This window comes from Pteronotus mesoamericanus, unplaced genomic scaffold (assembly GCF_021234165.1).
Source record: "Pteronotus mesoamericanus isolate MK-2021 breed Mesoamerican mustached bat unplaced genomic scaffold, CSHL_Meso_final contig_42, whole genome shotgun sequence".
In the NCBI taxonomy this organism is placed as follows: Eukaryota; Metazoa; Chordata; class Mammalia; order Chiroptera; family Mormoopidae; genus Pteronotus; species Pteronotus mesoamericanus.
The window spans coordinates 11,385,156-11,457,244 of NW_026555157.1; positions in this window are offsets into that span (position 1 = coordinate 11,385,156).

The following is a 72,089-nucleotide window of genomic DNA, read 5'->3' on the forward strand; positions in this document are numbered from 1 at the left end:
TATTCCCATGAGGATATATTAATAAACAAGTAGTCTCACTTTTATTTTGTCATTTACTTTCATTGTCTACATATAACACCATCTCTATAAAAGACTACATGGAATTAGTGGAATTGGATTTGAGATTTGAGAGGTTGGTAGACTCTTGCTGGATATGCTTTAGGAATGGCATGAACAAAAGTATAAAAGCTATGTTCAGGGAATTGTAGATGAGTTTGGTTAGGATAGACTGATTGGTCATGCATGGAGCTACTGAAGACATAAAGCTAAAAAGATGAGCAAAATTTAAATTTGAAGGGGTCTGACTATCAGATGTCAATCCTATCAGTTATTCTAAATCAATGTTCAAACCATATCTACTGAGAATATACCCTGTGCCAGGCAATTCAAACTTAAACTTAGTTCTTCATTGCTGTTAGGAAAATGACAAGTAACCATGGCATGACGAGGAATACTAAGGACTGGGAAGATTTCCTAGAGAAAGTCAGATTGACACTGAAAACTAATAACCATTAACCAGATAAAGGAAAGGTAGGATTGAAAGTAGGAGAAATATATTAAGTGCCAGGAAGAGGGTAAAAGAACAGACCCAGAGATAATGTGATATACAGAGAATTACAAATAATTCTGTAAATATGAAGTTTATAATATGGAAACAAAATTTAGGAGCTCTATTTGGACATTGAATTGTTATACCCTATTATTAATAGGAAAAAAGAACTTAAATATCACTTAGTTCATGTTGTTTTATTCTTACAAAGTTAGAGATAATTTTGTGCATTTTCTTTATGTAATTACTTTGCTTAGGAAAAACTTTCTTCATGATACTCTTCAGTCCAGTTTGTAGCCACAGTATCACAAAGAGTTAATTGACCTAGTTTACATTGTGAATACCATGAGGACCTATTGTTTACCTGTTCTGTTCACTAACATATCTCAAGGTCTTAGAGATAAAATCTTAATAGAGTAGTACCTGTCATGGACAAGAGTTCCCAGAAAACATTGATTAAATGAAATTAGTGATATAATAATATATTCTCAGAAAGATAAGATGTTTGTTTTAGTTAATAAGTGCATTGAAATAAAAGAAACCCAGTTAAAATTATAAGATATTGATGAAAGAAATTGAAGACACAAATATTGGAAAGATGTTTCATGCTTATAGATAAGAGGAATGAATATTGTTAAAATGTCCTAAATTACCCAAAACAATCTATAGATTCAATGCAATACTATCAAAATACCAATGGCATATTTCACCGAACTAGAACAAATAATCTAAAAATTTATATATAATCACAAAAACCCCAAGTAGCCACAGGAATCTTGAGAAGGAAGAACAAAGTTGGAGGTATAACATTACCTGATTTTCACACTATATTACAAGGCAACAGTAATCAAAGCAGCATGGTACTGGCATAAAACCAGACACATAGACCATTAGAACAGAATGCAGAGCCCAAATATAAACCCACACAAATATGGTCAACTAATTTAAAACAGAGTAGTCAAGAATATACAATGAGGAAAAGACGGTCTCTTCAGTAAAGGTGTTGGGACTAAATAGCCTCCTAAAAAAAAAAAAAAAAAAGCTATTCCACTATATTACACCATACACAAAAATTAACTTAAAATGGATTAAAGTCTAGCCTTGGCTGGTGTGGTTCAGTAGATTGAGTGCTGGCCTGTGAACCAAAGGATCACCAGTTCAATTCCCAATCAGAGCACATGCCTGGGTTGCAGGAAGGGTCACCAATGCGGGGCACGCATGAGGCAACCACACATTGATATTTCTCTCCCCCTCTTCCTCCTTTCCCTTCTGTCTAAAAATAAACAAATAAAATCTTTAAAAAATGGATTAAAGTCTTGATGTAAGATCTGAAACCATAAAACTCTTAGAGGAAAATGTAGGGTGTAAACTCCTGGACATCTATCTTGGCAATTATTTCTTGGACCTGACTGTAAAGGCAAGGGAAACAAAATCAAAAGTAAACAAATGGAACTATGCCACACTAAAAAGCTTCTACACAATGAATAATGCCACACACAAAGTGAGAAGGCAATCTGCTGACTGGGAGAAGATATTTGCAAATCATATATTTGATAAGGGGTTTATATCTAAGGCATATAAAGAACTCATACAAATAAATAAAAAAAAAAACAATGATTAAAAAATGAGCAGAGGCTCTCAATAGACATTTTTCCAAAGAAAACATCCACATGGCCAACAGGCAGATGAAAAGATGCTCCTAATTATCAGAGAAATGCAATAAAAATTGCAATAGATATCACCTCACCCTGTCAGAATGACTATTATCAAAAAGACAAAAATAACAATTGTTGGTGAGTATATGCAGAAAAGGGAACAGACGTGTACTGTTGGTGGGAATGTAAATTGATGCAGTCACTATGGAGTTTCCTCAAAATAATTAAAAACAGGACTTCGTATATGTGTGTGTATATATATTTAGCTAGAAAAAAGAATGAAATGTTGCCATTTGCAATGGTGTAGATAGGCCTTAAGGGTAAGTGTTAAGTGAAATAAGTCATACAGAAAAAGACAAATACCATATGATTTTACTTATACCTGGATTCTAAAACAAAATAAAACCAGACTCATAGATACAAAGTATAGATTGGTGGTTAGCAGAGGAAAGGGTAGTTGGGGAGGTTGTTAAATGGGTGAAAGGGATCAAGAGTTACAAACTTCTAGTTATAAAATAAATGTCATAAAGATGTAATGTACAGAATAGGAACTATAGTCAATAATATTGTATTAATTCTGCATGGTGACAGATGGTAACTATACTTATTGAAACAATCACTTTACAATGTTTATAAATGTCAAATCATTATGTTGCACACCCAAAACAAATATAACATTCTTTGTCAATTAAAAAAACAACATAAAATAGCCCTGGCTCATGTGACTCAGTGGATTGAGAGCCAGCCTGCGAACCAAGGTGTTGCCAGTTCAATTCCCAGTCAGGGCACGTGCTGGGTTACAGGCCAAGTCCCCAATAGGGGGCACGTGAGAGGCAACCACACATTGATGTTTCTCTTCCTCTCTTTCTCCCTCCTTTCTCCTCTCTCTAAAAATAAGTAAATAAAATATTTAAAAAATAAAATAAAACACAACAAATTTTAAGGAGCCATCATTGATTTTCTAAATTCAGAGATTCATAGTATTGAACTCCATGGAAGAATAATGAAGTTTTACTTTTTCTCCAGCATTTACCTCTTGGAAAATGATCCCAGGGAGCAAAACTACTTCCTATGCTGATTATTTCGTACTGTCTCAAAAAGACTGCTCACAGAAACACTGAATAAAAATCTGGATTACATAAAATGTCGGCCAGCTCTCAGATTTCAGCATATTTAAATTAGTCAAATGCTCACTCTAAAAAGCACTGATGTGGGAGTATTCAAGTTCTGATGCATTTGGGATGAACACTAATCAGCTGCTAGCCTGCTGCTACTAGTTTTTGCTTTTCCTATGAGTTCCAGATTAAAATTTATAAAAGTTTGTATTTCAAAGTTCTGCAGCTATTTTAACAGTCTCAAACTCAGCCTTTTAAATTCTTAAGAGCAGGGTAAATAAAACAACAATTTTTCAATCTCTGTTTCTGAAAAATTAAATTCATCACATTTATGAAGGGCAATAGAACTGTAGACTGTGGGCAATTGCGAAACCACTAAAGCCCCTTGGTTCATAGTGCAAACTTTTCTGAGAAATGGAATAAGTACATTCAAGACTGAACTTTCCAGAAGAATAAAGGGTCATGATACAGGAGGTACACTTTATTGTAACAAGTGCACATGCATCACCAGAAAACTCATTTCTGCAATTCTTGTCCTCTTTTCCTTATTTAATCAAAACACTTTGAGTATGTATTTTGGGTAAAGTATTATTTATTTTCTCTTTCTCAAATACAGAAAAAACTCTTCCACTAGTAACGTATATCAATCAAGGAACAACTTTTTGAAGACTTGTTTTGCTAACAGTTGTTTTCTATTTATTATTTAATTCAGTCAATATAGTCTAACCTATCTCTGTCTCAGTTTGATCTATTGTTATAATTTATACTTTGTATGCTTTCAGATGTACAAAACTATAGTAACACAATGACTTTGTAAATTTTTGGATGCAAGAATTTATACCTCATCCACTGTATCTGGGCATTCCCCACATAAGTAAATTAACATTCACCAAGTACTTACTACATATTCTAAACTATGAAATATTTAATGACAGATGCCTAACTGCATGTTTCTGCATTTTACAGGTAAAATAAGATAGGATAAAGCTAAGTTCAAATAAGATGGGATGTCAAACAAATATCTCTATTGGATTTGAAGGGCAATGTTATATGCTGGCTATAGTAAATTGTCTGAACTTGAATGATAACTCTAGCTTTCTATTTTGGGATATTTCTTAAATCTCTGCAGGTCTCAACATGTTTCCTTAGCTGAAAACTAGTGGAAGTAATAATAAAGAGAATACATTAACCCACTTAGAACATTACTAAGACATAGAATGGGATTAATGAATATTAGCTCTTGTTATTAAGATTATTCTCACTGAAAAACTCCACAATTCATCATTGCACTTTGCTCAACACATGTAACAAAAAAGTATTTTGTGGGAAAAAAATCCAACCCTGTTTGGGGAACACATGTTTATCAGTTATATACTACACAATTTAAAATAGGTTAAATAAGCCAATTGCTCAGAAGAACTATTCATTTTGGTGGTAAGATCATACAGTAATTTCCTCTAGGAATTCTGATTTTTAAAAAGCCATTGTATGATGAAAGAAACAGCACTCTTCACAATAGCCATGTAATAAGCATACGACAATTTCAATTCTCACTGTAGGCTGATGGCATCATACCAGAGCCAATTCAGGAGAGCAATTCATGAGAAACAGTTTTGCAAAGGAGCCCTATTAGGTTGCAAATTCATGAGCTTCCCAGGTAAAATCTGAAACTGGCTTCCTGTAAACAGAGGGCAAGGAGACCAAAGAAAAAGGCAGGCCACTTCAGATTGGTAGGTGGCAGAGTTATTAAGCAAGAGAACTTATATACAAGGCTTGTCTCGGGTGGCTGCAAGACGAATAGATTTCTGCACTCCTCTGCCAGCCAGAATCTTAAAAGTGTACACAGAGGCCTTAATTGGATTCACTTGTATATTCAGTCCAGATGGTCTCAACAACACCCTGCTATCTCATAGCTATCTCCTTGAAACAGTGCTTAGTGGGGAAAATGGTGGGAAAATATATACATTCTAAGGATAGGGGAGTGGGTGAGGAGCCTCCAATTGCCCAGATCCAGCTGGTGGGTCGACCAGGGGTAATATCCTCTTGATGACCTCCTCCAACAAAAGCTAATGAACTAGATGATATGTTTCTGCTATTTTAGCTACTTCTAAGAATGTAATCTATATTATTTGTAAAAGGAGAGAGACTGCTCCATATGTAAGCAATCCTCCATGAATATTCATTCCATCAAATAATATTTTGAAAAATGAGTGACAGAGCTGGAGATTGCATTCTTGCTAAAAGAACACTGCAGGGCAGCTAGTCCATGTTGCCATTTGAGCATAAATATCTTCCTTATCAAACAAAATTGTGAGTTAAAATCATTATATATAACTTGAAGTGTCTAATAGAGGCAGTTACCTAAATATAAGGCCATCCTCTCTTTACTCTCTATTTATGTTGTCAAGTATTTTCTGCAGATAGATAAGTATATTAAATATAGCCTATTGCATAGGTAGATTAGATTCAAATATTCATGATTTCACTCCATAATCAAAGAACTGCCTCGGGCAAAATATGCTTAGCATTGTATTAGTAAAATGCTTACTTTTGAGCAAAATAACTTCTAGATAGACTGCTTATGAAAGACAACCAAAGTAACCCAATGAAGTAATTTATTTTATACCTTTGTCTTTTATAAACCTGTTAAAAGAAGAAAAATGTCTATCATGGGTAATTGGCTCTGTTTTAGAATCAGCACTGCGGTTTTCTTGGAAAAACATTGGGAAGCAGGGTAAATTATTTTAGAACAAATCAAATTCAAGCTGATAAAGTTGTAATAGACACATGCCTACTGTTCAAAAAGTGATGTTAGATTATTAAAAAGTCCATTTTAAAGAAAGGAAAAGAAAATATACCTTTTACCCCTTTGAAAACTTAATTTGGCACCAGAAAACTATTTCTACCAGTTGTAATTATTGTATGACCACTGAGCTTTGGCTTTCCATGAGCAGTAAACGGGCCTGGAACCATGACGGTGGCCCACCCATCACTAAGTGATGGTCACAGAGGTAAAAGCTTAGAAAACAGAGGTGGAAGCAGAAGCTTAGAAAACTTTTTTTTTTCCATGACATTAAAAAGAATGCAAAAAAATTAAATGTTTTATCTGAAGCCTGCCTCCTTGGGTAAATATCCTAAATATTCAAGATTAGATTAGTGCCAAGCATGCAGTACGATTAGTTTGGGATAGGCAACCAAATGACTGTTTTATACTTGGAGCAGAGGGTTATAAATATAAAATAATTAAGGATAATATATATGATCCTTTGGCAGCCTTGGATAGGGGAAGGAAAGAGTTCGTCTTTCCTAGATGTTTTTATTCAGACAAATATCTTATTATCAAAATACAAACAATTAATGGGATCCATTGGAAAATCACATGGATTTTAAAAAATTTAGGACCTCTTTATCAACTTTTGTGGAACTAGGAAGAACGAGTCTTCACGATGTAATTAGAAACATAGGATTCTACACTTTCAACCTTTAGCTCTCCCTTAATACCAGATTGAAACCCTTTAATCATATTAAGATTTTGCACTGGCTAACATTTTTGAAGCACTCTGATATATGCAATAAGCCTTAAAGATTATAAGTTCTCATATTTTTTAATTTTATTTTTTGCATCACACTTCTGAGCTCACTAAAAGTTTTTGGCCTTCTGATGATCAAACCAAGTAACCAATGGAGTCTTACAGGAAATACTACGTCTTGCTTACTGTTTCATTTCTAGGACATTGGGTAGCAATAACAGGGTCTCCCTCTCTATACATCAATTGTTTCAGAACCTTCTGAAATTAAAAATTATTTCAGTTTATCTAACAGAGAGGAAATAAATTTCACTCTGAAGACACCCAAGTGGAGTCTTACATGATCTTTTGACAATAGAAGTAATGAATAGAGATTGAATACTAACTCATTTTAATAATTTTCCCTTATATTCTCTAGTTCACTCAATTTGTTTTGATAATACTGTGATATAAAAATAATCAGTCTAACGTGGCTTGTGTGGCTCAGTGGATTGAGTGCCGGCCTGAGAAGCAAAGGGTCACTGGTTTGTTCCCAGTCAGGGCACATGCCTGGGTTGTAGGCAGGGTCCCAGATTGGGGGGCACACAAGAGGCAACCACACATTGATGTTTCTCTCCCTCTCTTTCTCCCTCCCTTCCCCTCTAAAAAAATAAATAAATAAAATCTTTAAAAAAATGTTTTAAAAAATCAGTCTAATTTGAGGGGAAAAATAATCTTTTCTTTTCCAACTGAATCCAGAGCGTTCATTTTAAAAGTGGCAAGGAGCAATAATGAATAGAATGGTTAAGTATATATAATCTATAAAGCTATCTCTCTAAATCAATATGTAGTAATATTTCTCTTACATCTGTCCTATATAATATTGGTACACTACCATCAAGTAATAATAAAAAATGAACTAGCTGAGAGGTTTCCTAATAATAATAATATGTATGTCTCTCTGAATGTATGCCTTGCAGTGAAACAATACTTTCATTTCTGCCCAAAGCAGAATACTTTCAAAACTGACACCAATCTCAGTACTCAGAAACTTATAAGTGATTATCTGAGCCATGGGCTACATAAAATAAATTAAATTTTAAAGATCATAAAAATAAAACCATGTGTCTAAATATGTGGCATGTTCATTGGCAGTGTGAAAGCTCATCATAAGAGAAATTGCATCTACTTTGTCAGGAAACAGAACCAAATATTTCCTCTCATGTATACCAGACGGCTCAATAGCAGTTTCATTAAGGTTTATGGTGAATATACCCATTGAAATACTATCACTAACAGATCAGAGGAAAAAACCTAAAATCATAACCATGGAAAATAAAAAAAAATTTAAATCAATATTTAGGGGAAATCTGACTCAAATGGATGCTTTTACCCTACCAGGGGAGGGAAAAAAAAAAAAAAATGAACCATCCTGATTATTGCTAGGTTGAATAAAGACTAGGTTAAATGGTGCCAGGCATTTACAAGGCCACCAATCATCTGTAAATTCTCCTATTATTATTTTTTTTAATTTATAAACCATCTGGTTCCACAACAGTCAACACAGGAGAGAAGAAACTTGGAGTTCCACCTGCCACCTTTTTAATGTGTCCACCCTAGATGTGTTACACAGTATTTTTCATTTATATACTATTAGCCAGATCAATTCAAATGTGATTATTACCTTCCTATATGCATGGAAATAGAGAAAAACTGGATATTAGCATAAAGCTTGATGCTCTAACTAGATAGAACTTTGGGACTGTTAAAATAGATAAATACAACTTTTCCTCCCCAAAGTACCTAGCTACACCCTTTATTTGCCTGAGAGTAGATTAGCCTCTATGGGAAAGTATTCAAATTATGTTCACAATTGTATGGACCCATTGTACTTAAAAGGACTTAAAGTAAATTGTGTATGTTCGAAAGAACTCATATTGTGATGAGGAAAAATGAAAGAGAAGGTGGCATTTGGCATTTTTTATTCTGTCTCAACAGTCAGGTATAAGGATTGTAGGCAAATATGACAACTCCACAAATGGTTTAGTGATTGTTCTGTAATGAGCATGATATTCTTCTATAAGAAAAATGTTTTTTTGAAAAAAGTTTCTAGAGTATCATAAATTTCCAGAGTCAAATGTCAGTGTTTCCCATTCCTCTATCAATAAGTCTGTAAAGATATTGCCTTATACAAATTCAGAGCAATTGATGAGCATCTGCCTTTATCAAGAATTCAATGAGAGTCGCTTATCAGTTCTGATTCATCATGCTTTCAAATACATAAAAGCATATTACATTTGCCTTCATCCTATGTTCCTTCAAAACAGAAACCCAATTATTTATTTCCTTTTCTTTTTATTCATTTATATCTTTTTAAAAAAATAAAACTACCAGATTACAATCCTGGTAATGAAACAACATTATTTTTCTAAGTGTAAAGATTATAAGGAATAGTATAAAATGTAATTTCTCAAGATGGTATAATGTTTCAATTACAACTTTTTATCTTTTAAAAAATGCAATAGAAGAAACCTTGGGAAAAAAAGTGAAAAAATAAAATTTGTAATAAATATTTAAATCCTCATAGCAAAATTTTGTATCCAGTCTTCTCTTAATTTCATGGAAAAACAGCCCAAATTCTAACCTATTATAGAAAAGTTGTAGCCTATCCTTAAAATCAAAACACAAGAAATCAACTTAGGTCTCAAAACATAGGGAGACTTATTACTCTTAAATTCTCTGTTAAAATCTGTGATGTTTCAAGTCTTGGATGGTATAATATTACAGATGAATTGTACTAACCATTCAAAGGACTAACAGCTATTCTCAAACTATTCCAAAAATTCAAGAGGAGGGGAGATTCTCAAGCTCATTTTATGAGGCAAGTATTATCTTACTTTCAAAACTAGATAAAAACACTACAAAGATAGAAAATTATAGGCTAACATTGCAAATGAACATAGATACTAGAATCATCAACAAAATATTAGCAAACCTAATTCAGTAACACATTAAAAAGATCATAACCCATGACCAAGTGGGATTCATTCCTGGGATACAAGGATAGTTCTATATCCTCGAATCAATTAATGTGATAAACCCCATAAAATGAAGAGTAAAAATCATACGATTATATCAATAGAAGCAAAAGCATTTGACAAAATATAGTACCCGTTTATGACCAAAAAAAATAATAATAACTGTCAGCAATATGAGAATAAAGATAACATACCTCAACAGAATAAAGGTATATATGAAAAAATCACAGCTAATATCTTCTTAACAACAGAAAAACTAAAAAGTCTTTTCCTTCAGATAAAGAATAAGACAAGCATGTCCACTTTCATTACTCTGATTCAACATAGTCCAGAATGTCCTACAATAGCCACAGCAATCAAACAAGAATAAATAAAAGGCATCAAAATTGTAAAGGAAGAAGTAAAATTGTGATAATTTGCAGATGACATAATTCTATATACAAAGAACCCTAATAATTTCATCAAAAATTACTAAAACTGGTAAGTGAATTTAGTAAAGAGCAAGATGCAAAATAAATATTCATAAATTGGTTGCATTTTATACACCAATAATAAAATATCATAAAACTAAAAAAAAGTCTAACCAAGGATGTAAAAGACCTGTAATAAAAAATTATAAGACACTAAAGAAAGAAATTGAAGAAGATACACATAAATAGAAGCATATGTAGTGTTCATTGACAGGAAGTATTAACACTGTTAAAAGGTCCATATTAACCAAAGCAATCTATAGATTCAATGCAATTATTATCAAAATACCAATGGTGTATTTCACAGAACTAGGACAATAATCCAAACATTTTCTGAGTGAGAACAGCAAAATGCCACATCATGTGGTAGAGCTAAAAGAACATTTCTGTTTGCTCAACATTTCAATTTATTTTCCATTGAGTAAACTGCATTTTAATAAATTAAGAAAATTAACATACTAAATCAAAGGAGGAACCATGATTTTTATGGAGCAAAAATGCAAGTGTTCATCAGAATTCGGGAAAGATAAAATCTTTATGTATGTATGTATGTATGTATGTATTCACTCATTCATTCATTTATTTACCAAGATGTGAGAGGGAGTTTTGCAATTATAACTACTGAAGAGGCTATCACACAAGGTTCTAACCTCCTGCATCTATTTATCCATGAGGCTCAGTCTGCTAGCCCTGCAGAAGATCCTAGAATCCAACTAATAGTAATCACAATAGTCGTTATATTTAAAAACAAGATATTTCTTTTTCTGGTCAAAATAAAACTTCCCAGAGAAGCTGAACATTCAAATTTTAAATTGTTTCCTTTATTATCAGTCTTAACTCCTCGTTCTGGCAAACTTTCATTTTTGCAGGTAAAGCAAACTCAATCCAGAGATTAACAATCCTTTCAAAAAAAAAAAAAAAAAAATCTAAAACTAGCATGTATTTTCCTAGTAAGAATCGGCATTGGATGATTTAAAAAAAAAAAAAAAAAAAAAAAAGCACTTCTTGGAGCAGAAGTCTGATCAGAGGTCTCAGGCCTCCTGTCATTTTCTGGGTGTGCCACTCAGTCACCTCCCTCTCTGACCTCAGGTGTGCACTCAGAAAAGTAGGTGGGACTAGATAGTCCATTAAACCCAGCCCAGTTCTCAGAGTGCAGCCAGGGTTCCACCTTAGCAATACCACACTCTTACACCTTCACAAAGCCACTCTGGTTTTTGTCTTCATAGCATGTGAGGCCTGAACATGACACCGCAGCTCCACAGAAATAGTTCTATGCTAGGCTAAAATACACTGGCCTCTGAATTGGGGTGCATGCAGACGTAAACTCTCTTCACAGGGATGAATATTCTTGTGTTGTTTCTCTCCATCTAAGCCATTAAAGAAAAGATGACTAATAAAGGATAATTCTTTCTTACATGAAATATTTAATTAACTAAAACAGACTCTTCTTCACCCAGGCCAGACATTATAGTTTCCTCTAAGTTGCCCTGTGATCCTTAACTGTTTGGAGCCTAAGCCTTCTCCTACGTAATTGGACCAGATGATCTCTAAAGTTCATTTTAAAGATAAATTCTGTAATTAAATGTCTAGTCCTCCTCATGTCCTCTCTCACTAAATTCTTAGATTTCTTTGGAAAGTTAATGGAAGTCTACGTTGGAGGACATTCAGAAACATGAAGCTCTACTTGAGATACCCATAAAAGTGAAATAACTTCAAAAGATCATCATTTCACTATTAACAAAAACAAACTGTTCCTGGTATCTTTTCAGAGCAGTAAAATAAATGTGAATATGCAAATGACTTGGGGGCAGCAATCCAATAGGCAGGGCATTTTCACTAAAAGAACACTTAAATGGTTTACATTATATTTGCCTGGAAAAAAAAAAAAGAAATATAAGATACCTGGAGACCTGGAATACTAATGGACAGGGAGTAATATTCAGGACTGGCGTTATATTTTGAGACATATTCTTCTTAATTTTTCCGCATTATATCGTTGAGGGTTTGTTGTTTTGTTTGTGTTTTCTTTTAGATTTTATTTATTTATTTTTAGAGAAAGGAAGGGAAAGAGAAAGAGAGGGAGAGAAACATCAATGTGTGGTTGCATCTCACACACCCCCTACTGGGGACCTGGTTTGCAACCCAGGCATGTGCCCTGACTAGGAACTGAACTGGCGACCCTTTGGTTCACAGGCCAGCACTCAGTCCACTGAGCCATACCAGCTAGAGTGAGACTTATTCTTTATAATGTTTTGTTGTCCTATTTTGCAACTAAGACCTGGACTCTTCACAATTAAAGAATACTGCTCTCCAAAATTTCTTGAAAAGGTAAAGAAATTAAATTATTTTTAAAAAGTGAATTTATTCTATAGAGGTATATATATTTCTCAATAAGAGAAATTAATAAGGCTTTCTGTGACTATCAATATTCAGAAATACATATGAATTAATACTGATCCATTGTTAAAAAAATTAAAAAGCATCACTCCTTTTATTTTTTCTTTTTTTAATTTTATTGAAATTATTGGGATGAGATTGGTTAATAAAATTATATAGGTTTCAAGTATACAACTCTATAATACATCATGGGTATATTATATTGTGTGTTCACCACCTCAAGCCAAGTCTCTTTCCATCATTATTTATCCCCTCTTTAACCTATTCTATCTCCTAACTCCCCTTTCCCTGTGGTAATCACCTTCCTGTGGTGTCTATGAGAAGTTTTTCTTTGCTTAATCCCTTCATCTTTTTCATCCAGCCTCCAAACCCCTTTCCCTCTGACAGCTGTCAGTCTGTTCTCTGTAACAATGAGTCTGTTTATATTTTGTTTGTCAGTTTATTTTGTTCATTAGATTCCACATATAAGTGAAATCATAGGTATTTGTCTTTCTCGGATCGGCTTTATTTCATTCAGCGTAATATTTTCTGGGTCCAACCATGCTGTTGCAAAATCTCAGATTTTTTTTTTTTTTTAGCTGCATAGTAATCCATTGTGTAACACTGCTTTTTTATCCACTAATCTACTAATGGGCACGTGGGCTGTTTCCATATCTTGGCAATTGTAAATAACATTGCACTAAACATAAGGGTGCTTATGTTCTTTTGAATTGGTGTTTTGGGTTCCTTCAGATATATTCCCAGAAGTGGGATTGCTGGGTCAAAAGGCAGATCCATTCTTAACTTTTTGAGGTATCTCCATACTGCTTTCCACAGTGGCTGCACCAGTCTGCATTACCAGCAACAGTGCAAAAGGGTTCCCCTTTCTTCACATCTTCGTCAGCACTTATTGTTTGTTGATCTATTGATGTTAGCCATTCTGACAAGTGTGAGGTAATATCTCATTGTGGTTTTAATTTGCATTTCTCTGAGGATTAGTGAAAATAATCATCTTTTCATATGTCTACTGGCCATCTGTTATGCCCTGTTTGGAGAGGTATCTGTTGAGGTCTTTGTCCATTTATTAATTGGGTTGTTAGTCCTTTGGTGTTAAGTTGTATAAGTTTCCTATAAATTTTGAATATTAACCCCTTATCAAATGTGTCAGCGAATATGTTCCCCTATTCAGTGGGTTGTCTTTTCATTTCGTTGATGATTTCCTTTACTGTGTAAATACATTTTAGTTTGATGTAGTCTCAATTGTTTGTTTTGTTTTCCTTGACAGAAGAGATATATCAGAAGAAATGCTGCTCTGAGAAATGTCCAAGATTTTACTGTCTATGTTTTCTTCTAGGGTTTTTGTAGTTTTCAGTGAACATTTGAGCCTTTAATTTGTATTGAGCTTGTTCTTGTATATGGTATAAGAAGGTGGTCTAGTTCCATTTTCTTGCATATATCTGTACAATTTTCCTATGTTTTTGTCTCCTTTGCCAAATATCAATTGACTATAAAAGTATGGGTTTATTCCTGGGTTTTCTATTCTGTTCAATGGATCTACATGTCCATTTTTATGCTGGTATCCTGCTATTTTGATTACTATCGCCTTGTAGTTTAGTTTGATATTAGATGGTGTGATTTCCTCCAACTTTGTTATTCTTTCTCAAGATTTATGCAGATATTTCGGGGGTTTTGGAGTTCCAAATAAATATTTGGAATATTTGTTCTAGTTCTGTGAAATATGCCATTGGTATTTTTATATTGATAGAAATTGCATTTAATCTATAGATTAAATAATATCCATGAGCACAGTATATACTTCCACTTGTTTGTATCTTCTTCAGTTCCTTCCTTCAGTGGCTTATAATTTTCCAAGTTCAGGTCTTTTACTTTCATGGTTAAATTTATTCTGAAGTATTTTATTTTTTGAAGCAATTGTAAATGAAAATGTTTTCTTAGTTTTTCTTTCTGAAAGATCATTAGTGGTGTATAGAAATGCAAATGATTTCTGTATATTTATTTTGTATTCTGCTACCCTCTGTGTTTTGATTGTAGCATTTAAGCCATTTTACATTTAAAGTGATTATTGATAGACACATATTTATTGCCATTTTATTCTTTTAATTATGTTTAATTTTTCTTTTTTCTTTTACTTCCCAAAGCACACCTTTTAACATTTCTTGTAATACTTATTTGGTGCTAAGAAACTCATTTAGCTTTTTCTTATCTGCAAAGCTCTTTATTTCTCTTTCAATTTTAAATGATAGCCTTTCCAAGTAAATTAGTCTCGGTTGTAGGTCTTTGCTATTCATCACTTTGAATATTTCATGCCAAGCCCTTCCGGCCTGAAAAACTTCTGTTGCAAAATCAACTGACAGTCTTTTGGGAGCTCCTTTGTGAGCATTTATTTGTCTTTCTCTTGTGTCTTTTAAGATTCTCGTTCTGCCTTCTACCTTTGCCATTTTAATTATGATGTGTTTGGTGTGGACCACTTTGAGTTAATCTTGTTTGGGACTCTGCACTTATTTTTCTTGTGTATCTTTTTCTTTTACCAGGTTAGGGAAGTTTTCAGTCAGTATTTTTTCAACAGGTTCTTGATCCTTTGCTCTCTCTTTTCTCCTCCCGGTACCCCTATAATGCTTATGTTGTTATCATTCATGTTGTGCCTAAGATCCCTTAAACTATACTCAATCTTTTTAATTCTTTTTTTTTTAAATTTCACTGCTTTAATTGGTGTTTTTTTCCACCTTGTCTTTCAAATTGCTGAGTCAGTCCTCTGTTTCATCCAATATACCATTTTTTTCCCTAGTGTATCCTTCATTTCAGATACTGTATTCTTCATTTCTGTTTTCTTTATGGTTTCTATGTCCTTTTTTATGCTGCTTTTTTTCCTCTGTTTTTTAGTATCTTTATAACCATTATTACAAATTCTGTATCTGATAAGTTGCTTGTCTTCATTTCATTTAGCTCTTTTTCTGGAGAGTTCTCCTGTTCTTTTATTTGGGGAATAATTCTTTGTGTCCTCATTTTAGTTGTCTTTTTACGTTTGTTTCTATATATATTGATCTGCTATAACTCTCAGTCTTCATGAGTTGGCCTTGTGTAGTAGGCATCCTGTGGCACCCTGTGGTATAGTCTTCTTGATCACCTGAATTGGTTGCTCCAGGAATATTACTTGTGTGGGTCATGTGGGCACTTTTTTTGTAATTGAGTCTTGAATGCTAGTTGCCTGTTTGTGCATGGATTCGATCCTCAGCCTGGCTGACTGTGAGGCTCAATCCTGACCATGGTATGCGAACTTCTGTGTAGGTTGTGACTACACAAAGCAGAATTCTCCTTAACAAGGTTCAGTGCCTACTGACATCTCCCTTTGGATATGCTACATGTGAAGTTCATTGGATTTACCACTGCTGTTTTCTGGCCACATGTGTGTTTGTGCTGAGCTTCTTGATAAGGACTCTGGTCTGCACCATTGTCAGACACTTCCTGTGACTGGCCCTGGGCAATCTATATGGAGCAGTCTTCATGTGGCTTCTGTAAATCCTTTGTTATAAGACTATTCTTCAGATAGTCCTCAGCTGGTTATTCATGATGATTGTACTTTATTTTTTTAAAAATTGTATTTATTTATTTTAGAGAGATGGGAAGGGAGGGAGAAAGAGAGGGAGAGAAACATTAGGTATGTACCATAACCAGAGACTGAATCTGTTACATTTTTGGTTTCACAGGCCAGTACTGAATCCACTGAGCCACACCAGGCAGGACCAATTGTACTTTAATTTACTTTTAATTCCAGTTTGGTCCTAGGAGGAGGTGAATATAGCTTCCACCTACTTCAACACTATCTTGAAATCCAAGCCTCACTCATTTTATATAACTCTGGGATTTTTATTATTCTGCTCCACTTGGCAATCTTATCCATAATTTTCAAATATTATATAAATGAATTGAGAAATTTAGCTTTGTACTTCATTGTAACTGATTTCCAGAAAAACCTGAGTGATTTTGTATAAAACAAAAGTTGCCACCTCTGTGTTCCACTTGAGAAACACTTTGGCAAATCTTTTATAACGTCAAGTTGAGCTGGGCCTGTTTAATTTGATTTGGTCACGGTTTTCATGAATTTTCTCTTTGAGTCAGTGATTTCCGAAGCCTTTTTAGGATTTTTGTAAACTTCCCATTAACCCTGGAATGGAATCTTCCTTGCTAATGCTTTGTAAATTACTTTATTTTACACTCAGAGTGCTGATGATTTTTGTCAGGAAGTAAGATAAAACTTGTCGTTCAGACTACATTTGATTTCAAAAATTTTTCTGAAAAATAAGTGTTTTTTAAAACATTTAGGCTATTAAGTGTAAATCATCATTTCAGAGTGTTGGGTGACTAATTGCAGTTTGTGGTGGAAAGTACTATTTCAAATATTTTATTTGATCCTTTATTGTGATTAAATGTTTGTTTAGACTGGATAAAGAAATTTATTCCAAAAATTTCTTCCTATAATCTAGAAGCTCATGACAAGTGTCTCATTTGCTTCTGAAATTTTATACAGCTAAAACATATATTTAATCAGATTCTTCTATCTCTTCATCTCTTCTCTTACTCCTGGAGAAATTATCATGGCTTTTTTGTTTGTTTGTTTGTTTTTGGGTTTTTTTTTTTTGCTTTCCTTTTAATAAAAGTGCCATGACTCTTCTAATCTTTTTGTGTACCATAGACACACCCTTATCCATGGTTTTGCTTTCCCTTGTTTCAATTATCCATGATAAACTATGGTCTGAAAATAATACATGAAAATTCCAGAATTAAGTAATTTAAAAGTTTTAAGTGTGGACCATACTGAGTACCTTGATGAATAATTCCTTTGTCTAATGTCTCCATACTGTATATGCTACCTGCCCATTAGTCATTTAGGTATCTGTCTCAGTAATCAGATCAACTGCCATGGCATCACAATGCTTGTGTTTAGGTAACACTATTTTTCTTAATAATGGCCCCAAAGCCATTCACATAACTTTTATTACATATATTATTATGATCTATTTTATTATTACTTATTGTTGTTAAACTCTTACTGTGTTTAATTTGTAAATTAAATATTATTATAGGTATGTACATAAAGAAAAAAATAGTTTGTAGGGTTTGGTCACAGGTGTCCTGGTATACATTTCTTACAGAAAAGGGTAACTCCTGTACTTCCAGTGTAACAAAAACTTCAGCAATCAAACAAGTTCAATTTTGACATTATTTCAGTTTGGTGAGCTCCATTTACAGTTGTTCTACACAATACACACCTGCCTTGAATATTCCAAGCCTGAACTCTACATTCACTTTTAATTTAGTTTTAAACATACAATTTGTATGCTTTTGTTCATAATTCTAAAACCAAATGCTAGTTTTTAGGGTTTTGTTTACATTTAGGTTTAGGCAACTTGTCTGTCATTTTATATACTCATTTGCAAATTTCAATCCCAAGTAAATCACAAAGGAAGTATGTCATTTATAGATCTATATGGTCCTCAGGTAAAAGGAGACAAAGAAGAATGCCATATTTCTTTCTCCAATTCTGAAGCTCATGTACATTGTGATCTAATACGCTCTTGAGTCTAGAAGTTAGTCCTGCGACCATATAGTCATGATAGTAATGCGTATAAGTTGAGAGAAGCCTAGAGAAGAAAAAGAAAAGCCAAAGATACTGAATCTGCTATAACATGTCTTCTTGGCCTATTTCCACCACAGTCTTCAGTTAGTATTTAAACACGAGCATATAAGTGTATAGAGGGGAAAGTGCAGATCTGGGCTTGATGCCCTGCAAAAATGCAGCTGTGGTGGGAATTGAGCAATTTTCTTAGTGTTGCACAAGTTAGATAACAGAGGAAGATACTAAAGGTAAATTTTCCCCAAAATAACTCTCCTAAACACCCACCATGTCATCCAGAAGTGGATGAAATCTGCAATAACACAGCATCAGTTGTATCATGTGTAGTTCTACATTCCTCAGAGCATCTTAAAAACCTTGGCTCACTTAATCTCAATTTTGAATTTGTTAAAATAATTAATTTTTAAATTGATATCAGATACACTTTGGTACTGTCAAAACTAAGAATAAATTTAATTTAGTTATTGAATGGTTGGTAAAAATCTGCAACAAATTTTATAATAAGTATTTTGTCTATTTGTTTTACCAGGTACTTTCTCATGTTTACAATAACATCAAATAATTTGCACACTTGCAGACACTATTAAAAAACAGAAAACCGTGTTTTCTCAATCAATATTAAATACTAAAATTTAATGTCTTTGTGACTTTTGTTCAGTATGAGAAAGACAAGTATATTTTGGATATATCTGATATCTAATAGGAAATTACCTGATGGAGCTGATAAGCAGATATATATGTATCCAAAGTTTATCATTTCGATTTGGGCTGTGATTGAAATAAATGTATTTCAAATCTGACTTGACATGGACTTGACATGGACTTGGCTGAACTTGGCCAACTCCAAGAATCTGTCCTCTTCCTCCTTTCCCTTTTTTCCACCTCTGTATAGATTTTTTAAAATAACCCTTTATTTTTTTAATATTCTTTTTACTTTTTAAGTCATGTTTATTCTATTACTGTTGTCTCAGTTTTTCCCCCTTTTCCCTCCTCTACCAATCCAACCCTGCCTGTCTCTCCCACAGTCAATTCCCACTCTGTTGTCCATGTTCATGGGTTATTCATACATGTTTTTAGTCCCTTCTCCTTCTTTCCACCATTGTCCTCTTTCTTCTGGTCTCTTTCAGTCTGCTCCATGTTTCTATTCTTGTGGTTTATTTTGTTCATTACTTTATTTTGTTGAATAGATTCCATTTATGGGTGAGATCATATGGTATTTGTCTTTCACCGACTGACTTATTTCACTTAGTATAATATTCTCCAGTTCTATCCATGTTGTCACAAAAGGTAGGAGTTTATTCTTTCTTTTTATTTTTAAGTGCAGATTGATTTTACTTATTTTTTTAAATGTCAAAATCAATTATAAAATATTAAAAAATTTAAATCCATTATAAAGTCTCAGCAATTAAAACAACATGACGCCAGCACAGAAATAATCAAGTAGATCAATGAAATAAAATGAGCATTCTAGAAACAAATGTATATTTCTGACAATGCAACATATGATTAAATTGCTATTTCAAATCAATGGGGAAAGTAAGGCTTATTCAACAAATAAGTTGCATTGACCACTGTTACTTGAAATAAAATGAATATAGAGCTCTATTTCACACATTAAACAAGAAATATTCAGGTGAGTTAAAAATCAATATGTAAAAGCTAAGGGGTTTTAGGAGAAAATACAAAATAATATTTTTCTTACCCTAAAGTAAAATATTCAAACCCAGAAGCTATAAAGTAAGATATTGACAATATGACCAAATTAAGCATTTAAGACTATATAGTAATATACATATAAAAAAGTTAAAGGACAAGTAATAGAATAGGAAGGTATTTGCAACATATCTAAAAAAGGGTTAATAGGTTTTTTAGGGAAAAAAATCTATATACATTTAGTCAAAAAATGGATAAAGAATACCAAAAAGTCATTTAAAGCTTTTTAAAAATAATAAAATAGACAAGAAATATACAAAAACAAGTTTAGTTTTAACCAATAATAAGTAACAATTAAAATAACACATCATTGTCACAATCAGATTAATAAGTATTGCAAATATTGGTAATATCAAATATTGCTGAATGTGAAAGGAATTGGGAATTTATAGACTCTTTTTCTTTATCTTCTTAAAGCAGTCCAATTAGCATATCTTGCAGTGCTGGTTTGGTGCAGGTGTTTTAGCATTCTTTTGTCTGGGAAACTCCTGATTTTGCCTTCCATTTTAACGGAGAGCCTTGCTGGGTAGAGTGGTTTTGGTTGCAGGCTTTTGCTTTTCATGACTTGGAATATTTCTTGCCATTCTCTTCTGGTTTGCAATGTTTCTGTTCAGAAGTCAATAGTAGCCATATTGGTGCTCCCTTGTATGCTACTACGCTGTTTCTCCCTTGCTTCCTTTAGGATTCTCTGCTCTTCTTTGATATTTGCCATTTTAATTAGGATGTGTCTTGGACTGGGCCTCACTGGGTTCTTCTTGAATGGGACCCTCTGTGCTTCTTAGACCTGCATGACTTTTTCTCTCCTACAGTTATGGAAGTTTTCCATCATTACTTTTTCAAACAGGTTCTCTATCCCTTGTTTCTCTTTTTCTCCTTCTGTTATCCCTATTATACAAAGATTATTACGTTTCAGGTTGTCCTGCATTTCCCTCAACGCCTCTTCATTCTTTTTGAGTCTTTTTTCATTTTCTTGCTCTTTCTGGGAGCTTTTTTCTACCTTTTCCTTCAGCTCCTCTGCTTTGTCTAGCCTGCTTTTGATTCCTTCTACTGTGTTCTTCAATTAAGAAATTGTGTTCTTCATTTCCTCTTGTCTCTTATTGGTAGTTTCTATGTCCTTTATCATGCTGACATAGTCTGCAGTAAGTTCCTCATAGTTTCCCTGAAGTTTTTTGTAATTCTTGCTGAGCTCACTGAGCATATTGCACTTCCTTAAAACTGTCACTTGGAACTCAATAATTGATAGTTTACTTGCCTCTATTTCATTTAATTCTCTTTCTGGGGATTCTTCTTTTCCCTTCTACTCGGGCAGTGTTTCTTTGTCTTCCCATTATTTGTGAGACTATTCTTTTTTACTTCTGCTTCTTAAGTTGATCTGTCTTGATTTCCTGACTTTGTGGTGTGAGCTTCTATGGTAGGAGGCCGCTGTTTTTTTCTTTCTGGATCTGCCTCTGATGATGTCAGATGTTGACTGTGTTTGACTTCAGGCAGTCTGTTTGAGACTTCAAGGAATACTGTCTGTGGCTGCCTCCTTCAGCTCTTAATCTAGTCATTCTGCACTCAGCAGGCTGGCTTAGACATCACAGGGCAGGTCCGAGTTCTTCCTGGGGGTGGGGTTATTGTGTCCTCTCATGCTACTGCCACTCAGGGGAGTGGTCTGCCTGACCAAGATGGCTGCTGCAGCATGGGGGATGAGTCAGCACAGGGCGCCAGCCACTCTCTCAGTTCTCTCCCCAAAGCCTCCTTCCTCAGTCTCTCCCCAGGTGTCTCCAGCGCACTCTGGCCCCACCTTTGCCAGAGACCAGGATAAAGGGCTGCAAATAAAAATTTATGCATTGGCCCTTTAAACAGTCTTTTGTACCTCCAGTTGCCTATCTCTGGCAGGGAGCAACCTACTGCTTTTTGCAGTTGGCTATTATCTGTGTGCTTTTTGGGCTCTGGTGCTGTAGGCTGGAGATCCCCACTTGTGGTTTAGACCCTGCTCTTCTCAGGGGGATCTAACTGGCCGTTTCAATATCTTTCTGGTGCTGCTACCTGTGGGTGCCCCAACCACCTTCTCGAGTCTCTACCGTACTCCTTACCAGTTAGGTTGTGCTAAAGCTGATTCTTCTGTCTGTCCGAGATTATAAGGCTCCTCCCTCATTATTGTTCAGTTGTTTGTTCCAGGTGATTTCTCCACAATTTAATTGTAATTCCAGATTGGTCCTGGGAGGAGGTCAGTGTAATTTTCACTCACTCCTCTGCCATCTTGATTTTTTTTTTTTTTTAAGAAAACAACTCTTTAAAAGTGTAAATCATTTCTAGCTTGCTAACTACACAAGAATGAGCCCTGGGTCACATTTGTCCTGTCAGCCCAGCTGTGAGTTGCTGACCCTTATGTTAGACCATAATCATTTTGATTCAGCTTCTTTCCCTTCTTCCCTAAGAAGCTTACTGATACTTAATCAGATAAGTGAATAGTATCTATTGTTTTAATTTTTCATATTTTAGATGAGCAGGAACATATTTTCAACAGTTATAGGGCATGGATATGCCCAAAGAAATGTAATTAAAATCTCCCTTTATCATTTACCACATGTAACATTGTTACATTACTTCTGTGCTAATTTTCTATGGAAATTCTTTTGTGTTAATTTGATCATTCTATACAGACTTTACATACACTGTATTCATAGATAGGATAATTATGAAATATATTAGTTTCTAATATTGATCTTTCACTTCATACAGTGTAAGGTAGTGGAAATATTAGGATAAATATATCCTAGTTTCTGCTTTTAATGAGTTTATAGACTAGTAGCAAAGACAGACAAGTAAATAATTAAAATATTTAAGCTAAAGAATTTAAGGTTTGAGCAGGATTCAGATGCATTATAAGGTGCCAGGTGCATGAAACAGAAACATACTTTTTAGGACCTAAGAAAAAGATGTGGCCTTAAGAGACATATTTGAGATCTGTCAATGTATAAGTGCGCTGAAAATTGATACATACCTAAGACCCTCAAGGACATCATAGAAAAAGAGAAGAGTGGCTGGAGAAACATCAGCATGAGCAGTAAATGGAAAAGTCAAAAGTAGTATAATGGAAGCCTAGACAAGACAGGATTACCAGGAAGGCATAGTCAGTAAGTTCAAAGACCTTATGGAGCTCAACTAAGATAAGGCTGGAAAATAGCATCAGAGTTTCCCAGTTGGGAGGCATATAGTGAGAAGACTTTGGGGAATAGCGAGTGCTAACTCTGAGCAAATGTGTTAACACAGTGATTCTCACAAGAAAATCAGCTAGGGAGCATTTTTCAAAATTGAAGTAACACTTTCCCAAAGGAAATGTCAAAATGCAATATGGCAGAGGAAATGCATGCTTTCAAGTAAGCTTTCTGCTTGAAAACTGCCTTCCTCATAGGTTGAAATTTTATGGAAACTTAAGAACTTGAGACAGTAATGTATCTTATTTTCAAAGAACCATGGCTCTGTTAGAAAAAAGAAAAGAGATAAAATCATAATGAAAGGGAAAGGTGAGATTTAGGAAAGACTTGCTTTGTTGTTTAGGATAAGAAAGGATGGAAAATGTTACAGACCAAGAGCTAGTAAAATAACAGAAGCTAAATACTGATGATTGAGAGGATGTCTCAATGTCTTGTCATGTCCCTGGTGCAGTGGGAAGTGATAGAATCCAGAGGAAAGGCAGAAGGGCAAGTACAGAGGTTTTCATACATGAGAAACTGTGAAGAAAGCAAATTAGCACAGAAAGCTCCTATACAGCTTCTATATAAGCATACCTCAGAGATGTTGTGGGTTTGGTTCCAGACCACCACAATAAAATGAGTCATAATCTTTATGCTGATGGAGAGTTTTGCCTTCAGTTTAGATGTATTGTAAAAAACATAACACCTGTGAAGCTCAATAATGCAAAATGCAATCAAATGAGGTATGCCTGCAGTCATTTCCTCCACATTAAATTATATCCATATTTGAGAAAGGGAAATGAAGAATAGGATGAAGGGGACAAAAAGCTGACTAGAGGGTGGTTTGTATAATGGATTTCTACCCATTATTTGTAGCATCTTAAGATCATAAAGGGAAAAAGTCATTACTGATTTCATTTAAAAGATGATGCAGAGATGAGGCAGAGATGAAGTGCACAGCCTGGATACCAATAACAAAATTAACAGGAACAGCTCAGATGCATAATCTAAGTATTTTATTAAGTAAATGAAAGCAAAGCTGTGTGGCCTGATGCAGCAGGCTAGGGGACAAGTATGGCACTCTGGAGTGCCACTGAGGACATGAACACAGAAAGGTGCTGACATATATTTTACAATCAAAGGAAATACTTAAAATAAAAGTTCCTGTAGTTTTTTTGTTTGTTTGTTTTGTTTTGTAGCTGAGAGATATTAAGAAATCTATGGGAGGTAGAATGACAGTATTAAAATTTAATAATTTCCCATTAACGCTATATTTTTATACTGGGGGAAAAAATTCCCTTTAAATGATAATCAAAGAGCTAGAATATATTTAAAATATGTGAATTTTGCCTATCCAGTGTTAATTCACTTGAGAAAATGAGCATATGGCTTTGTGTTATCTACAATCTTATTCATGGGGAAAACAAACCACTAATAGAATTTTCAAGAATGTAAAATTGCCATCTAGAGGCTGATCAAGCACCTTATAAGTATATGATCCTTAAAATCACACAGGGTAGGATTATTGGGAAGACACAAGAAGGGGATCCAGAACTGATGTAAGTCATATAACATTCTGACTGTTCAAGGCTCCCACACTGCAATCCAACAGACTACTTTAAGGGAGAGATGTTCTACTTACTTAAAGACATTAACTCATGTTTTCAGCCAAGTGGTAGCACTGAATTGGCTTGTGATTATGGCATTCAACATTCTGTGTGCCATTTAAGTACCTTCAGCATCAATTTTGCAGCTGGCAAACTACTGCTATTTATGTTTTCACTGCATTTGAAATAATCTAGAAGTTATTTTACTTCCATTAGACATTAAGAAAAGAACCAAATGTAAAATCATTACTTTGCCAATTTACTGTGAAACCCAAAGGAAATCTCTCAAATGTATCATTTATTGAATGTAAAAGTGTAAAACAAAAACAGTTCTTGAAACTAGTTAACAACATTTTGGTCAGGTAGATTTATCAAAAGCATATTAAGGATTTTGAGACTTTTCCACTTCTAGTGCTACAAAATAGTCGATTAAATATATCCTATATGCCAGGTATTATTAGTAATATTCCTTTTAATCCTAAAATCCCAACAAAATAAGTATGATATTTATTTTACACTTAAAGAAACTAAAGCTGCATTAAGTTATATAACTAATGAGTAACAGCCAAAATTCCAAAGCCTACACTTATATTCTCAAGTGAGTCTCTTTAGGGATTCAGTTATACATTTTTAAAACTCTTGAGATAATAGAGACTTATTATATAAATAAGGTAATATTTTAAGATTAGAGTTTATATTCATTAATTAAATCCTAAATTTTCTTACCTCGTAATGTGTGAGCTGTGACAAAGTACACGTGAAACTTGAGTGCTCTGGTGCTTAGCATAATCCTAAACTTCTTAGGCCACTCACTGAAGCACTACAGTCTAGTTCTTGTTCCTCTGTCTCTCCTGAGTTTTGTCTTCTTTTCTCCTTAGGCTGATCACTGTTGGAAGAAACTTAGTACAATAAACGTTTGACCCACTGTACATTTATACTATTAAGCATTATCGGGATCCTAAATGTTACTTGCCATCCTTTTAGGCATCCTCTTTAGAATTCTTCAGAATCCCTCAAATGCGATTTAAGCCTGACTTTTACTTGAAGCCTCTCATCCTGCACCTTTTCACTTTACATTGGCTCCTTCATTGATCATATATGCTAAGCTCTGTATTTCACCTTTCGCTCTCTATTTCTGTAACTCTTTCATATACCAGTCGATCTATCGATAGAGCTGTCTACATCTATATATACATAGAGCTATATCTGTATCTATATCTATATATACATCTGTATCTGCATAAGCTTGTCTCTTCTTTCTTTCCATTGGTAGACAAGATGATCTACCTGAATTATGATTCAAGTTAACTTGTCCTTTTTGACTGCTGAAGAAACTTAATGCTACACAATACTTACATTTTTCATTTTCATCAATTCAGTCTATTCCTCCTAACTGAATTCATCTATCTCAGCTTACACATAGCTGTAGGTATTTTAACAGGCAGAATAATGGCCTACCAAAACTCTCCACATCCTAAGCCTAGTACCCATGAGAGTTACCTTACATGGCAAAAGGAACTTTGCAGATGTGATTAAGGACCTTGAAAACGGAAATTTAGCCTGGATTATTTAGGTGAGGCCAATGTAATCATAGGAGGTCCTTAAAGGTGGAATAAGAGAGAGGGAAGGGAAGAAGGTGAGAGAAGAAAATGACAACAGGAGCAAGGGCAGAGTGATGCCATGTGAGAAAGATTTGACTGGTTGGCCTTTGCTAACTTTGAAGATGGTGAAAAGGGGCCTCCAGCCCAAGGATTCTGGTGACCTCAAGAGGCTAGATAAGGCAAGAAAATGGATCCTTTCCTGGGCCTACAGTCAGGAATGCAGCCCTGCTGACACCTTGATTTTAGCCCTATGAGACCATGGTAGACTTCTTATCTCCAGAACTGTGTTGTTTTAAGTCACTAACTTTGTGAAAATTTGTAACAGCAGTGTTAGAAAACTGGTAGACTTCATCTGTCTTAAGAGAATTCTTATGGATGCTAACTTCTACAGCTACTCTTATTTCTTTAATTCCTTCTACATTTAAGAGCTTCAAATTTGTAATCTATGTCCTACATTGATTCTTTACCTACTCCTACTGCTTAATAATGTGAATTTTTAATTCTTACCAATTTTACCAGAAATGTTCTTGTAGAGACCCTTAAAATGACATTTTTCTCCCCAAATATGATGGAAATTCCTCTTTCTCCACTTATTTGACATCTTCATTGTATTTGATCATTCCTCTTCCACCTGGAAACTACTTTATTTCCTGGGTTTTTATGTTCTTTAAGGGGCTCCTGGTTTTTCCCTAGCCTACTGAGGCAAAGACAATTTAGATTATTCAAGATAGGTGTGGCCACCTTGGCTGTGCCTAAAAAAAAAAAAAAGTCGATGTCTTCTGAGAAATATTAAGACCGGCTGTTTCCTTCTTCTCTTTCTAAACACTGCTTCACTCTTTAGGAGGTTAAGAAAAGCTCTTTAACTTCCATCCCCTAGTGCTTTGTCCTTCTGATGTCTAACCTTCTCAGGTGTTTTCCATTCACTCTCAGACTTTGGAACTGGGGAGACTACAATGAATGAAGAGTCTAAGAATTTAAAGGTAGCTTCCTAAATTAGTTTTGCCTTTTCTAAAAAGTTGTATTAACTATACTATATATGAGAAGGACATTTCACCAATTTGGGTTCATCTTATGTATCTTAATAAACTACTTTCGAAGATTATAACAAGAAGGGGAATTTCAAACTTTAAGAGTTCTGAGTAATCTATAGCCTACATAAGGATTCCGGAATCTCTGAGTTACTCATTCAGAAATAGTGGATTTTTTTAATCCACTAGTACACAGTCAGTAGGCAAATAGTGTTTCTCAATATTTTAAAGCAACGGGAAATATGCTAGTAGTTTAATGGTACATGAACCAATGAGTATTGAAAGTGTTTGATTACAGATAAGTAAAATAAACCTAAAGACACAAAAAAATACTTAAAATAAATTAACCAAAATATTAGTCAAGAGTGGTCTTCTAATGCTATAGCTTTCTTAATACTTATATATTACTGTGGTATCTTAAAAAAGATAGGTTTTAAAGCACAAGCAAAATTCAAACGGAATCTCCTACCAGGTAACTTGCTCCCAGCGAGATTAACTATGGCACTCCTCCTCCCTGGCTGCCAACGCTTAACACGTGTCGCTCATTTTATTCCACAGGCTATGCTAAGAAGGAATTTTGAACATATTTCATGGCTATCCCCATGTTACTTATACTTTAGAAAACAAGGAACATGTTGGATTATTTCTATTCCATCCAGACCAATTTTATGTGCTTTTGAGGATATGCTGTGTGCACTTGTATAAGTAAGTAGCCAGTTACTGGGGTTTTTAATGCTTAATAGTTTATACAACAATAAAATATCACCAGCATGTAGTAACCAAACAAAATCTGCCTTTTTGCTTCTTGGTAGCAAGAAGAGCAGGCTGAAATATTAATCTTTTTAAAGACATGCATTTAAATATCTAAAAAGCCATCAGACTATTTCTACACGGTGAAAATAAGTTGCAAAAAGTGTGCATGAAAGAAATTTGTCTTCTAGAACAAAGCCTACCATCACCACTGAAATAACATGAAAAATATGTGCTAAATAGCAATGACAGACGCAGGCACTTTCTAAAATTATACAAAATGAGAATTTCAGGGAAGCATAATTTAATTTGCATCCCGGGGGTATATTTTTATTTTCTTGTCAAAGAATTTACATTCATAACCTGCCATGCACAATTACTATGAAAAGAGGTTTGGGATGTTTTGTCTGTGTTGTTTTTTTTGTTTTTTGTTTTTAACTAGGAAGCATAGAACAATAACTTTAGCATGCTGACCATAGTAAGCAAATCATTTGAAATGTTTTCCCTGTCATGCTAGCAAAGTAAATAGTCCAATTTGCAAATTCCAGGGGTTTTCTGGATTAGTGTTACTAATGTTTTGAACCACAGGTCCCTGTTGGCTCATACCTTTTCAAATCAATGTTTTTATAGTCACTACCCTATTTTGCCCTTGCCACATAAATACTTGCACACATTGAAACAATGAGAATCTAGGCTTACCCATAGTCCTTCTTAATCTCTTTTATTCTGCTTCTGTTCTCTAGCTGAATGAAAAAGGGATATGTTTTATTGTGGATTTTTGGCTCCTTTTGCCTTTGAAAGGCTTTTTCCCGCTTCTGTCTTCATTTTAGTGTATTTCTTTTAACTGAACGTTACTTACATTTCTTTTGAATTGCCTTTTCAATTTATTACATTGCTGTGTGTTGATTTCCTCCTCAAGTTTGCATGCAGATAAACATGGTCTACAAATTTTCTGCTGGAGGAGTAGATTGCAATATTGTCCATGCTTGATCCTTCCTCATTTATTATAACTGAGGTATTGGCGTCTTCAATTAAACCCTCCCAAGTGGAACATATTGTTTATAATCCTCTATCGCTGCACTGCCCGACATTGTAGTCATTAGCCACGTGTGGCTATTTACATTTAAATTTAAAGTAATTGCATTTAAATAGAATTTAAAATTTAGCATACTAGCCATATTTCATGAGCTTAATCACCACATGTGGCTAGTGGCTATCACATTGGACAGCACAGATATTACAGAGCATTTCCATAATCTCATTAAGTTCTATTGAACAAGACTACTTCAGAGGAAGTCTCAAAGACTGAGGAGATAGAAATCTAACCTAGCCTTCCTGAAGTGTAAGAAGCCCGAGGTTTTCTGTTCCTTATTAAATACAGTGACTACAAAATACACCAGGTAGAATGTGTTGATTATATATGTAGATAGAAAACTAATCTTTTAGGATTTATTTCCAATAAGGCCACCTTACACAAAAAAGAAAGCACAACATCCAAGCTATAGTGTTCTTATTCTCCCTAATCCTGATGAAAATTCTGACTTTTGTAAACAATCCTTGGTATAACTGAGTCTTATTCAGTCCTAAATCTATTACACACCCACTATGTGCAAGTTGATGATCTGCACATTTTGTTGCTCAGAAAAAAAATCTTTTCAAACATCCTAAAGATCCAAGATGGACATCACAATCACAAATAAACTGCAGATCAACAAATCTGCCTGAATGGAAATCCTACAACTAGGTAATTAAAGTTGGAGCCATTTTGAGACTGATAAGAGAAGTGGAGGCACAGAACTAACTGGTCCCACATTCACTTATGGAAGATAAATATCTAGTAAGCTGCAAAGGTCCCCCCTGAGGAGACAGAGGTCTAAGCTCCACACAAGTTTTTCAGTACCAGGAAGAGGAGTCCCCATAACTTCTGGCTGTAAAAACTAGCAGGGATTGAGGTGGGGAGATACAGAGGGCTCCTAGAGTCCCAGGCAGTTTCTTTTAAAGGGCCCATGCATGGACTTACTTGGACTCACTCCCTCTGAGCTCCAGTTCTGGGGCATGAGATTGAAAGGCATCAGAGACATATGGGGAGGAATAAAATTGTCTGGCATCAAGGCAAGGCTTGGGGGTCGGGGGTAGCTTTCTACCAATATAGCCAGCAGGCTGGTGCCATGTCTGAGATTCTGACAACCTGGTATATACTATTTGCCCCATCCTGGTAATTTTCTGAGACCTATCTCCACCCAAATTTCCAGCCCATCCAAGCTATTTCCAATGACTTTTCCATACAAATGGTTGGCTCGTGCTTCAGATTTTCCTAAAATTTCTCAAACAAGCAGCATCTGGCCTCAGCGTGCCCTGTGCCATGTGCCCTCTACCCTTGCTAAGTAGCCTAAGGCCTGGAACTAGCAGCAGCAGGCCTTGGTTCACAGCTTGGCCTCACCTGGGCAACCTCAACACCTACACAAGTAGCAGCCATCTGCAGTTCACTTTGTATCTCATGACAAATAGCTCTTGGAAAAACACAGGTGGAAGCTGACCTTAGCCTGTACTTCCTGAGAGGCCTCAGAGCCATAGAAACCACTGGGCAGCTTCAGGTCATGTCAAAGCACTATCACACAACCACTTCCACAAATGACACACTCAAGAAGCAGACTCAGCAGGCACCAAAGCCCCACTGAACTTAAGTCCTGCCCTGAGGGGTGGGTCTCTGTGCAGCAGCTCCTCCACAATGGTCTGTGGTCATAGCTAGTCCTTCTTGCTGATTAAACTGGCGGGGGGGTGGTAAATCCCTCTCATTGAGGTGCCAACAGCAATCAAGGCAAAAAGAGGGTGACAAATAGTGGATGTGCACAGGCCACATGGGGGATATTCCTAAAGTTCCTAACTTGGTTGATTGAAGAGGCTGTGTCATTGGACCCTACAGGACACCTACTACAAAAGGCCACTCTACTAAGCTTGGAGACATAGCAACTCTACTTAATTCATAGAAACAAACACAGGGAAGCTGCCAAAATGAGGAGAAAAAAAAATTTCACAAATGAAAGAACAGGAAAAAAAACTACAGGAAAAAAAAAATGAAACAAAACGAAGAAAAGCAATCTACCAGATGCAGAGGTCAAAACATTAGTTATAAGAATGCACAATGAACTTAGGGGAAGAGTGGATGAACTTAATAAGAACTTCAACAAAGAGATAGGAAACATAAAAATGGAGACAGAAAACATTAAAAAAGAACCAGTCAGACATAAAAAATACATTAACTGAAATGAAGAATATATTACAGGGAATCAACAGCTGAGAATCAACTCAGCAATTTGGAATATAAGGAAGAAAAAAAAAACCCAATCAGAATAATAAAAAGAAAAGAGAGTCCAAAAAATGAGGATAGAGTAAGGAACCACTGAGACAACTTCAAGCATACCAACATTTGCAACATGGCGGTACCAGAAAAAGAAGAAAGAGAGCAACAAATTGAAAAACTGTTTCCAATAAAAATCACAGAAAAGTTCCCTAACTTGATGAAAGAAACAGACATATAAGTCCAGTAAGTGCAAAGTCCCAAACAAGAGGAACACAAACAGGCCCACACCGAAACACAATTAAAATAGCAAAGCTTAAAGACAAATAGAGAATCTTAAAAGCAGTACAGGAAAAGCAGTCAGTTATCTGCATGGGGGCTCCTATAAGACTGTCAGCTGATTTCTCAACAGAAACTTTGCAAGCCAGATGGGACTGGCCAGAAATATTCCAAGTGATAAAAACCAAGAACCTACAACTAAAATTACTCTACCCATCAAAGCTATCACTTAGACTCAAAGCACAGATAAAGAGCTTCCTAGATGAAAAAGCTAAAGGAGTTCATCACCAACAAAACAGTATTATATATAATGTTAAAGGGTTTTCTTTAAGAAGAAGAAGAAAAAAAAGATAAAAAATATGAACAGTAAAATAGCAATAAATATTGGGTTGACCATAAGTCAGTTTAGTTTTTTCAGTAAAATAAAAGACACATTTTTCATTTTCACCAGTTACTATTGATTTGGATATTTGAGTATGTCGGCTGTCTCCCACATGGTATAACATTGATCGTTCTCACTTAATGTCTCAGTTTGATTGCTATCAACTTCAACTGGTCTGCCCAACCGTGGAGCATCCATCATCTAGCAAGAAATCTCCAGCACAAAACTTCACAAGCCACTTTTGACACATTCAACCAGTCACAGCACCTTCTCCATACAAGGCACAAATCCTTTTTGGTGTTTCAGTTATGTTTTTACCTTTCTTGGAATAATAAATCATAATATACTGAAATGTTGCATATTTTCTTCCATCTTCAATATTAAAATGGCTACACAAAAATTCACCAATTTTGATAAGTTTTTTTAAATGCATGCTGATATGACAGCTGTCATAATACAATCTAACAAAATTGTTTCAAATGAAGTGAAACAAGTGAGTGCTACCAGAGTCATCTTACAGAAAAAAAAAACAAACTTTTTGGCCAACCCATTATATATTTATCAGCAATTGAATTTAAAAAACAAAATAAGCAAGCAGAACAGAAACAAATTCATAGATACAAAGAGCATCACTTTGCAGACAGGAGGGGCATTGGAGAGATGGGTGAAAAAGGTGAAGGGATTAAGTATAAATTGGTTGTTACAGAATAGTCATGGGGATCTAAAGTACAGCATAGGGAATATAGTCAATAATATTCTAAAAACTATGTATGGAGTCAGATGGGTGTGAGATTTATCAGGATGATCACTTAGTAAGTTATGTAGTGTCTAATCACTGGGATATACACCTAAAACTAACATAATAATGTCTGCAACAGTAATTGAAAATTTTTAAGGGATCAAAAGAAAAGATGTAAGATAACAGTAGACTAGGTGGTTGTTGCCTTCACCACTTCACAGGATCAAACTGGAATTACAGCTAAAATATAGAATGGTCAACCTTAATAACCAACTAAAGGTTAGCTGAATAGAAGTCTTATAACCAAGGGTTTACAGAAGAAGATACTTTGAGTCTTAGAGCCTGGTAAGAAGGGCAGAGATGTAAAAAGGACTGGCCCTGCTCCCCGTGGCTGTAGGCAAGATTCCAGAGAAATATGCCAGCTGCAAAATTTCCCTGTGAGCAGCATGAGGTTTCAATGCCACTCTTGGCTCCCTAGTCCAGAGCACCAGATCCAGGAAAAGGCACCCAAATTATATCTGACTGTGAAAATCAGCAGGGATTGTGTCTGTCAGGGACAGGAGGGTACTAGAGACATAGGGGACTTCCTTGAGGGCCAATGCACAAAATCTCATTCACAACCACTGACTCAGGGAGTCTAAGAGAGAGAGTTTGAGCATACTGGAGTTGTATGAAGAAAGACTGGGGTTTGTGGCTCTGGGGAAATAGCTAAGGGGACAGCCACCGGGATCCCTGTGCTGAGTCACTCTCCCCCACTGCAGACACCGTCTTTCTTGGGTGGAATATTCCCTTCCTTATGGCATCAGCCTAGGAGAATGCATTAGCCCCACCCTCTGGTCTCCATAGCAGGCCTCTAAAGAGCTCACACCCTGCTGAGAAGTCAGCTGCCTGGGACCAGGTACAGAGATGTGGGCAGACTCAGGGGATATCAGTTACTGAGTGGTATGGCTTTGGGCAGAGGCCATCCTCCCCACTTTTTCCATGAAATTGATGTGCCTTCCCTTCTCGTGTGACCCCCTAACCCCAACCGTCAGTCTCCAGGTGGCCCCCCACTTCTGATTCCTTGTGGCCCTGTCTTGCTGAGATCTAGGCAGAATCCTGGAAAGACTTGAGGGGTGTGGCTCTGGGACAGGGACAACTCCCCTACCTCCCCCAAGCCTGACCAGAACCTCTTCTTCTTGGGAGGTCCACTAGCCCCATCCTCCCAAATCTTGTGGGCCCACTCTGCTGAGCTCAGGCTACTGCAGTACATTGGAGAGACTAAGTTGTGTGGCTCTAATATGGGGGCTATTTTTCCCATGCATGCCCAACTGTTGCAGAGCCCTCATATCATGCTGCCAAATCTTAGTCTATATGGGCTTTATAAACTCTACTGGTCACACCCTGATGACTCCCTGAGACCCCACTCCATCACAAAGGCCTGTGGGCACCCAACAAGTATCAGCTGGACTTGGAAAACCCTGGGACATTTACTGAGTAGCCTCAGACTCAGCACTGATACTGAGTTTGAAATTGTAGAAGAACACCACTCATTACTACCTGGTGACTCACTGAGGAACTGCTTCATGGAACTTGAGTACCCCTAAAGGCTTTTTTGGTGACAAGCCCCTCAGGCAGCTGGCAGGCAGAGGAAAGGGAAAGCAGATCTTGGGGTGCCTTAAGACTTTAGCTGACCTGCCCCTGGGTCTGACCCTTGTAAAAACAAACCTTGGTGTGCAGCTTGGTTCTTCCCATGCACACCTAGGTACAGCAGAGGCAGCCACAAATGGTGGATCACTTTGTATCTCCAAACAGGTTGTTTAGGGCAGTCACAGGCAGCATCAGATATTCACCAACACCAGAGTCTCTAACAAGAGGCCCCAGAATCAACACATCCAATGGCCAACTTCAGACATCAGAGCAGGATCCAATTAACTTCACAAGTATCATGTCCAAAAGGAGATCTCAGCAGGCATCAGACCCTGCTGAGATAAATTTTACTAAGTGTGATCAGCACCTATACATTAGCTCATACACTGGGGTTGAGGTCAGTCCTTACAATCAGCTAGGCTGAGGGTCAAACCCATGCACAAAATGGGTTAATAGTAATTGAGACTCAAATAATGCCCTGACATGATACCTCAGTTGGTTAGAGTCATTCTAATATGCCAATCCTGAAGTTTTGATTTTTAGTCAGGACACATGCAAGAAGCAACCAATAAATGCATAAACAAATAAAACAACAAAACAATGTTTCTCTTTCTCTCTACTATGTCTTTCTCTAAATTCAATAAAAAAGACTTAATTATAACAGCAGGGCTCACATAACCCACACAAGGGACATTCCTGTAGCACAGAGCTTCGGTGACCAAGGAGATGGACCACGGGATCTCACAGGACACATACTACATAAGGCCACCCTACCAAGACTGGGAGACATAACAGATCCACCTAATATGGACAAATACACATAGAGGGAGCTAAAATGAAAACAACAACAACAACAACAACAACTAAGAAACATTTGTGACATAAAAGAATAGGAGAAATTATCAGAAGAAGAGCTAAATGAAATGGAGGCAAGCAATTTACCAGACATAGATTTTTAAAAAATAGTCATAAGGATGCTCAAGAAACTTAATGAAAAATAAACATGAAAACAGACACAGAAACTATAAAAAAGAACCAGCCAGAAATAAAGAATACAATTTTTGAAATGAAGAATACTCTAGTAGGAATAAATTGTAGGTTGGATTAAGAAGAGGATTGGATCAGTGATTTGAAAAGCAATGTAGCAGAAAATACCCAATCAGAATGGCAAAATGAAAAAATAAAAGTTGAAATGAAGATAATTCAAGGGACCTTTGGGATGACATTAAGAGTAAGAATATCTGTATTATAGGGGTACCAGAAAATGAAGAGGGAGAGAATGAGGGATCAAAAACTTATTTGAAAAAAAAATGACTGAAAACTCCCTTATCCTGGGGAAGGTAAATGACACAGAAGTCCAGAAAGTGCAGAGTCCCAAACAAAATGAACCCAAAGGGGCCCTCACCAAGATACATCATCTTTAAAATGGCAGAAGTTAAGACAAAGAGAGAATCTTAAAGCAGAAAAAGAAAGGCAAGTAGTTACCTACAAGGATCATCCCATAAGACTATATGCTGATTTCTCAAGAGAAACATTTCAGGCTGGAAGGGAATGACGTGAAATATTCAAAGTAATGAAAAATAAGGACCTATAACCAAGACTACTTTACCCAGCAAGGCTATCATTTAAAATTGAAAGAAAACTAAAGAGCTTATCAGACAAGATAAAGCTAAAGCAGTTTGTTACCAGCAAACCAGTACAGGAAGTATTGAACAGTCTTTTTTAGAAAGAAGAAATGTTGGCCTAATGGCTTTGTTGGTTGGAGCACTGTCCTGTAAAAATGAGAAGTTCACAAGTTTAATTCAAAGTAAGGGCAAATGCCTAGGTTGCAGGTTCAGTCATTGATTAGGGAGCTTATGAGGGGCAACCAATCAATGTTTCTCAGTGTTCTTCTCTCACATTGATGTTTCTCTCCCTTTCTTTCTCTCTTCCTTCCCCTTCTCTAAAATCAATAAGCATGTCCTCAAGTGATGATAAAAAAAATTAAAAAGAAGAAAAAGAAAAAACAGAGTTAAGAGAATAATATGGCAATAAATATATATCTCTCAATAATTACTTTAAATGTAAATGGACCCATGCTTCAATCAAAAACAGGATAGGTCAATGAATAAGAAAACAAGACCCATTTATATACTGTCTACAAGAGACCCACCTCAGAACAAAAAATACACAGTCTAAAAGTAAAGAGATAGAAATTGAAAGGAAAAATAAGCTAGGGTAACAATACTTATATCTGATAAAATAGATTTTAAAATAAAGCCTACATTAAGAGACAGGGAAGGTCACTACATAATGATAAAGGGAGCAGTCAACAAGGTGATACAAACATTGTAAACATTTATGCACCCAACATAGGAATACCTAAAAATGTAAAACAAGTCTTGATGGACATAAAGGGAGAGATTGAAAGTAATACACTCAGAACAGGGGATTTTAATACCCCATTGACATCAATGGATATATATTCCAGGCAGAAAATAAACAAGGGCATTGTGGCCTTAAATGACATACTAGATTAGACAGAAAATATGAAAATATTTCATATTTTCAGAGCAATTCATCCCACAGCAGCAGAATATTCATTCTTTTCAAGTGCACATTAAACATATTTGGGATAGACCACATGTTAAAACACAAAACGAGACTCAATAAATTTAAGAAAATTTAAATAATATTAGCATATTATCTGACCATAATGGTATAAACCTAGAAATCAATCACAAGAAAAAAAAAAAAAGAACCTGAAACACACACAAAGAGATAGGGACTAAATAACATGTTACTAAAGAATGAATAGGTTAAACATGAGATCAAGAAAGAAATCAAAAGATTCCATGACACAAATGAAAATGAGAACAAAACAACCCAAAATTTATGGGACACAACTAAAGCAGTTCTCAGAGGGAAATTTATAGCAAGACAGGTCTATCTCCTTGTTTTAGGAAAAACAAGGAAAATCTGAAGTAAACAATTTAACTTTACACTTTAAAAACCACAAAAAGAAGAACAAACAAAGCTTGAAGGAAGTAAAGGAAATAATAAAGATCAGAGCAGAAATAAATGAGGAAAAGTAAAAAAAAAAAATAGAAAAATTTAATGAAAACAAGATCTGGTTCTTTAAAAACTTGAACAAGATTGACAAATATTTAACCAGATTCATTAAGATAAAAATGGAGAGGACCCAATAGTTGAAATCAGAAATGAAAGAGTAGAAGTAACACCTGACTCCATAGAAATACTAGAGAATGTAAGAAAATAATATGAACAACTATATGCCAACAGATCTGGATAAAATGGGTAAATTCCTAAAAACATATAATCACCCAAACCTGAATCAGGAAAAATCAGAGTCTGAATAGACATATTACACCTAGTGAAATTGAAGAAATAATTAATAAACGCCCAACAAATAAAAGCCCTGGACTTCACATGTAAATTTTACCAAAAATTCAAAGAAGAATTAATACCTATCTTTCTCAAACTATTTAAAAAAATTCAGGAGAATAAAATATTCTCAAGCTTATTTTATGAGGCCAGCATTATGCTAATTCCAAAACCAGATAAGGACACAAAAATATATAAATTATAAGTCAATAACCTTGTTGAACATAGATCTAAAATCCTCAACAAAATATTAGCTAACTTTATACAGCAATAAATTAAAAGGTTTATACACCATAATCAAGTGGGCTTTATTTCAGGGATGAAAGGTTGGTACAGCATCCACAAATAAATAAACATGATACACCATATGAACAGAATGAAAGGTAAAAATCACATGATCATGTCAATAGATACAGAAAAAGCATTTGATATAATCTAGCACCCATATATGATAGAAAACAGTTCTTGGCAAAGTGAGAACAGAGGAAACATACCTCAGTGTAATAAAGGTCATATATGACAAACCCACAGGCAACATTATACCTAATGAGCAAAAACTAAAAGTGTTTCCCTTAAGATAAGGGACAAGACAGGGATGTCCACTATCACAACTCATATTCAATGTAGTATTGGAAGTCATCACTGTCTCAGTGATCAGACAAGAAGAAATAAAAGGCATCCATATTGGAAAGGAAGAATTAAAACTGTCATTATTTGCAGATGAAATGTTACTGTATATACATACAAAGATACGACCAAAAACCAACTAGAACTGATAAATGAATTCAGTAAATTAGCAGGATATAAAATAAATATCCAGAAATTCATTGCATTTTTATACAAAATTTACAATTCTACCAAAAAGTATAAAATATTTAGGAATAAATTAACAAAGGATACAAAGGATACTCTGAAAATTATAAACATTGAAGAAAGAAATTGAAGAAGATGCAAATAAGTGGTAGTATACACCATGTTCATGGATAGGAAGAATTAACTTCACTAAAATGTCCATACCTCCCAAAACAATCTATGTATTTAACACAATTCCTCTCAAAATACTAATGGTGTACTTCATAAAACTAGAACAAATATTCCAAAAATTTATATGGAACCACAAAAGACCCTGAATAGATACAGTGATCTTGAGAAAGAACAAAGTTAGAGGAATTATGTTACCCAGTATCAAACTATACTACAAGGCCATAGTAATCAAACAGCATGGTACCATTATAAAAACAGAAATATAAATCCATGGAACAGAATTCACAGCCCAGAAGTTAACCCACACCTTTATGATCAATTAATGTCCAAGTAAGGAGACAATAACATACAATGGGCTAAAAATAGTTTATTTAATAAGTGATGTTGGGAAGAATTGGAGAGATATGTGAAAAAAAAAATTAGACCACTTTCTTACACCACACACAAAAATAAACTTAGAAGGAATTGAATATTTAAATGTAAGTTTAATACCATAGAAATCATAGAAAAAAACCTAGGCAGTAAGATCTTGGGCATTTCTCATAGTAATACTTTTTTTTAATGTCTCCTTGGGCAAAGGAAACAAAAGAAAAACAATAAACAAATGAGGCTACATCAAACTAAAAAGTTTTTGCACAGCAAAGGAAACCATCAACAAAATAAAAAGACAACCCACTGAATGGAGAACATATTCTCCAATGATACATCTGGTAAGGGGTTAACTTCCAAAATCTATGAAAATCTTATCAAAATCAACATCAAAGAAACACCAATCCAATTAAAAAATGGGCGAAGGACCTGAATAGACACATCTCCAAAGAGGACATACCAGTAGACATATGAAAAGATGCTCAACATCACTAATCATCAGAGAAATGCAAATTAAAACCACAGTGAGATATCACTTCACACCTGTTTGAATGGCTATCATCAATAAATCAACAAACAACCAGTGTTTGTGAGGATGTGGAGAAAAGGAAACCCTAGTGTTCTGTTGGTGGGAATGTAAATTGCTGCAGCCACTGTAGAAAACAATATTGTTTCCTCAAAAAATTAGAAATGAAACTGTCTTATGACCTAACGATTCCACCTCTGGCAATATATGCTAAGAACTCCAAAGCACTTATTAAAAGAATATATATGCACCCCTATGTTTATTGCAGCATTACTTACAATAGCCAAGATTTGGAAGCAGCCCAAGTGCGCATTAGTAGACAAGTGGATGAAAAAGCAGCGGTACATTTACACAATGGAATACTATTTATCTGTAATAAAGAAGGAAATCTTACCTTTGGCAACAGCATAGATGGACCTGGAGAGTATTATGCTTAGTGAAATATGTCAATCAGAGAAAGACATACACTGTATGATTTTACTTATATGGGGAGTCTAATGAACAAAAGAAGCAAACAAAATAGAAACAGATTCATAGATGCAGAGAATAGACTGACAGCTGTTAGAAGGGATTTAGGGAGATGGGTAAAAAACGTGAAAGGATGAAGCAAAAAAAAAATACTCATAGACACGGACAACAGTGTTGTGATTATCAGGGGGAAACGGGGTGGGGTCAGGTAGAAGAGTATAAAGTGGCAAAAAAGGGTGATGGAAAGAGACTTGACCTACGATGGTGAACATGGACTACAATATATAGATGATGTATTATAGAACTATACACCTGAAACCTATATAATTTTATTAACCAGTCACCCCAATAAATTCAATTAAAAATTATTTAAAAGATTTCAGATACTAGGGTAGGAAAAAAATAAAGGGTTTAAGTGGCTCCCTCATGCCTTCTGGCCCTCTGATTGCCCTCTGGGATATGTGGCTTCTATGGCCACCACAGGGAAAATAAAGAGAGGTGTAGAACGGTGCTGGGTGCTCTGAAGCACCTGGCCTGTGAGGGGACGGCATCAATTCCGCACACATTCCATTTAGCAGAATGAATCATATGTCCACAACTGAATCACACTGAAGACTGGGAAATCTAGTCTTCTGTGCCTTAGATGAGGGAACAGTGTATTGTAAACATGCACTCCTATTATTGAATCTTGGTGAGGGCCAGAGTGATACTTAGACTCAAACATTTCTCATGGATAGCTTCCACATCGAACATATTGCCATTTCTAGTAAGCACCACTAATGCTAGGGCTGTATTCCAAGTAATATGCTGTCAGTGCTACTGTATCTCCAACAGATAAATTTCTACCACCTTGTGTGCCCCTTTACATTGCTCTCCTTCAAACCTAGATCCTGTTCAGATTAACAAATTGACTGAAGCTAGTTTCCATAACTAGATCTTGGCTGCCAGGGAATGGATGGACATGACTGGTTTGGCTTTACCTTAGGAAGGTTGAAATTACATAGTGTACAATTGTCACATGTAACAAGGATGTTCAAAGATTTAAGTAGTTTACAAATAACAAACATCTATTAAAAATTGTTAAAGGAAATATTTTCTTACCCTTAAATTATTCAGTATGCATTTCTTCAAAAAATGGGGTGGGAGGGGCGTGATGTTCTGTTATCTAAGCACAGAACAATTATCAAAAAGAGTAATTAACAATGATGCAATAGTATGATGTAATCAGAAGACCTTATTTTGGTCACTTTCATTTCCCCAAGAATGTACTTTTATAGCAAAAAGAAATTCAATGTTATGAGTTGTTAGGTCTCTGTAGTTTTCCTTAATCTGGAATGATTCCTCAGCCTTTCCTTGTGTTTATGACAATCATGTTTTGAAGAGTACAGACTACATATTTTGTAAAACATCCTCAGTTTGGGCTTATCCGATGTTTCCTCATGACTAGAAATAAATTATGCATTTTGGCTGGAGTATCATTGTGTGATAGTGTACTTAGTAAGTCATATCAAGAGGCACGTGGTATTTATTTGCCCCATTACTAATGATGTAAACTTTGATCACTTGGTTAAGGTGGTAGACATCTGCCAGGTTTCATTGCTGTAGTTAACATTTCCCCCTTTGTTATTGGTATCTTGTGAGGAGATACTCTGAAACTATGTTACTATGCTGTTATTCCTCAAATTTCACCTGTTAATTTCAGCATGCTTGAAGATTCTGGCATGAATCAATCTTTATTATGATGATTGTGAAATGGTGATTTTCTAAAATGATCAACCTAAAATATGAAAACACTTTAAGAATTTGTGTGCCATTCCTGTGCACGGGTCATATCAGTCTTTTTTGTCCTGTTCTAGTTTTAGTATACGGACTTGTCACCAAAGCAAGCTCACTAAGGAACATATTTCTAAAAGAGAAGGAGTGTAATTCATAATCTCAATCCTTATACAACTCTTTATTTCATATAAACTTTTCACTCAATGTCATATTTTTATAGAATTTTCAATATAATTCTTGTATAATACTCTTAACACCTATTAAATTTCATCCTTTCCTCTGTATCTCACAAAATTTCCTCTTTTAGACTGTTCAAAAATCATTTTTCTCACCTCTGTAGCACAGGTTAGTCCCAGACCATGGAATGAACCTCCTACCCACAACCCCTTAGTCTATATTTTAATGTAAACAATACTTAAATAAAGCTTAGACTAAACCATGTTCTTCTGTTACATTCTTTTCTTTACTTCTTTAAATAATTATCACAATTTATAAGTATATATTTATTATCAAAGGAAACATGTGTCTCTCTGACCAGACTGTGAGTTCCCTGCTGCCGAGGGCCCTGGCAACTAGGGCAACACCAACATGGTCGTAGAGCTTGGTGAACCCAAGACAGATGACTGAGTGCCCATTGCTGAACATTTCCGTGTTCCTGTTTTGTATTGCATGCACTGATAAACACTGTCATGCATATAGCTGATTTCCATGATGACATAATTCAAAGCTTTAACTAAATTCATCTTAATGGGTCAAAGATACATTCACTTGCTTTTTACAGTAGTGTACTTTTGAATTTGCAACTCAGACTTCAATAGTCACGCCTGATGGGCTTCTCAGCAGCATTGATTTTAACAATCCTCACTTTTATCTTGCATGCCAACTCTTCTAATAGACTGATGAAAATAAACTCTCCTTTTGTTTAACTACTTAAAGGTTCTGTCTCCCTAAATTCCTGTTCTTTCTAATCTTAATTGCCATATTATCAGAAATAATCGCTTAGTTTACCAGCAATATCTTATCACACTGTCATTTGCTTCTAGATTCTAGAACCTTATGTTACATCCTCAAATAGAAAGAGATCTAGAAATACCTCCTCAGGAAATCTCTTTACAGCAAAATGCCTTCGCAGCTATGTACTTCTTACAAATGTGGTGACCATGGTGACCCGGACAAACTGTAAGGAACCCTGAAATATCTGACTAGGACATTTCCCCCTCTTATCCTCTCTTTCTCTTTAGGGACCCCCCAAATCACTTAGCTTCCCAAATGTTCTATTCATTGATTTTGCCTTCACTGCTTTTTGCCTTTCAATACATTTATTCCATGTATATGTTTCCTTTTTTTTAACAAAGCCTCTTAGTGTACACCATTTCTCTTATGGCACCTCCTAAACTGTGTGCCATTCTTGAGGCCAAAAACATTAGAGGATAAAGAACGTAGGTTTTACATTTGCATGCTGAACCTCATAACTAAGGATTTTGCTACGATAATCATTTTTGCTAGTATTTTTCATGTGAAACTTCATTTGTAATAAAAATGACATTTGAAACTAGTGCTTTCTCCTTCTCTGATCTCTTATGCATAAACAATAAAGTATTTACTCAGTTTCAAGCTTTATACTTTAACTATTTTCTTTTCAATGTTATTCAGGGCAATCAAAATACAGGCTAAATTTTTCAAAAATGACCACAATCTTTTTCCTTGCCTGGTTATGATCACTGCAACTGTGTTAGATGAGTGCAAAGTTCTTTAAAGAAAAGCTGTTTTCTACTTAATCTCCATGTGGCTATGCTAATCAATGGCAGAAGTATTAACATGAACTTTTCCTACTTAATGAATATGAATTTACTTGTCATAATCACATGACTTAAATATCTGTAAAACTTTTCACAAACCATTCCACTATCTCTATACTATGGCTCCTGAAATACTTGAGTTTGATATTCACTGACTATGAAAAATCACTTCAAAAAATTTTATATTAATTTGATTGTGTCATCTAGTCCCATTGATTAGGATTTCTTCAATTAATGTTTCTCCAAACCCATATCACCGGAAAGTGAAGTCCAGTTTTACCAATGTTGAAATGCATGTCCTACCTTAGTTTTATTGTATCAGTGGGTTTTGTTCTTACACGTAGTTATCATGAATGTTTAAATGATCTTAATTTATATGGTTGCTGCAAAAAGCAATATCTGCAGATTACCTTATGTGATTAATTTGCATTTTTATATCTGTTTCAAGCTGAGAAGATGGTGTGATATTTCTTTTCACAATTGCTCATTTATTTTAAAATTACTTTAAATATTCTATTGTGAGCTAAGAACTGATGCCAAATGTGGTAAGAAATAAATCTCAACCCTCTCCCCCCACAAAAAACAAAACATACTCCCTTCTAAATGGGAAGATAATCATGTACTTAAACATGGTATAAGCAGAGGCATAGCCAGGCTTTGTGAGGCCTTGTAACTTTTGCAATTTTGAAATCACTTAAAGACACAAGAACCCCTCAATATTGCAAATCTATAAAACTATGGTCATGTGAATATACTGCCAAGGCTACTCCCAGGGTTTTTGAAGGAGCATGTGTTAAGTCAAGATTCCTGAAATTGAGCTTCATAAATTTGCTGTACGGTCACTTACAAAGGGCTCTGCAAACAGCAGGAGAGAATAGCAATAACTGAAAGACTGGAGATGGCATTGTCATAGAAAAAGGCTGAAAGGCAGTACTTCATATTGTTAAAATGATAGTGTTTACCCTCCACATGAGGAATATGTGAGGAAAGAAAGGATTGGTTCCATATTTGACTTTTTATAGTTCTCATAATTTTTATAGTGAAAATACATCTTATGTAACTTGTGTATTGTCTATTTTCTCTCTCTCTCTCTGTCTCTCTCACACACACACACACACACACACACACACACACACACACACGATGATACTTGAACCAGTCACTGAAGACTGGCTTCATAGAAAAGATGGGAGAGTGTCTTAGGTTGCTATAGCAAAATACCATGGACTGGGTGGCTTAAGCAACAGACATTTATTTCTCACAGTTCTGGAGGCTGGGAGTTCTGAGGTTAGGGAGCAACATGGTGAAGTTCTGGAGAGAGTCCTCTTCCTGGCTTACACGTAGCTACCTTCATGTGTGTCCTCGCATGGCAGAGGGTAGGAGGTTGCAGAGAAAATGATTCTCTTCTTATAAAGGCAATAATTTTGTTATAAGGATCCCAACCTCATGATTTCATCTGTCATTAACTCCCCAAGACCCCCTAAGACTATCACATTAAAGGTTAAGGTTTCAACATATGAATTTGGGGGTGGAACGGAAAACATTCAGTCAGTAACAGAGAGGATCAATCCTGAAAGAAGGAATAGAATTTGCAGGGATAGAAAATGAAAGGTGAAGAGAAGATTTGAGCATCTGTTAAAAGGCAGACTATTTTCACACCTCCATGGGACCATATCACAAAGTTCTCCACATAGTCTAATAACCCCCACCCACAATCTCAGCTTGACATCCTAGGAAGAAAAGAAATAGTAAGTGTATAAAACACATTAGAACTTAAAATATAACACTATAGTTAACTCAGCTATGGAAAATGGGAAACACAGGTCATCAAAGCCAGAAACAAATGAAAATAACTATGTATTATTATAAATATGTTCTTCAGTCCATATGTCAGAGTGGGCCCTTTTCAGGTGTTTGTGCTCTCTTTTTTGGCATAAAATGAAGAGATGTAATTAAAAATACTGTCATTTCCAAGGTGTAGCTGAATGGAAATTTTGGATAAATAGTATTATAATACTTTTCTTTAGAAGTTCCTGGTAAGTTTCAGGACACTTTATATACTCCCTGTGAGTTTCCTGGTTTTCCTCTCCCTCTGGAGATACTTTGCAGTTTGCTTGGTTCTGGGAGTCTAGAACCTAAATAAGCATTATAAATCAAAACAGAGTATTGAAGCTTGGCAGGTCTTCTAAGGGTCCCTGCTGTAAAAGCCTAACACAGAATAAATCAGTATGTCTCTGTAACCATAGAAACTGCCTACCAGAGTCTCTTAATTCAAGGTATAAGTCAACAACTTCAACTATTTTTCTCCTGGAACACTGATTTTCACAAGCAGGATCAAAATTTTGACTATTAAAAGTCATTCTATCAACATTTGTGAAGCACTTACTTTATGCAAGACACTCTCCTACACTAAGAATACAAAACAGTAAAATAGAGTCTTGCTCCCTAAGAAGTCACTCTTAGTTGGAAAGCAGAGATTGAACAGGCAATTACAGGATACAGTGAGAAACTCTGTCATAGATATTGGCACTCTCTCTTTTGACGACAAGGTGTACTAGTGAGTTTCACTAATTAAACTGAGAGCAAAGAAATATTAATGGGAAAATCATGTTTAATACAAGACGATGGTATTTTTCTTAAATATTAATCCTGACCATCATAATTTTGTATATCCACAATTTTGTGGGAAAAAAAAAATTGGCCCTAGCTCATGAGTGGAATGAACCCTTTCATAAATTTCAGTATTATTAAAAAATATGATGTCCCAGTGAAAATACTACTAACTCTAGCTGCTTGCACCAATTCTATTCAAAAATAGAATTGTGAAGTACTTTTCTTAATTGACAGATTTCCACAAAATTTATGTGTAACCTAAATGCCATATGTTTTCCTTTAGGGTCAGCCTTTCCTTTCTTCCACTGGAAATCCAACATCACCAACTAAATTATGATTTAAAAAAATACAATTTAAAAAAATTGTAGTAAGGGAGAAGCACTCCCATTTCTTCTGACCTAGCATGAAGCAGAGCATAACTCTATTTTTTTTCTTTTTTTCCTTCTCTATACAAAATATTTTTCTCTTCTTCCTGAAATATAGGAAGCCAGAACACAGAATACTTACTTATAAACCTTAGAGAAGACTTATCAAATATCTTCTCAATTATTATCTGCTAGGATGATAACTTCTCCCCATATAATTATACACAGATGAAGCCTAATTTGACTCTCTAAACATATAGGACTCTATAACCCTATAACTCTAACATTATCAGAAGAAAAAACAATAATAGCTAATATTTAATGAATATTTATATGTGGCAGGCACTATTCTAAGGTGATATAAGCAATGCTTATCTAAGTAATTACTTATACAGCTGATCCTTGAACAACACAGGGTCAAGTGGTACCAACCCTCATGCAGTCAAAAAACTGCCTGTAACTACAGTTGGTCCTCCATATCTGCATATTTCCAACTGCAGTTCAAAAACATACAGTTTTATATGGATAATAATATCATGTAGTCCTCAAATAATTTTATGACCTATGTACACATTTAACATCCACATTTAACATTCACATTTCTAATAAATTAATATTTTATTATATCCACAGCTAACAAATCAGAAAACTGAAGCACAGAGGCTAAGCAGTTTGCCAAGATCACTCAACTAGAGTGGTGGAGCTAGAACTTTAATCAGAGGCTCAGGTTCCAGAGAACAATGAATCACTTTATCATAGTGTCTCAGCTACTAACTGAATCCTCAGCTATATGCTAATTTTCTAGGGGCTACTAGCAGAAAATCACACAGATTCACAAGGCAAATGTTTAATAGATAGCACTGTTGTGTAAGAACTGGGCCTTCGGAAGGTGGCTTTTGTACAAAGAATTCTTGTACAGAGAAATTAGATGTTGACTAGGTTATCAGTCCAGTTAGCTAAGAACCAGAGGAAAAATCCACAAGATCTCCTATAACCTATGATATTTGTCACTGAAACATATGTTCATTTTCATTATCCTTATGCCATTTAACTAATATGTGATAGCTTCCAATTAAAGCAAGAATAGTACTTTCAAATTCTTTTCTCCCCTCCAAAATCTCTCCAACATAATTCTTCACAACTGAAAAAAATCCGTAAATATTAAAGAAAGGAAAGACAGATGAAAGCAAAAGCAATGTTAATAATAAAGAAAAGTAGACATAAGCATGGTTGGTATGTGTTCAGCATTTTGTTTATACTGCCCCTCTTAAAAATGATTATTTCCTATGGGAAAACAAACATAGATCCTTACGTCAAGCGAAGCAGAGTTCCTAATTCACAAAAGAAGAAATCATAACATCCAAAAAATATTTGAAAAGATTTTTGTTCTCACCAATAATCAAAGAAATAAATAATAACAAAAACGAGATTAATTTTATATGAATAAGATTGGAAAATTTCAGAAGTGATAATACTCGATTGGGAAAGGATGTAAAGAAAACGGAAATTCTTAAACACTGGAAGGAGCATAAATGAGCACAATCACTAAGGAGAACAATTCAGGATTATCTAATAAGATTGGAAGCACATTAACCCGATGAGCCAACAACTCCATACACAATGCACTATTGAGGAACACTTCCACAAGTGAACAAGTATGAGACATTCTTTAGAACACAGTTAGTGGCAGAAAAAAATGGGAAAACAACTAAAAAGCTCTTCAGTTGTTTTCTTTCATTTAGAAAACACCTATATTGTTCAGCCTATGTGCTGGCACTATTCTCAAGGGGTTCATAATTTATCTAATCCTCTAACAGCTCTATGATGTAGGTACTAATATAATTCCCATTATATGGATGAGGGAAATCAAGCACAGAGAGGTTAAGTAACTTCCCCAAACTCCCACAGTAGTAAATGGGATATCCAGGATACAAACCCAGGTGGTATGGCTCCGGAGACTACGTTTTCCCTAAGCACTGTGCTGTGTTGCCTCTCATGCATTGGAGAATTAAATAACGTGTATTATAAGATAATACACATCATCAAGAATAAATCTTAAAAACTATAAAGTGAATAAAATGCAAGTTTCAGGTAGTATATACCCTTTGGTAGCATCTGTATGAGTTGTGTAAGTTTTAAAAAGTTGTCAACACATACTTTTTTTTATCAACATTTGTGTACCTGTATGTGCATGAAAGAATTTGTATTAATTTATAAAGTGACTAATTCTGGGGAGATGGGAATAGGCATAAGACTGGGAGTAGGAAACTAAGAGACTTTCACGTTTATATTTAGTGTTGCATAAAAGACACCCTTTAATAAAATGTGTGTATGTGTGTAAATGTGTGTGTAAATGCCAATATACTTGAGTAGACTGACTCCAAGATGTTGTAGCTTGCTCAAGGTAAGAGTTAGAAAATAGCAGAACTTGAAATCAAACTCAAGATATAGTTTTATCTTCTAAGTCTAGTGTTTCTTTTTTTAAACTTTGCTTGACCAAGTATTTGCTGCAAAGACAAGGTGTCCGACGGCAGTTAGAAAAAGAATTTACTTATAATAAAATATAATTTATCTCTACCTCAAAATTTTTCCTACTACTGATTAATCTATTAACTTATGCAACAATATTTATTGAACAATTGTTTTGCACCAGCCATTATGTCCAGATAGTAGACAAAGGTTGAGATACTAGTGAACTGTGAATTCAAGACCCCTGGTTTACAAAACCAGGCCTCTAGTCACTCTCTGCAAAAAGAGGTGGTATAGCTCATAATTTATCATTGCCTGACTGCTTGAAGAAAATTTGTATAAATCTGACAAGGAGTTATCTTTACACATTTCATTTTTCTTAATGGTGCAACAATAATCCCAAGCATTATTGTTGTTATCAGTCCCTGTAATTATGTAATAATTATGATACCTTATCTCTAACTCTTCAGAGAGAAGGGGGAAAAAAATCCAGTGGGAAGATGATGAGGGAGATCAGATCAAATGGTCTTGATAAATTTCCTATTGTAATTTTAAACAAAGCCCTAGACACCATCTGACTAATTGCAGATATTTCTGGAACGCTTGAAGGTCTCCAAATAATTAGGCTGGGAAGAGGGAGGAAATCGGTCAGGAAGCTGCCGTCTCCCTGGACACTGCTACGAACTGGCAGCTGGCCTGCAGGCGCCGGTGGTGCCGGCAGCGTGAACACCAGGCAGTCCATCTTAGCGGCTAATTTGGTCTCACAAGCAATGGCATGGCTATCCAATTTGGAAAAGTGTTTTGGCTGTGAGAAACATTTCAAAGCAAGGTTCATAGAGAGAAGAAAGAGGAAATTTGAAATTAAATTTAAAACATCTTTGTTATGAGCTGAACAATTTTATATGCACTAACCAAAATGCTCTGTCATTCTTCATCAGCAACTGTTACATTCAAATTCCTTTGCTGGAAAATAAAAATGTATCCAAGGGACTGGTAAATCTTTATTTGCTTCATTAAGTCTGCTGAAAACAAAACAAAACCAAAGCTGATAAAGGCATCCTATGAAGATCTGGCTATCATTAGCACTCTCATCCTGCAAAACAAATATGATACAGTAAAAGGAACATTAATGGAAGAGTTTTAAATTTAAGAAAGAGATAATGATAAATATCAATATTGGCAGCAGACAGGATATGTTTTGGCTATAAGATCTAAAGGGAGGAAAATAGTTCTTCCTTGCCAACAGTCTTTATTTCTTTATTTGAAATGCTGAATTTCTTGCAAAGATGCATTTCTTCCTGATAAGAATATTGATATTGGCTTTTGTAATAGTCACATTAGAGTGATACAGAAGTCTGTCTTTTATATCCAGTAGTTTCAATACATGCTATTATACCCTGTATTCTGGAGTCTTTGCATATTTCAAAATAGGTGTATTAGTTTCCAAGAGCTGACATAACAAACTACCACAGCCTCAGGCTTGAAACATCAGAAATTTATTCTCTCACAGTTCTGGGGGCTAGGAGTTAAAAATCCAGTTTGACAGGGCTATGCTCCCTTTGAAGACTCTGGGGAATAGTATTTCCTTACCTCTTCTTAGCTTCTGGTGGTTGTCAGCAATCCTTGGGGTTCCTTGGCTTATAGCTATATTGCTCCCATTTCTGCCGCTGTCACACACGGTCATCTCCCTTCCGTGTGTGTGTATGTCTCCAAATCTCCATTATAAGAGAGTCTAGTCATTGTATTTAGGGACCACCCAAACCCAGGAAGATATCATTTTAATGTGATGATATCTGCAAAAATCCTATTTCCAAATAAGGACACATCTACAAGTACCAGGAGTTAGGAGTTGAGCATATCTTTTTAGAGGACTCAGCTCAACCTATTACAATAGGTAAATGCATGTCTGTGTTTTCTGAGCCTGGAAAGCAGGAACTGATGAGGAAAATGGCTTTCAGTGCAATAGCTCCCTGCAATTAAGGTGGGCCAAAAGGAGTAAATACATCCAGGTCAAGCAGAGAGGCCTACCTAGCATGTCACGAAATAGTAAACATAGGCTCTGGAAATAAGTTCAGGAGTTGACGGTGGGGAACAGGAAGGAGTTCTGTTATGTCCATTTCGCACAAAGAGAAACTGAGGGACATAGAGGTCACATAAACTGTCAAAATTGAAGCAGCTAACAAGTGGAAAGATGGGAATTCAAATGCTTTCAGTCTGGCTCCAGAGTTCTTGTGGTCTTTGAAGTTACATTTCTTCTTAAAGAAATGGTTTAAAGAAAATTTTTGGAGTCCTACTTACAATACAATATCAGCTATTCCTCGGAAGCTGATACACACAGTGCTTTTGCCCAGACCTTCCCTGAGCATCTAATTCTCAAGGAAATCTTTTAGGATAGTCTATGGCAGCTGAAGTTCAATATTACTGTTCCTGTATTTCTCAACCCCTGTGCACCAGAGACACAGCTGATGAATGCCCTCAGATCACGTTGTAAATCTCAGGGCAAAATTCTACTCCAGCTCAGCCAACTTACTTGCATGTGCCCCAAGGTCCCATGATCTATAGACCGCTGTGCCTTGCCTAAGCTGTCCATTTTTTTAAAAATAAGAATACATCACCCTTTTACTTTTGCACATCTTTTTCATACCTCTTTAAAATTACTTTTCAAATTATTGACCAATCAACCATGAGTTTCTTGAGGTCAAGAACCATGTCTTTGTCCTCTCCAAATCCCTGGCACCTAATTCCGACCTCATGTATGGTAACAGTTGAATAAATAATAAATGAATAGCTAAATAAATGAAACTACCACTAAATACTAAAGATAAAAAAAATCAGTATAATCTACTCCACAAGAGGATCAGAGCCACATTGAAAAAGGTGGTATCCAAATTAAATAATTTTGAAGATAGAAGTTTAAAAAGTAGGCCTTCTTCTATCATGGAAAATTAGACTCCCATGTCACACAGTTGCTCTAGCAGGATGTTAAAAGGCACCTATTTTAGTTGTAATTTCAGGTACAACTGATAAGACAACCAATAAAATAGTAGATACCGCATTTTAAGGTGCAAAACTAATATGCAGGACTTGCAAAAGGAGACTGAAAAAATTCTGTGATCTGAGGTGATAACCATGCCCTTGTAGCCTAGAGATTGGAGAGCAAACAAAAAAGCTTGAAATTTCAAAGGATTTTAAAAAAGATTTGTTGGTGTCTTATGAATCCCATTTTTCTCTAACGGTAAAGATGATTGTGGGAGTCGTTTACCCCTTTGCCTAAATTCTAGAAAGAAAGGTGTCAGGGGCATGGCTAGTAAACCTTACTATACTTCACTTGCACTTTGGAGGACACAGAAGACTGATGGCTAGCTCGTTTTTTGGACATCTGAAAAGTAACATACAGTTTGCCTAACTGCCTCTCTGAGGGAGGAGTGCAGAAGAGCTGACTGTTGCAACGGGAATGAGTCTGCACTCCTGGGTGGATCAGGGCAAAGGATGGGCCACACAAGAGGATAAAAGGTCATGAGGCTGACTAGACCGGTAACTGAAAGTCAAAGGTGGAATTTCCTATTTCACTCAGAGAAAAGCCAGATTATCTACCAGAATCTATTTAATCTAGTCTGTCCCATCCAAAGTCCTTCTCTTTATCTCTACCTCCTTCTCCTACTTCTCTCCCTTTGTCATCTCCCCAGTGGCTGTTTCTCCATTCTCTTCTGCTTTACAACATTCGTAGACTGTTCTTCCCATCATTCACAGGACACACTCCCTGGCTTCCTTCAAGTCTATGTTAAAATCTCAGTGTATCAGTCAGCTATTGCCAACCACAAGTTTTAGTTTAAAGCCACCACAGTTGGTTATTCATGATGATTATATGGGTTGGCTAATCTTCTTGTCTGTGCTAGCTCAGCAGGAGCTGGATGGTCTAGAATGGCTTCAGTTGTATGGTCTTCAACCTCAGCTGGGACCTTAGCTAGAATGGTTTGGAAAACTAAAAGCTCTTTCTACTTGGGCTCTCATCTTCAGCAGGCAAAATGAGGCTTCTTTATTTGGTGGTAGAGGGTTCCCTAGCAGCAACAGAGGACAAATTTCAATGTCCAAGTATTTTTAAGCTTCTGCTTTGTTTACAATGTTTAATGCCTGTTAAAGCAAGTCAAAGCAAATTTTATGACCAACACTATATTCAAGTAATAAAGAGAGAGATTCTACTTACTGAGTAGCAAAATCATGTTGGAAAGAACTGAGCATGCAGGAATGGGAAGAGCTGCAGCTTACTTTATCAATAAAAAAATACAGTAATCTCTTTATTTGAAATTGCAATTTAGCCCGATCCAAACAAGCCAGATCCCTCATAGTCTGCTCTGCTCTTTCTTATTTCCATAGTATATGCCACATTCTAACATACTATGTTATTTACTTATTATGCCTATTATTTATTGTTGTCTCCTTTAAATTATGTTTCCAAGGCAGGAATCTCTGTTCATTAAATAATCCACATAGAAGAGTTTCAGACACATAATAGGGACTCAATAAATGTTATTTGAATGAATAAGTAAAAGACCCATCAACAATCTGAGGACAATGGGAATCTCATATCAGCCAGAGAAAGTATCTTATTAACATCAAAGGTAATGCAGATAGAAAATTCCCAGCAATGAGGAGGGGTTAGGTCAAAGGGATGTCTGAAGAATCCATTACACTACCCTGAGAGATAAAGTTTCATTTTGAAGCAAACAAAACAGAACAATGGCAATAATAATCTGAGAGCCTGGCACAAATTCATGACAGTTTTATAAAATTATAACTCTCGTGCCTTTTTATAGAATTAGAAACATAAATCAGTGGAAAGGAGAAGAGGTCAATCAGCTCTTCTCTCACCACCCCATTAGGCAACAGCTAACCTGCAGCAGAACTGAGTTCCAGAAGTGAAAGTAGGTGGAGCTCAAATGAAATTTTAATTACCACGTGAAATGAGACCTGTAAATTGCTGACCAGAGATCTTTGATTGCCTGAAAGTGATCAGAATCGTCATGAAGCTTCCTCTAAGTTTCATCCAGGAGTAGGGGAAATGCCCTGCAGGATAAACAAAAAGAACCGTGTGGGGATGGGGGAGGTGGGGTGGGGATGTTGCTGTGGGAAGAAAGTGCTTTATGATTATATCCCACAAGCCATACTTGTCAAACAACGATTACATTGCTGTTCCAATAGTGAGAGATGCAGTTGAAAAATGACTGATTCATTCTTTATTCATAGGAACGCTTTTCACATGAAGGAATTGAGGAAAAGAATGTTTATCAGAGACGTGAAAGAAGAGAGCTAACATTTATTGAATATGTGCAGGGAATAGAAGCAGTGCAGGAATTAGTTTGTAAAATCTTTCCCAAATACTATAAGCTAAGTATTATCATAATTTTGTATCTGAAGAAATAGAAGCACAAAAAAAAATTAACGTCTAGTTCAGAGAGGAAGTGGCAGGGTTTGACTTAAACTGGGTTTTGACTGACTCTAAATGCATGCTCTTCTAATAAGCCACTACCGTCCACACTGAAGCAGAATCAGATATAAATCCTCTACTCAATTAGTTTATAATCTTACAATAGCATAAGACCCTAGAGAGTGTCCATAAATTACCACCATGCAGGGTCCTAAGTGCTTTAGGAGAGGCACTGGGATGTCAGAAGAGAAAGTAATTACTTCCAGCTGAGGACCAGGCAAAAACTCCCAGAAGAAATGAAATTTTAATTTTACCTCATAATTATAACAAAACCAAAGCTCTGGTTGGCATTCTCTCCTTTTTTTCCCCCTTTCTTTGAGAATAATATGAATCATATTTACATATTTTCAAGTGTTTAAATAATCAACAAAACTCTCCTTGTCCCTTCCTAAATTTATCTTCCTTCCTTTCACACTCACACACGCACATCTAAGTGGAAAAAACAGAGGATCCACTCCCCACATTCAATTACTTTGTATATGTAACAGATCCACTTTTAAATCAGAAGCACTTTGGTCTCCCATTCATTGCTGAAATGACCTAGACATGAATGTAAGTACATAAATCATTATAAATTTTATTAATTAATGTTTATATATGCTTTGACAAATATAATTATCATTTGTAGCATTTTCCTCATTCAAAGTTTCTAAGTTGTTTATCATACTAAATTGCCCATATCAATTATATCCTTTCAAGCTGGAGGAAAGAACAAATGTAATATACACCACTGTACATAATATAAACTGTGACATTCAAGTCCAAATGTCAAAAAGCATACAGTTAAAAATAAAACTTAAGGTGATTGAAAATTAGAGTGGACTAGGCACTTCATTTGGCCTAAAATACATATTTAAAAGATATAAATGACTATAATTATTTTCATAATTATATTCTCTAGGATTAGAAATTAATATAGAAAAAATAATGGCAAATGTTGTGTCATAAATGGTTGTTTCTAACTTGCATAGCTTTTAATTAACCAAGAACTTCAGAGCTTGCTATGAAATAATAGACCAAATCTGTTCTATGTAAGTTGATCAAACACAGAATCCAAAATTCTATTTAACCCACCTAATTCTATTCAAGAAACTAATGCATGTTTCAGGTTGAGCCCAAACTAAGCAATGATAATAAGATGAATCCAACCTTTTGGCTTTGCCCACAATGTGATCTGTGACTCACACAAGATTTACCTCTTCAATCAGGTTAACAATGAAATATAAATAAGTAAGTTATTTGTTTGACAATTACTCTGTACCAGGCCCTTTACATATATTATTTCATTAAAATAGTGCATGATAGTTCTCAGCTTTGAACTCACATGGTCAGTTTCCAGAGCCAGGCACTTAACCACTACATTATGAACCTAATATGAGGTGATAGTTAAGATTTTGTACTGATTTAAAAATTATTGATTATACTGTTGCGGGAAAACAAGACTCCTACGTGGTTCAGGGAACGGAGTAAGCCTTTACTCAGCGCGCGGGCTCAGAGGAGGCAGTCTCCAAATTCCGAGCCCCGAACAGGCGTTGGGCCGGGGTTTAGAAGCCTTAGCGTTGGGCGGGGAAAGGATCGGAAAGCAGAAGTAGATTGGAACGGTCCGCCCTTTGTCTGGGGGCTTATCGCGGCTGGCGGAGCGGGGAGAGGCTAAGCAAATTTACAGAAGCGAGAGTAGAGCTGGCTAATAGCCTCGGGCTTTCTGGTTTTTGGTTTTTCTTCCCCACACAATATAATTTTGCGAGATTTTGTAAATCTCTACTTTAGTACACGTAACACCAAAGGTGGTGTTTTACCCTGGATCCTTTTGAATCCCAACCCCAATACATGTTTACAAGCCCTTCTGTATCGGGGCACAGCCAGGGCCCCCCTCCACCAAAGGGTATTTTGTAACGGAGTCCAGAGATTGGGGTGTCCAAGAAAAATATATTCTCCCCACCCCAGGGCAGGCTGCCATGGGGAATGGGAGCCTTGAGCAGGGCCATTGAGAGTCAGTTTGCACGTCAATAACGGGATAGCTTCGTTCCTCATTTGCAAAGAGGGTTATTTTGCATGTCACCAAAGCTAATCAGGAAGGTTTAAAAGACTTAACACAGAATGTAACTGAGAGAGAAAGAGGAGAGGCAGGGGCCTGCGAGAGAGACAAAGGGACACAGACTCTGGGGAACAGTGTGAAGACCACATGGGGAAGAAAAAGGGGAGAAAGGACTCTTGCTAGTGGGCCAGGAGAAGGTGCCACATGGTTATGGATTAAGAGCTGGAGATCGCGGCGACGCAGTGGATGGTGCTTAGACCCGCGAGAGGCCTGCCTAGCCGCGCCCTGGACTTCTGTTCTTTTTCTTCTCAAGGACGGTACCCCTGACTGGCCTGACTGGCCTAACTGGGCAAAGGGAGAAGGCAGGACGGTGTGTGTGCTGGTGGTTGTTTTGAAGGGATTTTGAGGTTTAAGGGTGACATTTAGCCATTAATCAAACCTGTATAACTTGTGAATAAATAGTTGCTTTTCCTTTTCACCAAACTCTGCCATTCAGAGCCATAATTCCAAGGGCAGCGGGCAAAGGACCCACAACCGAGGGGTCCCGGGGAAGGAGAGTGTCATTTCGGTAACAGCATCTGAGCACCACTCCCCACCACCGGTCGTTTTTTTCGGTAACACTTCCAATAGTTCAAGTTGGAACATGTTGCCTTAATCCCGCTAGTGATGAAACCAGGTATTCGGCGCTTGTTTTCCATTTAGTTTCCCTTTTCCTGTTCTTTGTGGATCCACAACTAGAAATGCAACACTGGGAAGCCCGGTGATAGCCAAAGTCCACAAAATCACATCGCCCCACTGCAGCTGCATGCCTCCAACTTAAGCAAAGGCTGACTTTCCAGTCTGGCCAGTACCCCACTTATAGCCCCTGGTAACTTCCCCTCTCCATCTCTGTCACCGCTTCTAGAGGTTCAACCATTACCTTGTAGGACTCCCACAAAGGGTCCGGCTCTGGGTTACACACGCCGCCATGGCAGTTCAATAAAGTCACTGCCCTGGCTGTGTGCTGGCTGCCAATACTGCTGCCTGAGTGGCTTTTGCTGTCACTCTGCTTAACTTGTCCATACACCTAGTGTTGGACACTTCTAGGAGACCCAACCACATCCTGATATTGTTCACTGTGTGGACTTTTGTTATAATTTATCTGCAGTGCAGACCCAGAGTGAGGATGCTGGACCATGGCAGATAGGTATACATAATTTGATTAATAGCTATCAGAATGCTCGCCAGAGTAGCTGCATCATTCCTGACAGAAATGGATGAAAATCTCACTGGCTATTTTTATTCTTAGGGTGGTTGCCCTAACTTACAACCTATACTTGGGGGTTTTCCCTTAGTTTTCCTATTTATAGCAATATTTGTATCTTGAAGGTTTTATGTTATGTTGGTCTTCCTTACCTGTCTCCCACTGACAGGGATACCCTGTCCCACAGAGTCCCCCCAGCCACCAAGGATGATGAAATAAGTCATTCCAGACACTCTGGGTCTGCCAGGAAAAGTGGGTGATGATTCTGTCTGGTGGAGAATGCCCCAAGCCCTTCCCTTGACGTGGCTTTTATTGAGAAGGATATGTGCAGGGGTATACAGCATGCACACAAAGCTTATCAATCAATACCTAAAGGCTATGTTTACAGAAAACAGATAGAGATCACAGATCACAATGGAAGGAACCCAAGAGATTTGCCTCAAGTCAGGGTCTGGTAGATAGGGTGGTGCCCATTTGTCCCTCAAACCTGGGAAAATAAACTCATCCTATGCTTGGACCCCAAACACCAGCGCTCATTAACTCTAGGGCATTCTTAGCAAAGTAGGTTTCATAGGATTTAATGCATTCCTTTTCCAGGCCTAATTACCTCCAGGAACCACCTGATCCAGATTAGGGCCGTACTTGCCTCTAGTATTGTTTCAAGCCGGAGTCAGGTAGGTGGAGCAGAGCAGCCAAGCGATAAGGAGACTTTTTTCAGATAGAATGAGGACCCCATCCAGGACAAAGCCGAAGTTTGAGGGTCTTTGGTTCCTTCTCCATGTCCCCCAAGTCCTTCCTTGATGGCCCCTATACAACTGTGCCTGTCTTAGATTGCCCCTGCTATCGAGGGGTCTTACCTGTCATTGACTAACCAGCCATCCTCCAGGGCCAAGCAGGGGGACAGGTTTTGTCTCTTCAGTGGCCTATTTTCCCAAGGCCTCTTGGCTCAGCTCCAGCCTTGGGGCCCTCTCACCTGTCAGTGGGTCTACAGTCCCTGACATCAGGCCAGGCTGTTCCAGACATCCCACCTCCAACACAATTCTGATGTGATTTAGAATTTCTTTTCCTCAATCCATTTTTTTAAAATAATAATAATATCCTCTAGTTTTTTGCCACCATTACTTCATGTATCTCTGGTAGCACCTTTATGCTTTTATGTAGCTTCTTATTTCAGTACACTCTCTAAGAGATTTTTAAAATGGGTTTCCCTGTAGTAGATTGAGGCCTGATTGGATATAATGCCCTTGATTCTACTATGTAATTATGGTGCTATAAAGGCTGATATTAGTTAAATATTTTTTTTCTTGTTAGGTGATATGCTTATTTTTGGGGGGAGCATTTTCCATTTGCCTTTGATGTTCTCGAATTTACTTGCAATATATCTAGGAAATAATAACTGATATTAAATAGTGATTATTAATAAGTACTAATCTCAGGGCTTTACATATATTAGCCCATTTATTTCTCACATTAAGTTTTTTAAAAAGTAGGAGAAACATCTTACTATCTCCATTTTATTGGTGGGTAAACTGAGGCACAGAAAGTTTACCTTAAGAGCTATTTTAAATAAGAGGTCTGTGATTTTTTTTTAAACACTGGAATATTAATATTCTTTATTTCTTCAAATATGGCTGCTTCCCTATATTATCCAACTGCCAGCGCCTCCACTTCTGAGAAGATTATTAATTGGATATTAGCATTTTTATTTCTATTCTCCTAATCTCTGGATTTATTGTTACATTTTATCTTTTTCTGTTACCTTCTAAGGGTGTTCAAGCTAATATTACAGCAAACAAATCTTTTCTTGAGCTCAATTCTTTATTTATTTTATTTCTGTTTCTCTATTTTAACTATTATACTTTTCATATTTACTATTGCCATTTGGTTTCTGTTTTATGACTACTCCCACATGTTATTAACACCTTTTTTATCTCTAAGTATTTCAATTAAACTTATTTTAAATTCTTATCCCATCTGTTCCAAGAATTCTGTTAAATATGATATTAGCTTGTTGCTTTCCTTTTAGAGATTTTTCGCCCCAATATCTAGATTTTCCCCTGTTAGCTCATAATACTGTCTCATAATATGCATTAGGGTAGGACCTTAGTTATATTCCTTTTGATGAATTTAAATAAAGGGAAATTATGAGCCTGAGTGGGTGCTTCAAAGTACCAAAGAATCTCTTTCAGTCACTTCTGACTGCTTTCATTCCACCAGAAACGTCTTCTGAATCATTTTTCAAGATGACACTGTCTGCTTAAGACGAAATCCAATAACGATATCACTTAAAGGGAACTAAGACAGGGAAGTAAGATCCCTGGCAGCTGACATCTGTTCCATTAGCCTCTCACCAACAGAAATTTTGCAGACCCTAATATTACACCCTTGTCACTGCGAGGTCCAGGCCATTGCCACGGATTTTTATGCAAATAATGAGGCAGAAAGAGTCCCAATGTAATGTACAGAAAAGCAAACACAAAGGAACTGAAAACCTCCCTCTGCGACTTTCCGCCCACAGCTGTATCTCAGTCAGGCTGCCCACTATACTCTGCAGCTGCCCAGGCTTGTCTCTGCTTCTATAGTTTCTCCAGGCAGATTTGGGGGACAAAGCAGCAGGCTCTGCTAGTCACTTGCTTCTCAGGAACCAAATGCTGCTTTTCTGATTTGTCGGTCTGTTTTATTTGGGAAAGAAGTAAAATTCAGTCAACCTCACCTAGATTTAGAAGGAGGACTGCTCAGGCTATTTATAAACAACTCCACCTTTTTGTATGTTTCAACCTTCCAGTTTCCTCACCCTCTAATCAGCCAGAATCACCTCTCCAAATGCCAGAAGTTATGCTTCCATGATCTTCAAAGCCCCCTTCTTCTGATCATGGAATCTTCTGGAGCCTTACATACTAATATATACATAAAGTCCTTAAATTATTCTAGATAGGTGGGTGACACATTACCATCAGGAACTTAAATCCATAACTTCCCATTTTTCAAGTTATTTTAGCAACTACTTTGCACCCCACATTTTAAACTGGTGCTTCAATTACAAGGCTCCATAGTTTATTAATACACTAAAAACTGCTTAGCTGTCTTAAAAATGAAAAAAAAAATCAGAAACACTCACAAAAGCTTTCAAAGTCTTAGATTGCTTCTGATGGGCACAGAAGGAAATTCTCACATTTTAAATTTGTTTGGGGAAACTACAAAAGCCTCACCACAACCTTGGCTATTGCAAGTTGAAGTTCAGGATAATCTAAATTCAGAACTGCCTCCTTCACAACATTCTTACTGTTAATGAATTACGCAGGTATTGCACCTTCTGTGCTTTTTCGTTGACAAGGAGAAAAGCTGTTCTTTTCATCTGGAGCCGAGTCTGTGATTATGGACCTACTGATTAACTTGTCTGATATGGAACGGATGATGTAATTTTCACTTTTAGCTTTTTTCTCTTCCATATGGACAGGGTTGCTGCTTATAAACACCATGACTGCTGCTGGGCAAAAGCTTGTTCTAAGAATTTACTTTAAGCTCATTTCTATACCTACCATTAAGCTCCCTTAGCAACAGAGAAAAATTTTAAAAGTCAGCCAAACTAAGTTACCCATTGATTTCCACATATTCTTATTTATAAAAGGCAGGATTTTTCTTCAGCATTTTCTGAGCTTCCTTCCAGCTTTTAATAAAACATCATGGTGACTTAATAAAGCAAACCATAGCATGGGAAAGAGACACTCCCTATGCTTTCTTATTGAATCTGTGTACAGCAAAACCAGAGGAGAAAACCAAGATTGCAGAAAATTCCAGCTTTTGTAAGGGAAATCAAAGGAGTGTTTTCTTGCTCTGCTGTTTTAGTTAGAAGCTTATGTCACTGTTGCAAAAAGACAACTCCTGTTATTTTATTGATTAGATAGCACTCTTTGTCAAAGTATAGAATCAAATTAAAACTAAAAATACTCCGTGAAACTTGTTTAAAAAGGAAAAAACAACCTCTTAGCATAACATTTGATAATTTTGCAGAGGGAGAAGAAGCCAGGCCCATGCCTCTCATTGATCCAAAAGAAATTTGTCCAACCCAGATATGTTTACACACATATACTTCATCTAAAAAAATGGCAATTACGTTAATATTGATAAAACTAATAAATTGCTTTCCAAAGAGGAAAGCATAGACTGCAAAAGGACATCTGTGATGTACAGCTCAAGAACTCAAATTTTAGATCCAGGACACAAGGTATGTTGGGTGATTTATAAAATGCCTTACTACCTTGGGTTTGAGTGCCAGTAAGTATTTTAGATCATCAATATCATCATTCTTAATATATGCTTTTTAGAACATTTAAATAGCTGATGCAGTATTTCATTTATAACCATCCTGAATAGTGTTGCTTTATGTAGTCTATAGACTCGAAAAAGGGAAAGAGTCTGGTCAAGTGGTTAAATGCACATCGGAAATCAGCAGTATTTCTGACATTCCTATACCTATAGTGATCTTGAGGAACTGCCATGAAATCTCAGGACCTAGAATAGACCTTAGATGTGTCTATTCTAATCCAGCCCTTCCAGCTCTCTCTCCTGAGAATAGTTCTATGGCTTTGCTCATACCTTCTTTATCACACTTGGTAGATTATAATATTAGCCAACATTAATAAGTCTTAAAACATGTCAAAGACTATTCTTAATGCTTTACATGAATTGCTACATTTTATCCTCAACATAGGCTATTGAACAATGTACCATTTCTGTTCTTATTTTTCAAGATAATAAAATTGATTCCTAAATGTTTTAAGTTATTTACCCAAATTCACACTGTGACTCCACAGCCTGCACTTAATGTTGAGTGTAACATTTTAACCTGCTTTGGTATCGTATCAAATCTTGTTTCTAAAAATTAAGCTCCTTGAAGGCACAGATGTGGTCATTTACATTTGAAAAACTCAGTAGCACCTAACATAGTATTTGCTAGGCATACAAAAGTACTGGTTAATAAATTCGTTTTATAGAAGGTGAATGCTTTGCATATTCTCAACATCACCCAATCTTTCTACCATTTTTCACTCGACTCTGAGTCCCCAGAAGGCTGATCTTTATAAACTTCCACCAAGGTCCTTTTGTCCTCTCTGGCTGCTCATTGGGTCTGGCCAAATGAAGAGGCTGAAAGGTGGAAAGAGGAAGAAATCTGAGTTATTTTCCTGACTCCATCAATTCCACTCAGGAGCTGCATTTCTTAATGAAAAGTCGCAACATCTGTTAGGAAGCCATGACTATAGCTACAGCTCTTTTGGGGTCCCATTAGCTACTCCCACCCCTGGCCCTTCGGAACTGGTGGTGATAATAAAGTCTTTGTTTGCTCTGAAGTGAAGCATCATCTTTTTTTGGTTTCCCTTAACCTTTCCCACAACTTTCTAATGAGTACCTTTGTTAAATTCTCTTTAATTACCCTGTGCAAGCCATCTGTTTTCTGCCATGAAACTGAATGATAAATGAAAATAAGGCTTAGAAACAGTAAGCTATTTGCCAGCGATCACCATTTATTTCTCCCTTAGCAGATAATAATAGTCGGCATTACTGAGCACTTACTATGTGATGGGCACTATTCTGAATGTGAATAGCTACCTGGCAATAGAGCTTAATATGCTCTTAAAGAAATAAATTCCATTCTACATTCATATACTGCCTGTTCTCATTATAATTGGTGTGAATGTTGGCAAGTTATTTAATTAGTTTATGCCTCAACTGCTCATCTGTAGAAGAGAAATGATAACACCTACCTCATATATTTGTTACCAAGTATCCAGCATGTGGTAAGTACTCATCAGATCTTGTTAGAATCTAATGTTCTGAACTTGGAGCCATTGCCATTTTTCAATGAAATTGATCCCTGTAGAAACAAGCAAATAAAATAGTATTATTCAATCTATTCTCAATTTAATTCAGACTTTATAGCACTATATTGACTGGTCGCTTCTACATGAATAAACTCAGATGTTTTAGGGAATGCCCAGGCATTTTAATATTGACCCCAACTGAAACATGCAGATATCCTTTCTTCATCAGAGTCTGGAGTAAAGGCTTTTCCTGTCACAGCACAACTTTTCCTGTCGGAGACTGCTCCAAGAAGATTCTCACTTTCGTGTATTTTACAGAATGCCTGTGACCCTTAAACTCTGCAACACAAGCCCAACTTTCTCATGGTTCTCTGAAGCACAAACACTTAGAAATTGGGGAAAAACATTTTTCTGCCAAGTGAAAAGGAATGGATGTGCCTCTGTAATCTGATTTAAAAAAAAAAAACTATCCAATTTTTAAATCTTTTATGTAGCTTGGAAGTGGGCGATGAGCTAATAGTGGCAAGGGCACTATAGATGATCCCATATTTTCTATCTACTGGCACTTGGCTTATCCTTTCCTCAGCTTTAGGTCCTCAGCTATAAATTCTCTAGAATTTCACCTCTAAAGTAAGCACAGCAAAATATTGGTGAACATTTGTATAGTGAAGATCATAGCAAACATTTTCTTTTACCATTGATTCCTTCCTTTTTCTTATATGACTCTGCCTTTCTCCTCTCTTCTCCCTCCCTCACTTATATATCCATCATTGACAATCTAGTGTATGTACTTTCGCAATCTGTGATCATAATACATAAGAGTTTCTTATTTGTTTTACAAAAACCGATCATAATTTATATGCTTATCTGTCTTCTGTTTTTATCATTTAATGTAATATCTTGGAAATCTCTCCCAAGTCAACTTTCCCAGAGAAAAAGTTATATTTTCCTTTCCTGTCATACTCTATGTTGTGAATTTATAATTATTTATTCAGCCACTCTCTTTTGATGATCATAGACTTTGTTTTCAGTTTTCATATATTCCAGTGGTTCACTTTTCCATAAAATAGATTCCCAGCTTAGGCAATGCTGACTTAAATGGTGTCTGTATTTTAAATTTTAAAAGCTGTTTCCAGATTTGTTTATAAGAAAGCTAAATTTTTTTTAAAAAAGCATTTTTACTTGCAAAGTATGACTCTACCCTTTATCCTATAATGCTACAATGAGTATTATCTCTTATTATAATTTTTATCAACGTTATAGGCATGAGGTTTGTCATTTTTAAAAAAATAAGCATTTTCTGACTGCCAGAGAGGTTGTGTCTCTGTTAATATGTTTATTAGCTCTCAGGATTTATACTTTTGTGAACTACCTATCCCTGCCTTTGTTCATTTTTGTATTGGTTTTGTTGTTGTTGTTGTTGTCGTCATTTTCTTACCAGTTCACTCGGGCTTATTTTATTCTAAAGTTGTTGATATCTCATAAATATGGTGAATATTTCCCTCAATCATTCATTTATTACAGAGTTTGTTAATAGTATATCCATAAAAATGTTTTTCTAAATACTTATGTAGTTAAATATGTCTATGGTCTTATGTTTTAGTTTTTCTTTTCCCAGAAGAGATTTTTGTCTTTCTTACATAAATTTTTCAAACTTAGGTGATACATAGATTTACATAATTTTTAAAAGTTTAAACTTCATATATATAATTTATCTATTATTTTTTATATGAAGTAAGATCTAGATTTATATTCTTCCTCAAGATTGTCATTTATGCTGGAACTATTGATTAAGTACAAATAAAAAAAATATTAAATCATTCCCAGCACACAAAAGCCTTGTACCAGATAGCTTCACAGGACAGTTTTACAGAATATTTAAGGAAGAGCTAACCCTTACACTTCTCAAATTATTCCAAGAAATCCAAGAAGAGGAAAGATTCCCAAACTCTTTTTATGAGGCTAGCATCATCCTCACCCCAAAACCAGGTAAAGGCACAACAAAGAAAGAAAGCTACAGGCCAATATTGCTGATAAACATACACACTAAAATTCTCAACAAAATATTGGCAAACCACATCCAACAATACACTAAAAAAGATCTTACACAATGATCAGGCAGGATTCGTTCCAGGGATGTAAGGATGGTACAGTATTCACAAATCAATAAATGTAATACATCACATAAAAAAAAAAAGACAAAAATCACATGATCATATCAATAGATGCAGAAAAAGTATGTGATAAGGAACAGCACCCATTTATCATAAAAACACTCATCAAAGTGGGAGTAGAGGGAACATACTTTAAAATAATCAACGCTATATACAAGAAAACTACAGCCAACATCATGCTCAAAGGGCAAAAACTAAAAGCTTTACCACTAAGTTCAGGAACAAGACAAGGGTGTCCACTTTCACCACTTCTATTCAAAATAGTATTGGAAGTCCTAGCCACAGTGATCAGACAAGAAAAAGAATAAAAGGCATCCAAATTGGAAAGGAGGAAGTAAAACTGTGATTGTTTGCAGATGATATGATAGTGTACATAGAAAACCCTATACACTCCACAAAAAAAACAACAAAAACAAACAAACAAACAAACAAAAAAACACCTACTCAACCTAATAAGTGAATTTGGCAAAACAGTGGAATACAAAGTCAATATACAGAAATTGAAGACATTTTTGTACACCAGCAACAAAATATCAGAAACAGAAATTAGGAAAAAAATCCCTTTACTATAGCAACAAGAAAAATAAAGTACCTAGGAGGTAAAAGACCTGCACTGACACTGAAGAAAGAAGTTAAGGAAGACACAAATAAATGGAAGCATATACCCTGTTCATGGATTAGAACAATTAATATTATCAAAATGTCCATACTACCCAAAACAATTTATAGATTCAATGCAATCACTGTTAAAATACCAATGATTCATTTCACAGGTATAGAATAAACATTTCAAAAATTAATATGGAACCATAAATGACCCAGAACAGCCTCAGCAATTTTGAAAAAGAACAAAGTAGAAGGGATCACAACACCTGAAATCAAACTATATTATAAGGCCACTGTAATCAAAACAGTCTGGTACTGGCACAAGAACAGACACATAGATCAATGGAACAGAATAGAGAGGATAGAAATAAACACATGTCAATATGGTCAATTTGTGTTGCACAAAGAGGGCAGGAGCATAAAATGGAGTAAAAATATCCTCTTCAAAAAATGGTGTAGGGAGATCTGGACAGCTACATGCAAAAAAAATGAAACTCAACCACCAACTTACACCATATACCAAAATAAACTCAAGATGGATAAAAGACTTAAATATAAGTCACAACACCATAAAAGTCCTAGAGGAGAACATAGGCAGAAAACTATCGAATATCCCATGAAGCAATATTTTCACCAATCTGTCCCCTAGAGGAAAGAGCATAAAGGAAAGAATAAATAAATGGGACTACATCAAATTAAGAAGCTTCTGTACAGCTAAAGAAAATATCAACAAAATGACAAGGGAACTAACCACATGGGAAAATATATTTGCCAATGATACATCAGATATGCGTTTGATCTCACAAATATATAAAGAATTCACATGACTCCACTCCAGGAAGACAAACAATCCAATTAAAAAATGGTCAAAGGTCCTGAACAGACACTTCTCCAAGGAGGACATACAGAGGGCTCAGAGACATATGAAAGGATGCTCAGCATCACTAGCCATCAGAGAAATGCAAATTAAAACCACAATGAAGTACCACTTCACACCAGCCAGAATGCCCATTATAAACACATCAACAAACAATAATTGCTGGTGAGGTTGGGGAGAAAGGGAACCCTAGCACGCTGTTGGTGAGAATGCAGACTGGTGCCGCCACTGTGGAAAATAGTATGGAGTTTCCTCTAAAAACCAAAAATGGAACTGCCTTTTGACTCAGTGATTCCACTGATGGGGATTATACCCTAAGAACCCTGAAACATCAATTCAAAAGAACCTATGCACCCCTATGTTCATAGAAGCATTATTTGCAATAGCCAAGTGCTGGAAACAACTCAAGTGTCCATCAGTAAATGTATGGTCAAAAAACTGGTACATTCACACAGTGGAATACTATGCAGCAGAAGGAAAGAAGGAACTCCTACCCTTTGTGTGCCGGGAGTTTCTTGATTACTGCTTCAATTTCCCCAGCTGTTATTGGTCTGTTCAAGCTTTCTGTTTCTTCCTCCTTCAGTGTTGGAAGATTATACTTTTCTAAAAATTTGTCCATTTCTTCTAGATTTTCAAATTTCTTGGCATATAATTGTTCATAGTAGTTTCTGATGATCTTTTGTATTTCTGTGGTATCAGTTGTTATTTCTCCTCTTTCATTTATGATATTATTAATTTGGGTCCTCTCCCTTTTTTTCTTGATGAGTCTGCTTAAAGGTTTGTCAATTTTATTTATCTTTTCAAAGAACCAGCTCCTGGATTTGTTGATCCTTTGAATTGTTCTTTTCATCTCTATGTCATTCAGTTCTGCTCTAATCTTGATTATTTCCTTCTTTCTACTTGCTCTGGGATTTATTTGTTGTTCTTTCTCCAGTTCTTGAAGTTGTAGTGTTAGGTCTTTTATTTGAAATGTTTCTATCTTTTTTAGGTAAGCCTGTATTGCTATGAACTTCCCTCTCAGGACTGCCTTTGCTGTGTCCCATAGGTTTTGGACTGTTGTCTGTTCATTTTCATTTGTTTCCAGAAATTTTTTGATTTCTTCTCTTATCTCATTATTGACCGATTCATTGTTTAATAGTGTACTGTTCAGTCTCCATGAGTGTGCAAGTTTTTGAAGTTTCTCTTTGAGGTTCATTTCCAGTGTCAAGCCCTTGTGGTCTGAGAAAAAGTTCGGTATTATTTCAATTTTCCTGTATTTGCTGAGACTTGCTTTGTGTCCTATCACGTGGTCTTTCTTTGAAAAACTCCCATGAGCCTTTGAAAACAATGTGTATTTTTCTTCTTTGGGATGTATGTCAGTTAAGTCTATTTGATTTAATGCGTCATTGAGCTCCACAATATCCTTATTGATGTTTTGTTTGGAAGATCTGTCCATTTTTGACAGTGGGGTGTTGAAATCCCCTACTATCAGTGTGTTGCTGTCTATATCTTTCTTGAAGTCACCCAACAATTTCCTTATATTCTTGGAGGCTCTTATATTGGGGCCATATAAGTTTACAATGTTTATGTCTTCTTGATAGATTCTTCCTTTAAGTATTGTAAAGTGTCCCTCTGGGTCTCTTTTTATGGCCTTTGTTTTGAAATCTACTTTGTCTGATACAAGTATGGCAACGCCAGCCTTTTTCTCATGTCCATTTGCTTGGAATATTATTTTCCATCCCTTTACTTTCAATCTGTGTAGGTCTTTTGCTCTGAGGTGGGTCTCTTTTAGGCAGCATATGCGTGGGTCATGTTTTCTTATCCATTCAGCTATCCTGTGTCTTTTGATTGGGGCATTTAGTCCATTTACATCGAGAGTTATTACTGAAAGAAACCTATTCATTTTTTCTCTTTGTACCTGTGTTTTTCTCTTTCTCACTCTTTTCCTTCATCTTCTTAAACCAGTCCCTTTAGCATATCTTGCAGTGCTGGTTTGGTAGAGATGTATTCTTTTAGCCTTCTCTTTTCTGGGAAACTTCTTATTTCCCCTTCTATTTTAATGGAGAGCCTTGATGGGTAGAGCAGTCTTGGTTGTAGGTCCTTGCTTTTCATGACTTGGAATATTTGTTGCCATTCTCTTCTGGCTTGTAGTGTTTCTGTTTAGAAGTCAGCTCCTAGCCATATCGGGGCCCCCTTGTATGTTACTTTCTCCTTCTCCCTTGCTGCCTTGAGGATTCTCTGTCTTTGATAGCTGCCATTTTAATGATGATGTGTCTTGGAGTGGACCTCCTTGGGTCCCTCTTGAGTGGGGTCTTCTGTGCCTCCTGGATCCATGAGACCCTGTCTCTCCTCAAATTAGGGAAATTTTCCATCATTACTTTTTCAAAGAGGTTCTCTATTCCTTGTTCCTCTTCTTCTCCTTCTGGTATCCCAATTATGGGGGTATTATTGCGTTTCAGGTCGTCCTGCATTTCCCTAAATGCCTCTTCATTCTTTTTAAGTCTTTTTTCCATTTCTTGTTCTTTCTGAGAGCTCTTTTCTACCTTATCCTCCATCTCAGCGATTTGTCCTTGGCTTCATCTAGCCTGCTTTTGATTTCTTCTACTGTGTTCTTCAATTCAGAAATGGTATTCTTCATATCCTCTTGTGTCTTCTTGATATTTTCTATGTCCTTTTTCAGGTTGATATAGTTTGTTGTAAGATCCTGATAATTTCTCTGCAGTTTCTCATAGTTATCTTTGAGCTGGCTGAGCTCATTGAGCTTCCTTAGAACCATTGTTTTAAATGCAATATCTGATAGTTCCCTTGACTCTATTTCATTTAGCTCTCTCTATGGCGAGTCCCCTTTTCCACTCATTTGGGGGGAACTTCTTTTTCTTCTCATTTTTGTGAGAGTCTGTTAAGTAAATTATTTATTATTTATTTTAGCTTCTGCCTCAATTGGGTATCTAGATTTCCTAACATTGCGAATTAATCTTCTATGGCAGTAGGCAGGTCTTTTTATTTATTTGTTTGTTTACTTATTTATGTTTTCTTTAGTTTTCTTTCTGATGATGTCAGTTTTTGACCCTATATAACCTTAGGTCATTTGTTTGATCTTTCTAGGAGTCTATTGTCTGTTTCTGACTCCTGCTTTGGGCAGCTCTGTGACCCCTTCAGTCAGGGATCCACTATTTCTGTGGATTGCTTTGCACTCTGCCGCTGGCTCCTTGAGCGCGCTCCCTCGCCCCACAGGATCCCTGGCCCCACAGGATCACCAGCCCACCTGGGCGCTTATTCTCCCAACCTGGCACACTCTTCTAGCGCCCGCGCCCTGTTGGGCACCCTGGGACTGGTCAGTTTAGGGTCCTCTATTGTGTGTTTTCCCTGCTTTTGGCTCTTTGGGGTGTCACTTGCCCTCACCAAATGGAGACCACGGAAATGGGAGGAAGTCAGCTCCAGGACTCTCCGGTTAATCCTGTCTCCAGTCTCTCCTCCTCGGACTCTGGGCAGCTCCGTGACCCTTTCAGCTGGGATCCACTATTTCTGCAGACCGCTCTGCACTCGCGGCCCACGTGGGTCCATTCACGCCTGCCCTCGCCTATCTGCGCCCTCCCTTGGAGGCCCCATCAGCACCCACCCTGCGGGAGGCCTTACCAGCCCACCTGAGCCCTCGCCAGCCCCCACGGGTCCACACACACACACTCGCCAACCCTCCCCGGCCACTCAGGGAGAGTGTGCACACCTGCACCGGGTGGTTTTGGGCTGTCCATTGTGTGCTTTTCAGCTTCTGGCTCTTTGGGGGTGTGGCTTGTTCCTGCACAATGGAGTCTATGGAAAGGAGAAGCAATTGGGACTTCTCAGTTCCTCCTTCCGTTCTTTCCACAACACCTCTGTCTCCAGTCTTTCCTCAGGGATTTCTGGGCAGTTCTGTGACCCCTTCTGCCAAGGATCCACTATTTGTGCGGACTGCATTGCAATCGCGGTCAGTCTGGTTCCTGCACCCCTGCTTCTGCCTCTTTGGGGGCACGCGCTGCCTGCCCAAGATGGAGACTATGAATGGGGAGGGAGTCGGGACTCCCCGATTCTTCTTACCATTCTTTCCCCAGCGCCTCCGTCTCCAGTCTCTCCTCAAGGCTCTCAATGCAGCTGTGTGACCCCTTTGGCCAGGGATCCTCTATTTCTTCCAGCTTGTCTGCACTTAGACCCCAGCTCACACGCACACAAGCTGTGTGTAGAGCGCACAAAAGGCAGGTTAATTGATTCCTTTATGCCTGAGCGAGATGGTAGCTGCAGAGTGGGAGGTGCATTATCACCGGGACTCCGCCAGCCGTTGTCTCGGTTCTCTTCACAAAGTTTTCCTCACCAATCTTTTCCCAGGCACCAGCCCACTCTGCCACCGCCTCTGCCCAGAGATCAAGGAGGGTGGCTGCCACTGCAATTTTTGCATTGGCCCTTTAAATGTCTCTTTGCATCCCCACCCACCTATCTCTGGCAGAGAGCGCCCCCAAGCTTTTTGGGGTTGCATTTTGTCTATGTGTTTTCCTGGTTTTAGCTGCTGTAGTCTA